This window comes from Cajanus cajan, chromosome 11 (assembly GCF_000230855.2).
Source record: "Cajanus cajan strain Asha chromosome 11, NIPB_CcT2T_4, whole genome shotgun sequence".
Taxonomy (NCBI): Eukaryota; Viridiplantae; Streptophyta; class Magnoliopsida; order Fabales; family Fabaceae; genus Cajanus; species Cajanus cajan.
This window is the reverse complement of record NC_138527.1, coordinates 28,256,282-28,317,229: the sequence shown is the minus strand read 5'-3', so window position 1 is coordinate 28,317,229 and position 60,948 is coordinate 28,256,282. Positions and strand designations below refer to the sequence as shown.

The window sequence follows — 60,948 nt, the reverse complement described above, 5'->3', positions numbered from 1 at the left end:
CTTACAAGTCGATCAATTTTGTAGGGTTGAGTTAGACTCAAATTCATTATTATTCTAAGATAAAATGAGTATCTCTCTACCCCAATTTGACCCCACTCCACTTGATTAAGTGAGACATGATGAACTTACATAATTTGTGTCTATTCTCCACATAAGAAGGGAGTCCAAAACCCAACGAATTTAAAACATCACGTATCCAATAATATCTCATGTCAATATGCTTAGACATTGAATGAAAAGTTGAATCCTTATCAAGATAAATAACACTCTAACAATCCACAAATAATAGATATTTAGTTTAATTTCTGACTTAAAAATCACTTAAATCAAATAAAAAAATTAAGTATTTAACATGTTATAAAATTTGAACCATACTAAACCAATTGTTGCGATTATAAATATTTGTTATTAAAAAATTAGTTAAAAATATAAATATTAATCTAAAAAATAATTATTGTATCAAAATTCTTAGAAGTATTTGGATTTTATAGCAACTCTCTTTAATTTTACCTGACATAGTTGGAGAGAAACGGCCGTGGCTAATGCCAAATCCAACATCCTTGCCCTTTGCCTATGAATAGACTTAATGATGTTTTCCATTATAAATCATATTCAATTCTATTATTTTGTACAAGAACTCGTGTGTATAAACCTTACACATGAGATATTGTACAAAAATGTGTATAATTGAATTTATAAACTGTTTTTAAAAAGAGAGGCTAACAAGATACACAACATCAATATTTTCATGTTCTATTTCATCACCTTGCACATTTTACTTCCTTTCATGTTTCTGCTTGTCTTCTATGTTACATCCCTCCACCTTCCCTATGTTTTTTTTTCCTTCCCATTTTCGTGTTTTTATTTGTTTGAGAGCTAAAGGATGAAATTATTCATTTTATAAAATGGTATATATAGTAAAAGGTTTAACATGTGACAATCATGTCACATAGTGTATTAATACTTTATTTTTTAATGATAAAACAATATTAGAATTTAAAATTTAATATACATTATCCAAATCACTTATTAGGCCTACTTTAGTAGTTTATTACGTATTTTATACATTTTCTTAAAAAAAAATATTATATCTTTGGAAGCAATTAATAAAAATTCAATCAATTAATTCAAGAAGAGTCACTCAAGTAATCAGTGGATATTTTATTAATAAAAATTAACTAAGTATACAACGAAAGTTTGAAATAAAAAAATTAAAAAGGTTTCTTAATTATTAAGGAAATTATAATCTGAGCGTAACTTCCTAGCATCCTTTTTGTGTTTATGCGTCTTCCAAGTTACTTCCTTTCACTTTCTCTTTATCTTTCTTTCTCCCATTTCCTTGTTATCAGTTTTCATTTGTTTGACTTCTTAGGGACACAAGCTTTTCATTTATTTAAAAGGTTAATATAATGCATGTCCCTACAAAAACAAAAGTCTTTAGTCAACATATGTGTCTTCCGAGTTGGTGCCTTCCACTTTCTCTGTCCCTTGTGTGTTTCCGCGTCTTCCAAGTTCTGGTTTTCATTTATTTGACCGCTTTCAGGACAAAATTTCTTCATTTCTTTTTTCATAAAAAGTTTAACATAATATATGGCAATCATGTCATATTAGTATGAACAAGGAAATATAGCCTCAAGAGTCAAGACATTTCAAGACTATATTTTTTCTCTTACTCACCTGTTCCTTCCACAAACATCTCAAGAATCATTGTTGTGGCTACCATGTCAAAGTCCACATTCTCTTCCTTTGCCTATCAATGGACTTATGATGTTTTTCTCAGTTTTCGAGGTGAGGACACCCGCACTGGTTTTACTGGAAACCTTTTTCATGCTCTGTGTCAAAAGGGACTCAACACCTTCATGGATGATCAAGAGCTGAGGAAGGGTGAAGAAATCACACCAGCTCTATTAAAGGCAATTCAAGTATCTAGGATTGCCATTGTCATTTTTTCACAAAACTATGCATCATCAACTTTTTGTTTGCAAGAACTTGTGAATATTATGGAGTGCTTCAAACACAATGGCATGTTGGTTTGGCCTGTTTTTTATCAAGTGGAACCATCTGACGTTCGTCATCAAAAAGGAAGCTATGCAGAAGCACTCACCGAGCATGAAAGCAGAATCAGTGACAAGAATAAGATAAAAAAATGGAGGTCAGTTTTGCAAGCAGCAGCTAATCTATCCGGTTGGCATTTCAAACAAGGGTATGCAAATAAGTAACCATTCTTTTCCTATATATTTTATTATTATTTTTGTAAGATATTAGAATTTTAATTTTTTGCACTTGGGCAGATACGAATATGATTTCATCCGAGATATAATTCAAGAAGTCTATAGAAGGATCAATCGGAGCCCTTTATATGTTGCTAATTATCCAGTTGGCTTAGAGTCTCGCGTCCAAAAGGTGAATTCACTTCTTGATCTTGAGTCAAATGATGGAGTCCACATGATAGGGATTTATGGAATAGGTGGAATTGGAAAGACAACACTTGCTTGTGCAGTATACAATTTCATTGCTCATCAATTTGAAGCTCTATCTTTTATAGCTGACATTAGAGAAAATTCAATGAAAAAAGAGCTGGTACACCTTCAGGAGACACTTCTTTTTGATATAGTTGGGGAGAAAGACATTAAGTTGGGGAATGTAAAGAAAGGGTTTCCAATAATTAAAAGTAGGCTCTGTAAAAAGAAAGTTCTTTTAATTTTGGATGATGTTGACAAATTGAAGCAATTAGAAGCACTTGCAGGTGGACTTGATTGGTTTGGTCCAGGCAGCAGAATTATTATCACAACTAGGGATATCCATTTGCTACATGTTCATGGTGTTGAAAAAACCTATGAAGTGGAAGGATTAAATCAAGAAGAGGCCCTTGAATTGTTCAGCTGGAATGCTTTCAAACGAAAGCAGGTTAATCCTGATTATCTGGACATTTCAAAGAGAGTATTGCAACATTCTAATGGCCTACCATTATCTCTGGAAATAATAGGATCTGATTTATATGATAAGACAGAGTTTGAATGGAAGTCAGCATTAGATACTTATGAAAGAATTCCTCATGAAGATATTCAGAAAATTCTAAGAGTAAGCTATGATGGCTTAAAGGAATTTGAAAAGAAAATATTTTTAGACATTGCTTCCTTCTTTAAAGGATACACAATAAGTTATGTCATAAGCATGCTATATAGTGGTCGTGGCTATGCCCCCGACTATGCTATCCAAGTGTTGATTGATAAATGTCTAATAAAGATCGATCAAGATTGTGTGAAAATGCATGATTTGATTGAAGATATGGGTAGAGAAATTGTAAGGCTTGAATCATCCTTAAAACCAGGTGAACGTAGTAGATTATGGTTCTCTAAAGATATTCTTCGTGTTTTCAAACAGAACAAGGTATGTGCATTATGCTTATTTGTCACTTTGATCCTTCTTTTTTTCATTTTTGATAAATGCATACCGGAAGACCTGGTTGTTAACCCTCTACAATTGAATTTTATATTTATGAAATTTTTTAGTTATTAGAAAATAAGCTTTATAATTTGAAAGCTTTATCTAATTTAACTATTATGGCTTAAAGGGATCTGATATAACTGAGATCATCATGCTACACTTGTCTAAAGTTAAAGAAGTGCAATGGGATGGAACTGCATTGGAGAAGATGGAAAACCTTAAAATATTGGTGGTAGAAAATGCTCACTTTTCTAAAGGACCCAGTGCTTTCCCAAAAAGTTTAAGAGTGTTAAAATGGAGCGCATATCCTGAATCATCCTTGCCTGCTAATTTTAATCCAAAGAAACTTGTCATATTGGACTTGCCTTTGAGTTCCTTCACATTCAAGGATCAAGTGAACATGGTATTATTAGTAGCTTTCTATCTTGGATTCTTGATGTTTATTTGGTCTTGGACATTAATAAGTCCATTTCAAAATTCATAAATTATTTACTATGTTGTTCTTTGCATTTTGCAGAAATTCAAGTCTTTGATGGAAATGAAGTTAAGTAGATGCGAATTACTAAAGAAAATACCTGACATGTCTGGAGCACCAAATCTGAAGGAACTGTATCTTGATCATTGCTCAAATTTAGTTGAAGTGCATGATTCGATTGGATTCCTTGAAAAACTCGAATATTTGAATCTTGATGATTGCACCAGTCTTAGGATTCTTCCCTGTGGCATGAACTTAACTTCTCTTAAAAACATGTACCTTAGGAATTGCACAAGTCTGACGAGTTTTCCAGAAATTTTAGGGAAGATGGAAAACATACGTTCACTTTATTTGTGTGGTAGTGGCATAAGTGGCTTGCCTTTTTCAATTGGAAATCTAGTTGGACTCAAATTCCTGGGTCTCAATGAATGCAAATGGCTACTTGAACTACCAAGTAGTATTTTTATGCTTCCACGACTCAGGACGTTGCATGCTGACTATTGTGAGCGACTTGCTCAAGTTCAAAATGGGGAAGGTCAAGGTCAAGTAACAATGTCTTCAAGTGTCAATTATGTTGATTTTCATCATTGTTATCATTTGACAGATCAATTTCTTTGCACAGTTATTCCTTGGTTGCACAATGTAACAGATTTATCCCTTAGTTACAGCAATATCACAATCCTTCCATCATCCATCAGTGTCTGTCTCTCCTTGAAAACACTTAATTTGAATGGATGCAAGGAGCTACGAGAAATCAGAGGCCTTCCACCAAACATAAAAAATCTTTCAGCTATCAATTGCACATCTTTATCTTCCAAGTCTAATGAAATGTTACAGAATCAGGTATTTTATCTATGTTTTGAAATATTTTCTCATACTTTACGTGGATGCTTAACTTACATCTATTAATTAAATGTGATTGCAGACACTACTCGAGAATGGAAGACTTTTCATATTTCCAGGGTCAAGTATCCCAAGTTGGTTGAGTTGCAAAAGCAAGGGTCGATCTTTGCGTTTCTGGTATCGTAACAAGTTCCCATCAATTACTCTATGTTCTGCTGGTCGTTTTCGTTTGTACCGCTGTGTGTGGCGCCTTATGGTTAATGGCCTGCGACAGATCCCAATAAGTTACGATGTTGATACTTATTCAATTGAGTTTGAGACAAATCATACTTTTGTGCATGATCGGTTCGAAATAGAGGATTATATTATTGAAGGGAAACATACTAAGAATGGATGGAACAATGTTGAGATTTTGCTTGAGGATTATGAAGTAGCAGAAGGTATTAAAGAATGGATCGGAGTATATGTACCGGAACAAGATACAAACATGGCAGATATTCAATTCACAAATCCGCACTTTGAAAGAATTCTAGAATGAATTTAGCAGTGGCCAAATAAAATGGAAGGGGAGTAGATGTAGAGAATGAAGAAGGAAGTGGTAGTGGATATGTGCTTCCTTTATCAAATAAATGACCAAAACTTTAATAGGCAACCTTGCCAAGAGATAACTAAAACTTTTGTCAAGTCTTTCCAAACTCCTAACCATATGTTTCTATTCTTGTTGTGTATAGGTGTGTATGACTCATATTCATAATTGGCAGGTAGATGTTGGAGTAGAGCAAATTGAACTTGGATCATCTATTTGTTGGATTACAAACTAATTGGTTCTAAATGCAGGGTTATGCCCTTGTAATTTATATATACTTGATATAATCCTATTTCTAATAATAATAAAAAACATTAGCTTTGCTCCCGAGGACATAGGCATGTTGTCGAACCTCATTAAATCGTTGTTTGTGTTGAGTATTTTATTCTCTTATTTTATAATCTGATTGCTATTGCTAACACTTGGTATCAGATGGTGCTTAACCCTAGTGCAAAATTTGAAGTCGAAAATTTTGATGTAACTAGTAATTTTGGATTATGGCAAATGAAAGTTAAGAATTTGTTGACCCTTCAAGGTTTTCTAAAGGCATTGCATGAGAAAAAACCTAATAACATGGATCAATTGGATTGGGAGGAGTTATAGGAAAGGGTTGCGGGAATCATATGACTATGTTTGGCAAAATGAGGTGATATATCATGTTATTGATCTGACGTCTCCATGGGAGGTATGGAAGAAATTGGAGAGCCATTATATGTCCAAATCCTTGACGAATAAGTTGTATGCCATGAAAAATCATATTAGATGAAAATGCAAAAGGAGTTGATTTGCAATAACACATCAATGCCTTTAATCAAATAATCAATGATTTACTAAGACTTGATGTGAAGATTGACAATGAGGATAAAGCAATGATTATGTTATGTTCTTTGCCAAGTTCTTATGAACATCAATATGTAGATGAGGGTTCTCAAGGCAAGGGTTTGTAAGTGAAGGGGAATCAAATACATGGGAAGACATAAGAAAGGACAAGTTCTACAAGAAGGAAGCCAAATTCCAAAAGTAGAAAGATAATGATATATTATAAGTGCAAATAGAAGGGACATTATAAGAGTGATTGTCCAAACCAGAAGAAATATAGTGAAAGATCATCCCATTCCATGATATGGCAGAGGCCGATGACTCAGATTACTATAGTGAAGGAGATGTTCTTTATGTCTCATGTAGTCTGCTTACAGATGCTTGGATCCTTGATGCTCTTATCATATGATGCCAAACAAGGAGTGCTTCACCACATACAGGTTAAGCAATTTTGGTCATGTTTATTTAGGTGATGATAAAGCTTGTGCTATTGTTGTAATGGGACAAGTTAAAATTTGCTATGGATGATGGTGGTGTGATGATGTGTGATGTAAGGCACATCCTTGACTTAAGGAAGAATTTGATCTTGTTTGGTACCTTGTAGGCAAATGGTTACAACTATAGGACATATAGAGATTAAGATACCCTTAGAGTATGCAAGAGAGCCTTGATTGTGATGAAAGAACAAAAAACTCCAAGCATTATTTACAAACTATTGGGGAGTATAATTGTAGGTAGAGTTGCTTCTGTTAAGTCATATGATGATGCTACAAAATTATGGCATATGCGTTTGGGTCATCTTAGTGAGTGTGGGACGACAGGACTTCATAAGAGGGATCTTTTGCAAGAGTTAAGACCTACAAGTTAGATTTGTGCAAGTATTGTGTACTTGAGAAACAATCTAGAATTTTCTTCAAAGTTACAAAATACACAACCAAGGGGATTCTAGATTATGTGCATACTGATGTATGGGGGCCTATTAAAGATCCATCATTAGGAGGTTCTAAATACTTTGTCTCTTTTATTGACAATTTTTCTTGCAAGATCTAGGTGTATTTCCTTAAGCAGAAATCTAAGGTATTTACAGGTTCAAGTTATGGAAGACCTAGGTGGAGAACCAAACGATTAGAAAAAATAAGTATCTAAGATATGACAATGGCATAGAGTACACAAATTCATGATTTCAGAAATTTTGTGAAGAATAAGGCATTTAGAGACATTTTTTAGTGCATAAGACACCACAACAAAATAGTGTTATAGAGAGGACGAATAGATCTCTCACTAAAAAGGCTAGATGTTTGAGGCTAAATGTTGGGTTTTTAAAGGGCTTTTGGGCAGAGGCAATTAACATGGCTTGTTATCTACTCAATTGATCACCATGAGCTTCATTAGATTACAAAGTTGTAAAGAAGGTATGGACAAGTAACCCAAGTGGTTTTGATTACTTAAGAAATTTTGGGTGTCCTTTTTTTGTGCATATGTCTAGTAGTGATAGATCTAAACTTGATCCAAAGTTAAAAAATTGCTTTTTCATAGGTTATGTTAAAGGCGTGAAAGGGTTCAAGTTTTGAGATCTAACTTTACAAAAGATGGTGATTAGTGGAGATGTCGTCTTTGATAAGCAATTCATATTAAAGTAGATAATTGAGATTGATGTGCTAGTTCCTTTGATAGTTGGAGCCCCCCAACTCTAAGGTGGTTCAAGTGGACGTTGAGTAGTTATCAGTTATTTTTTGGGAGGGAAAAAATTGTTGTCCAAGACCTAAACATACACCAAAACTTGACTCTAATATTTCTAGTGAACAACAACAATACACTCTTGTCAAAGATAGGGAACGTCATACAATTAACCCACCCATCAGGTATGGGTTTGAAGATATAGTCTTTTGCACTTCTCACAAGTTAAGGAGATCCAACTAAATTTCAAGAGGCTATAAAAAGTCAAGAGAAGGATAGATGGATGAGTGTCATCATGGAGGAGATGGAGTCTTTGCATAAGAACCAAACATGGGAGTTAGTTGAACTTCTAGAGGGAAAATGAACCAAATAGGTGTACAAGAGGAAGCCTGCAATATCAGAAAAAGAAAGGAAAAAGTTCAAGGCTCGTCTTGGAGTAAAAGGTTGTCTATAACAAAAGGGGATTGACTATGATGAGATTTTTTCTCTAGTCATGAGACATACTTCTATCAGGATAGTGTTAGCCTTGGTAGTCAACCGTGATATGCATTTGGAGTAGATGGATATGAAAAATAAACTTTTCTAAATCAAATATTTATTTATCATACAATATAATAAAATACTTTTAAATGATTCAAAAAATATAAAAAACAATATAACTTGTAATATGAAATTACGTTCAAATTTAAGAATAATACATCTTTTCTTTAATTTTTAAAAATCACTCATCTCTTTGAAAATAACGTTATTAATTAAATAAGGGAGGAAAAAGTTAAATTATGTTCTGCAAATCATATATTTGTATCTATCATTTATTTCTAAATTACATCAAATACTATGTCATTTTGATGAAAACTTTCATTGATATTCAATTTTGAAAATAAGATTTTTTTCAATTCATTTTTAAAATTATTACTTAAATTTAATATATTTTTTTAAATCACAGTGTGCATGATATTTAAAATAAATTTCAAAAAAGTTTAAATAATGAAATAAGAGATCAAATCTCATTTAATTATTGATATTTGTATTAATAAATTATTTTCTCTTAATAGTATAAAAACAGTATTATCTTATATAAGTAGTTGTATGTGCCACTTAAATAAATAAATAAGAAAATTAATACTCACTTAAAAATTTGATAAGAGATATATGTATGACGTTATTGAGAAAAACTTCAAGTAGGGGTTAATGGAATTTTTTATAGATTAAATCTTCTTTATTTAAATTTAAAACATTAAAGTTAAAATAATTACACTAAATAATTATTTTTGTTCCTAATAACTGATTGATTTAAAAATCTCTCTTTAAGTTGTAGTAATTTCTTAAATTTACATTTTATTGATTTCTGAATTTTATATTTAAGTAAATCAGTAAAATACAAAGTAACGAGTATAAATATGAGTATTTAAAACTTCAATGAATCTATATATAGAAAGTAGAGATAAAGACAGAGAAAATGAATAGAAGAAAAATAGTTAAATATATAGTTGTTTGATTATCTATAGTAATAGATAAATGGAAATATATGTCATCTTGTAACTGATTTTGTCTAAAAAATAATAGATAATCATACCCTTAACTAATTTTTATTTTATATATTCTAATTTTATTAGAAATAATATGATTATATATTTAAATAGTTTAATTTTAAGAATTTTTTAAGTATATTTTTGTCTTTTCACTTAAAATATTTGAATTTCTATATTTTAATTTGAATTATTTTTTAAGTATATTTTTGTCTTTTTGTCTTAAATTTTTGAATTTCTATATTTTAATTTTAATAATTTTTTATTTCTATTATTTATTAATTCTTTTCATTTTAAATATTTTATAACATTAATAAAATTTTATAATTTTAATCTCTCTAATTTTATCTTACTTTTTATTTTATAAATATAATTTGGATTATTCATTTTATAATTAAATTAAATTATTTAAATTTTTTATGAGTTTACATTCTAAGAATGTATTGAAATTCCTGAATATTTGATTATTAGATAGCAACAACATGAATATTCTGATTATTAGACATTATGTTATAATTCTACTACTGATCGTACTATATGTTATTTTTAAATTTGAACTCCTAAACTTTATTTGTTATGTATGACATTTTATTTTGTATGAATGAACTTGTTTTAATTTACATAATTATGATTGATTTAATATCTTTAAATAGGATAATTATTTAATAAAATTTTGAATTTAAAAAAAAATAATTTTTTACAGAATTTCCCACGGATTTCCCACGGACTAATCCGTGGGTAACGGACAAATCCGTGAGAAATTACCCACGGACAAGTCCGTGGGAAATTACCCACGGACAAGTCCGTGGGAAATTACCCACAGATTAGTCCGTGGGAAATTACCCACAGATAAAACCGTGGGAAATCCTGTGAAAAATTATTTTTTTTTAAATTCAAAATTGAGGAGTTTCAATACATTCTTAGAATGTAAACTCATACAAAATTTTAAAAAAAATTAATTTAATTATAAAATGAATAATCCAAATTATATTTATAAAATAAAAAGTAAGATAAAATTAGAGAGATTAAAATTATAAAATTTTAATAATGTTATAAAACATTGAAAAAGAAAAGAATTAATAAATAATAGAAATAAAAAATTATTTAAATTACAATATAGAAATTCAAAAATTTAAGACAAAAACGCAAAAATATACTTAAAAAATAATTCAAATTAAAATATGGAAATTGAAATATTTTAAGTGAAAAGACAAAAATATACTTAAAAAATTATTAAAATTAAATTATTTAAATATATAATCATATTATTACAAATAAAATTAGAATATATAAAATAAAAATCAGTTAAGGGTATGATTATCTATTATTTTTTAGACAAAATCAGTTACAAGATGACGTATAACTTTATATTAAATGTGAATTTTGTAAATTCAACCGTTAAATTAAAAATATTTTACTCTTAAATCATATATACAAAATGTTATATTAATCGAAGATGATTTCTTATAAAAAAAAATTAAATCTGTTGAAAAATTTATATTTTCGATGAGAAAATTTTTGTAGGAAATGTTATATTATTAATGAAATATTTCAGACAAATTTATATTTTTCAAAAATGTAAGAACTGGTTTTAAATTTGATATGAAAATATTATGATATTATTAGATAAGATTTTAAGTTAGTATTTTATTAATAGTTGATAATTAAAAAATAAAACAAGGATAAATACACTTTTTGAATTTTATATGTTTGATTTAAGATAACTTATAAAATAACTCTTTGGTAAAGTTATTCCGCTCAGTAACTCATGGCGTGTGTTGAATTTTATCGATGTAATTAATTGTTAAATTAAAAGTTACTAAATTTTACTAATAATTAATATAAAAAATTAATTAGTTTTGGAATAAATTATTTGTGAATTAACAATATAATTGAAACATTAATTATTTTAAATTATTTAACTAAAATCTTATTGACAATTTACTATATGATCTTAATATTTTTGTATAATTAATATCTGGTTTTACTATATGATCTTAATATTTTTGTATAACTAATATCTGGTTTTAAATTTGATATGAGAATATTATATATAATTAGATAAGATTTTAAGTTAGTATTTTATTAATAATTGATAATTAGGAAAAAAAAACAAGGATAAATATATTTTTTGAATTTTATATGTTTGATTTAAGGTAAATAAATATATTAAATTAATTAATAATTTATTTAAAATATTAAAATTTAATTTATAAGTATGTATTAAATAAATATTTATAATTTTTTAAATTATATTAGCATTATAAATTATAAAATTAAATAATTTAAATTATAATTTTAAATAAAAATAAGTAGACGTTAATTATAAAAATAAGTACATATAAATAAATAATAATTAAATATATTATTATTATTATTATTATTATTAATTATTATTATTTGTAATATAAAATTATTATATATTATTATTATAGTACAAATATGAGATTGTATATTTGAGTATGACTTAAATGAATTAATTTGTACAAGTTATACTGACAACATACATATATATTTCAGTAGCTTACTCATAAGAACTTCACAGTTAAGCGTGCTTGACTTGAAGTAGTACAGGGATGGATGACCTTCTGAGAAGTTTCCCAGAAATTGCACAAGTAAGGATAAAACACACTAAACAATGAAATATCGTGAAATAGAACCTTTGAGAGGCCAAATATGAGGGTTGTTACATTAATAAATATTAAAATTAAAAAAAAATTATAATTTTCGGGTAATTTCCCACAGATTTATCCGTGGGAAATTACCCACGGATAAATCTGTGGGAAAATCCGTGGGAAAGTTACCCACGGATAAAAATCCGTGGGTAAATTTCAGACGACCAATTTACCGACGGATTAGTGTCCGTCGGTAATCCGTCGAAAATGCCTCATTACCCACGGATTTTGGGCATTTCCCACGGATTTTTGCCGTCTGAAATACCGAATTTTCTTGTAGTGATTGTAAAACCCAAATAATAGAGTTGTTACTGTTATGCATTGGAAAAAAAAATTGTCAATGTAAAGTTCATTACGAAAAAAAAATGTAAAGTAAATTAGTATTGGTTACCTATGGCCACAATTTGGAACTGCCCTTCCTTGCAAAATATCCCAGCTTTCTCCATGTACTAATTCTTTAACAAAATGTTGAGGATAAAAACTTGATTCCATCATTTGTATTATGACGTTGGACTGAAAGAGGAAAAAAGTATGTATGAGATTGATAGTGAAGTTAGGATGGTTGATTTATTTGGAGTTAATTGTGACATACTATTCGCATCATGTTGTCACGTCTACGAGCCATTCTTTCCTCCTTCAGATAAGAATCCAAATGGTATATTACATTGTCTTCTAAGCTAAGAACCATCAAATACCAGTGTCCGCTATATTCCTCAATTGGCACATATATCTATGAAAACCAAAATATTGTATTAAATGGGTAAATCAAATGTAGTTAAATAAATAGTTTAGTATTTCATTTGAAAGAAATATGGAATGCAGTATACATAATTTTTTATATGGTTTCATCCAGTGTTTGGCATATGTTTCCAATAGGTCTTCAATTGTGTCTCCTTCAATGATAGCTCTATGGAAATATGACAATTTTGATACATGTTATTAGGTGTAGTAAAGAAGGAAAACTAATGATGAAAATGTTGATAATAGATGTTATTTAAAGTTTATAATTGTACATTAAAAAGAAATGATAATTAAAATTACAGTATTTTAGTGTAAAAGTTATATGATAATATTTACAAATTGTGAAAATTATTAGTTAGAAAACAAAAGTAAACTGTATTGGATTGTGGAGTTGGAAAAAATAGAAATGTTAGAAAAATAATAACAATGAAAGGTTACCGCAAATTCAGGAGGAAGAGACCAAATGGTTTGGTCAGTAATCTTTTCCTGCATATGAGTGATCTTCATTGACGTCCAAGCAACAACCTAATGAGGTTAGAGAGCAGAAAGGGTAATGAATATTGTTGTAGATGATTAAACATTATGAAATATTAAATTTATACATATACCTGACGTTTGATTTTATTTCTAGGACTTAAACATTGTAATTGTTGTCTTGTAACTTATGTGTAATTCATTTTTAGGAGTACTTCACTACAAGAAAAGAAATAGAAAAATAAGTAAAAAAAAAAAACAAAATTGTAGTTGTAAATATTTAATACAGTATGAAGGAGTTATGAAAATGGTAACCTGAGTTTATAGTCAGGGTAAAAAATATAGGTGCATAGTCGTAATTGATCTTTTGTTAATGCCATGTCTTGGGTAGGCCTAAAAATTGAGTTGATTTTCTACAATAGACATGTGTTAGAGGAGTTGAATGAAAAAAAAATTGAAAATGTAAAGATTTTTACCCGTGGCAAAATGTGGCCTACACCAACGATACCATCTAACTCATCATCACTTGATGGTATATCTTGCACATCTGTGTTGTTTGGTTGTTGAACCTGCTTTTTTCCATTCTATGTTAACTCAGTTGGTATGTTAGGTATTTTAACATTGGTTTGTGCAGCTGAGTCGTTAAATGTCAAGTTTCTGTAGACATTGGATGGCAACGATGACTCCAATGACCCTTCATTAATTGTTGGCTAAAAAAAAGGAATTGTAGTTTCAGTGGAATGGAAAAACTAATTTCATTGACAAGTGATTGAATGTATTATAAAGTAAATGTAAAGTAAAGTATACATACGACCTTGCGTTTGAGTGGAATGGAAAAACTACTATTTTGATTGTAGTTGGGTGGTTGGGTTGACTGACGATGATGAACTTCCAGTTCAATTGCATTCGTGTTGTTCGAAGATGAATATCCAACTATATTGTTATTGCTCAAAATGCTTTTACCAATCATCTTACGCTTACTTGGTCTTGTATCAACTTGATTCATAATGTGTGACTGATTCATAAATTTCCATTGGGATTGCTTTGTCAATGGAGATGAATTCCGAGAATATATTCGCTTAGATGTGGTGTTCAGTCCAGTATCTGGATTTGTAGTTGTTAATGTTGGAGAATTTTGTTGAACATTCATTGAGCGAGAAATTGCACTGATAGTTATGTCTCTTGTAATATTAATTTGAGACTCAATCTTTGCAAGCTTCGTATGTATTTCATTTTGTTTTTTCTCTATTTCCTGCAGACGGTCATTAACACCCTATAAAAGAAGGTTGTAAAAAAATGAAGTTAGTATATATGATTGAGGTTGTTGCGTAAAGAAAAAACTATAAAATGTTTGATGCCAAACCTGAGTGATGTTAGAAATGAGTTTTGTTGCGGAGTATATGGCCTGAATAGTTTTGTCAAGAAGTAGTAGTTCAAATGCATTCTACAAAATGAACCATTAAATGATTTGAGCATATATATGTACGTAATGACAACGATTTTTGAGATGTAGTAGAATAAGAGTATTACCTTGGAATGATTTTCATGTTGGTTGGTTGTGTCAGGATTATTCGTTAGAGCAATAACTTCTATTGGCTTGTATAAAAAGTATTGTTTAGGAAGCATCCAACTTCCATGAATGAATACAAGTGATTTACAATAAATGCATTGTTAAACTAACCCAAAAGAAGTTGAAGTGGTTTCAAAGGCTTCAGCATTTGCTGACGAGGTAATGGTTGGACTTTTGTTTGTTGAAGGCCCTGCCATTTCAATAGTAATTGGTTCTATGTTGATGCGGTTGGCATTAGGAGAAGTCATAGCAAGTGGTGAAGAATGTAGTTTATTTGTGTGTAAATGAGTATAAGTGTGTTTATTTATCGTAATTGAGATTTGATTTTATTAAAAAAAAATTTAGAGTTAGGCTTAATAATGAAATGCGTTAATAGTTGATTGAATGTTTGACATGCAGTAACCGAAGAATTTATTGCAAGCAGCAGTGATGTAACATCCCAAGCAACCCGCATGTGGATATTGTCCGCTTTGGCCCTCGCGGCCTCACGGATTTGTTTTTGGGCTCTTTCCCAAAACGCGTCCACGAGAGTAAGGTATCCACACCCATATATATGGCATGCTTCGTTCTCCTTACTAGCCGATGTGGGACTTCACAAGTGATATTATTATTTTGTAAGAAATGTGTGCTATTTTTGTACCGAACCGTAATAATTAAATTTATTAATTTTTTTAATTGATTTAATATTTTGTGACAGGTACTGTGATATGGTGTTTGGTGACGCTTCCCTTGATGAGAGGATGGTCATATTTTCATTAATATGGATATACTTTTGGAATTATTTTGCAAATGATGTTTGAAACAAATAAAATAAAAAACATAATAAGATAGTTTAATAAATATATTGAAAAATATCTTATTTTATAATAAAATTATGAAACAATTAAAAGTTGGAACCTTTGCGGGTAAAAAAAAATTATAGTAAATAAAAGAATGTAATGATATAAACATATATATATATATATATATTAAAAGTATTGAAATTTTATGTATTACCGTGTGTTGAAGTAGGAGCGGTTTGTTTGAAGGGCGTATTGTTGTATATTGGTGAAGAGTTTGCATGAGCTTTGTTTGAAGAATATTTTAGGCATTCAGCTTCAGATGCGTGATATGTGGTGAATGATTTGTTTGTGATGAATTGGTAGGCATGTAGTTGTTGGTTACAAACTTACAATCCATGGACGAGAAGTAAATTCCGGTATTTTTTCCGTGAAAAAAAACTAAAAAAATTGGTCAGAGTTACAGTCAGTGATGGTGAGAAAGAATCCGGTGATATAGTAGGCGGTGAGAAAGAAAACATATAATGTTCTGAGTGAAAATACAATAAACAAAGTTAAGTAAGCAATGTACAAGTATATGCATGACATGTGTCTAATGTTAACAGAGTAGTGTTGTTTAATTTATTTTATAATTTTCAAAAACCCTTCAGTGATGTTGTTGATTTATTTTGGTGACACGCAAACATATTCATGAGAGGGAGGGAAACAGCTGTGTTGCCAATTTAATGAGCGTCCTCAGGAAAGTAAAACGCTCATGAAACGACGTAACACCATCCATCATTAACCTGCTTTGGTTGGGGTTCCGTTTTGACAAGTTAGTGATGAATTTTGTTTGTTCAAAGTTAATATAAATAGATGAAAATTATAATTTTAAATAGTGAAAATTGTTTTGTGTGATAGTTAACAAATTTCATATTAATTTGATGTTTGTAGTCTAAAAATGCACAAGTTTTCATTATGATACTTGTTTATATAACAGTTTATAATAAAAAATAATATATCAATAATTTGATAGAAGAATGAAATAATATTTTTGCGATTTGCTAAAAGAATTGGTAATTTATTTATTATAACAAAATTTGAATATTTAAAAATAAATATATATAACATTTTATACAAAGAAGTCATTATTATGAGAAACCGTAAATGTTAAACGCTACATACAAATTATTAATTTATACTGTTTAGAATATAAGTTTTTTAGTTATGAAATTTGATTATTGAAATTTTTTGTTTTTATGAATATATAATATTTGTTATTTTGTGAAGAAAAATATAAAAAATACAATTGTTAAATAAAAAATATTAAATTTATATATGTTGTAATAATATATATTAAATTATTTGTTAACATTAAAGGCTTTAGTCATACAAATTAGGGTAACTACATACTTCAAACATCTAACGTTAATATGAATACTATGAAGTAAAGTATGTGAATTTTGTAGTCATTTTAATATTTAGTTTAAATTAGCGGAAAAAAATGAAGTGGTATTGACGCCCAGAACGGACCATTGTGAAAAAAGAACGGGCCATTCCAGATGAAACATTAAGATTTGAATAACGAATCAGTACGGGGCGTTCCACATTGAAATGAGACGGCCGTGTTTGGAAATGAGAACGGCCCGTTCCATATTTAAAAACAAAATATGAGTAGTTAAAGCAGAACGGGCCGTTCTGAATTGGGAACGGCCCGTTCTAAGTTCCTATTTGTCATAGGCACTTTTTTCAATTAAGAAAAATATTTTTTTTTTCACTCTACTAAATTATATTTAAAATAGAGGTTTACATTAATTATATGCATAAATTAGAAAATAACACCAAACAATATTTTGTATTATAAATATTATTTTGTGTGATTTAAATGATTCATAAAATTTTTTAGTTTTTGTTTTATATGTAACAACAATTTTGTTTTAAAAAATTGTTGTTACAAAATATCTGTTTCCATTTGCATTGGATGGTAATGTATGTGGCGTTAAACATAAGTCACACAAAGGGCCTTTGTCTAATTAACAAACAGGAGACAATAGGAGACTGTTTGGTTGAATGACAGTAGGTGCGGCTAGTTTGGTGTTAAGCGTCAGTGAGATATGAAGGTGCTTCCTGAATGACATGAAGCATCCTTAGAATGAGGGCCAAAAGTAGCCCTATTAAGCTTAAAACCCAAAAAGTGTTATACTAAAGGCCATAATACAAGACCAAACAATATAAAGTGTCATAGTAGGAAAAACATGTCAAAGGTGATCATCCATGTAAAGGCCAAGTAAAGAAAACCCTAGGCTCAGCAAACCCATTAGGTTGACTGAGGTCATTAGCAATGAAAAGGCCAAAAGCAGATGAAGACCACTTATATAACTGGTGTATCAGTGGAGCATGAATATTAACCATAAGATTTATGTAGTTGAATACCATACTATACCCCTTGTCACATAGGATTAAAGTTTGTGAATTTCCGTAATGTGAAAACCATAAACCATAAACCTTTGACAGAATAGTATTATTTTCGGTGTTTATAATTTTAGTTATTATTTTATAGTTTTTGTAATTTCAAATATTTTTAAATTTTTTATTTATATACTTATTTTGTGGAATTGGTTTTTATTTTTAATATTCAGTATATAAATGTTTTAGTAAAAAAAAAACACAATTCTTATAAAAAGTTAACAAATGTATGATATTGAAATATATATTTATTTTTTTGTTAACATTAAAGGGTTTAGTGACAATAAAGCATAAAATGTAATCCCTAAACTGAGAACCCCAAACCCCAAATCATAAATTGTACAGAGTAATTTTATTTTATAGGGTTTATAGTTTCACTTATTTAGTTATAATTTATAATTAATTAAAAAGGTTATTATTTGTATTTTATATACGTATATTGTTCAATATTTTTAATTGTGAATTTTTAACATGCATGTTTTAGTGAAAAAATATATATAAAAATACAATATTTCTAAGTACATATAAATTGTTTTGTATTGGTTTTGTTTTGTAGTAAGTTTATATGAATGAATGTATATGTTTGAGTTTGAAGTGTAGTGAAATAGTAAGAGTACACACATCTACAATGCACTATTGATGACTTCGTAAGGCAGCATACAACAATTTTACTAATATTTAATAATAATTTAGCAGGAAATGAAAAGTTAACAATGAAAATAAAACATTAAGTTACAATGATCGACATTAAAAAACAACATAGTCTTAAAATACATTAATGTTATCATCATTAAATCATATATCCTTTTCAATGACCTGAAAGAAACATGAAACAAACAATTACAAAATAATATTAATTGGTTTATATTGAATATTAAAATGTTATTAAGTTATACTTTCAGTGTGTATACTCACCCGTTGCACATTATTTTGTGTTATGTTCAAAAAGTATGGACCACGGCTACGCGCTGGTGCAAAGACGACTATCTGAAGAAAAGTTAAATAAATGAATTGAACAATTAAGTCAAATTTCATATATTTTGTTATATATAGTACAAATATTACCTGCTTCAAAACTAACACACAACCAACCACAATGTGGTGGCCGTATTGTGGGTGTTCTTTTGTTTTATAATGTAAGCTTGCCCCAATCGTTGCAGTTGGGTCCTAAATGAAACATAATGTTATAATTAAAATCAATAGATTCTATTAAGTTTACCAAAGTTTAGGGTTCATACCTTCAAATTTATTGTATAATTGCCCTTGCCTGTTGGGGTCATGGAGTCGACAAAAGCAACAACAATTGGAACTAGCTCTTTCTAAATTATGGTCTATGTTAATCAATGGTGTGACTTCTGGTAGCCCTATTGTTAATAAACAGAAAAAAAATTTGAAAGTGCGTTGGAATATTTAAAGAGACAGAGTTGAATAATGGAAAAAACCTCTGGATTTGACATAATGAAGAGCATAACGCCAAGGTTTAGTGTTGAAGGCCATGTTGGCAAGTCGGGCAATATCTGAATGCAATTGTTGCGTTGGCAAAGGATTATCAGACTGCTTGTTCCTGATCTCAGCTTGCACCAAACCAGCAGGTCCAGGCATAACAATGCCTATGTTACGCGAGGTAAATGTGTCGTCATCATTGTCATCTCCAAGTTCCAGCGGTGGTGGTGATAATGGAGACAATGGTTGTTCTTGTGTAGCCTCAGCAACTTGCTTAGCTGCCCTAATCCTTCTCCATTGAGACAGTAATTGTTGATGTATGATTTCTTCCTCTGAGCGAACTAAATCTTGCTCCTCATCGCTGTCTGGTACGTAATCGACTCCTCTACGAGACATTTCTAATATAAAACAAAAACAAATATGATTATAATAATATTATTTTATTTTGTAAATTATTTACTATTTATGAAGTTTTTGAATTTAGGGTTTAGATATTAAATTTGATGTACGGTTTTTATTTACAATATTTAATAAGTACGTTCACTATATATATATATATATATATATATTTATGATATTTATAGTATTTAATAATTTAATTTAACACGGTATGTACTTTTATTTTAATTAATTAAACTCATATAGTTTATAATGTGTAAAATAATATAATTTCAGTATGCTGAGGATATTTATTAAAAATTAATTAAACTTGTCGTTACATATATTATTTGTGTTAACTTGCAATATAACTTACATATAGCAAAACACAGATTTTTTATATTAAAATGTAAAAAGTTAATTTAGAATTCTTTTATGTTTCATAGTATTTATTAAGTACGAATTTGATAACAATATTCGTTATAATAAATATAGTATTGTATTTTAAAAATTGCTTGACATACATGACATTTGATTAAACCATTAATGTCAGGATAAACGAAAATATTTAATTTTTATATTATACTTACGTGTAAAAAGTAGTAGTCGATAGATGAAAGTTTTTTGTAACCTGCAAACGAAGAATACAGATATATTCAGAAAATATATAACAACTATGAATAATTTATATTATTGTCATATAAAGATGATATAGAAAAACGTAAACTCATACAAAATTGTTCCGGCCAAAGGGTGAGCTAGGGTTTCCATCTAGGTCAAGCCTCAAAGCCAGAGCATTCAAAAGTGTAATCTGCCTTCTCAACTCTAGGGTTTTGGGTTTTATGGTACGTCGTTCATGGGCCTTTTGGGCCCCGGGAATGACGGGATTTTCCCAACCGTTCTTATCACGACGGTGCGGGGTTAGCGGGAATGAGCTTAGTCGGCTTTCAACTGATTAGATCCATACCGAGGGCCCAGTCGGATAAATACCGAGTGGCCTCCTTATAGGCGAGAAGAAATGAGCTAGCAGGCCGAGTTGAGCTTCAACCAACTGGATCCCTACCGAGGGCCCAGTCGGATAAATACCGAGTGGTCTCCTTACAAGCGAGGGAAAATGAGTTAGCAGGCCGAGTCGGGCAATTTCCGAGTAGGAGATCATGCTTGCCCTATTGCCGATAGAGAGGTTGGGTCGGATTATGACCTGGACGGTACACTTGCCTTCCAGCCTCGAGCCTATAAGGCGAAAAGGCTAGGGCGACTGCTCTCCTTGAATAATCTCGGCAGTAAACCGAGAATAGGTATAGGTAATAGACCTGGACGGTACACTTGTCTTCCAGCCTCGAGCCTATAAGGCGAAAAGGCTAGGGCGACTGCTCAAATTGAAAGCCCCTGGTCGTTCAAATACCGACTAGGAAAAATAGAAAATTTTTCTAAGTTAAAAATTGGAAATTGAAAGCCCCTGGTCGTTCAAATACCGACTAGGAAAAAGGATAAAAATATTTCTAAGTTAAAAATGAATCTCCAATCTAGTCGCCCAAATTCTGACTAGGAAAAAGGATAAAAATATTTCTAAGTTAAAAACGAATCTCCAATCTAGTCGCCCAAATTCTGACTAGGAAAAAGGATAAAAATATTTCTAAGTTAAAAACGAATTTTGTATATTCAAACCGTCCAAATTCTGACTTGAAACAAAGTACGAAAATTTTCTAAGTTAAAAATGAATCTCCAATCTAGTCGTCCAAATTCCGACTAGGAAAAAGGAATAAAAATGTTTCTAAGTTAAAAACGAATTTTGTATATTCAAGGCGTCCAAATTTCGACTTGAAACAAAGTACGAAAATTTTCTAAGTTAAAAATGAATCTCCAATCTAGTCGCCCAAATTCCGACTAGGAGAAAGGATAAAAATGTTTCTAAGTTAAAAACGAATTTTGTATATTCAAGGCGTCCAAATTTCGACTTGAAACAAAGTACGAAAATTTTCTAAGTTAAAAATGAATCTCCAATCTAGTCGCCCAAATTCCGACTAGGAAAAAGGATAAAAATGTTTCTAAGTTAAAACGAATTTTGTATATTCAAGGCGTCCAAATTCCGACTTGAGGCTTGAATGGACATTATAAAATTAGCATAATAGTCAGTCAAACACCGATTCAGAAGTACCCAATCGGCTAACATCCGACTTAAAACTCAAACTTGTCAAGATGATCGGTCGGATTCCGATTTGAAGCTTGAATGGAAAAATTATAAAATTATAAAATTATCATAATTATACTCGCCCAGTCGGACTTTTGCCGACAATCATGAGTTTGTCTTCGAGTTTTTTATACTCGCCCAGTCGGACCTTTGCCGACAATCACGAGTTTGTCTTCGAGTTATTTATACTCGCCTAGTCGAACTTTTGCCGACAATCACGAGTTTGTCTTCGAGTTATTTATACTCGCCCAATCGGACTTTTGCCGACAATCACGAGTTTGTCTTCGAGTTTTTTATACTTGCCCAGTCGGACCTTTGCCGACAATCACGAGTTTGTAGTGCCTTTAAAATAACATATGTTAGGAATCATGACAAAAAACAATGAGAGACATTTATTAGAATTGAAAGTGGTGCCTCGTTAAAAACCTTCTCAGCAAAAACCCCTCATATTTTTACGGGGACAAAATACTGAGTTAGGAAAAGAGTGCACCTAATACAAATGGATAAAGAGACTAGCTATAGTAAAAACGCAAATTTGCAGCATTCCAAGTCCTCGGTATCATCCCGCCATCCAGGGTCCTCAGTCGGTAAGCTCCTTTGCCAACCACATCGTCAATTTTGTAGGGGCCGACCCACTTAGGTGACAACTTGTTTCTCATCTGAGTTAGTTGAGCACGCTTCAACACGAGGTCTCCTACAACAAAATCTCTCGGGACGACTTTTGTATTGTACTTGAAGGTTGCTCGTCTCTGTGTTGCTACTTGATTTATCCTAGCTCTCTCCCTTGTTTCTGTGATCAAGTCCAAGTCTACTCGTCTTCCCTGGTCGGATTCCTCCTCTAAAAAAGCAGTAGTTCGTACTGATGGTTCTGCGATTTCGATCGGGATCATGGCGTCTGTTCCGTACACTAGATTGAAAGGGGTGTCCTGGGTCGACGAATGAACAGTTATGTGGTATGACCATAGCACTCGGGGTAACTCCTCCACCCAAGAAGCGCTTGAGTCTTGGACACGCTTCTTCAAACCTGAGAGGATTACCTTGTTGGCCGACTCTGCCTGGCTGTTAGACTGTGGGTGCTCAACGGAAGTGAATGCCATCCGGATGCCGACTTCTTTACAAAAATCTCGGACTCTCGCACTCGCAAACTGTGTCCCATTATCGAATACGAGCATCTGAGGGACTCCATACCTGCACACTACGTTTTTCCAAAGAAACGCTCTAACCTTCTCTGCCGAGATGGTTGCAACTGGCTCCGCCTTGATCCATTTGCTGAAGTAATCCACAGCTACTATCAAGAACTTCATTTGTCTTACTGCGATCGAAAATGGACCGAGAATATCAATCCCCCACTTGTGAAAAGGCCAGGGGGATAATATCGAATGTAGTCGTTCAGCTAGGGAATGGTGCAGGGCTGCATGTCTCTGGCATCCGTCACACTTTTGGACCCAATTGACACAGTCGTTCCTCAAGGATGGCCAAAAGTACACTGCTCGGGCGACTTTGTACACCAGAGCTCGGCCTCCGATATGACTTCCGCACATTCCACTATGTATTTCATCCATCACTTTTTGTGCTTGCAGTATGGTCAAACACCTTAGGAGAGGAGAGCTAAAGCCACTTCAGTACAACCTTTCGTTGATGACGATGAACCTGGCCGACTCCCTTTGCACTAACGATGCCTCCTTTTTGTCCTCCGATAGTTCCCCCCGAGTCAGATATGCAATGTATGGTCCCATCCACGAGTTGAGTTCTTCCTGGATGAATAGGATATTTTCTTGGGCCTCGTTTATACTCGGCTGTGCCAATGTTTCTTGGATGACTGACCGAGTAGCTCCTGGTTTCTTTGTGCTTGCAAGCTTGGAGAGCAAGTCGGCCCTGGAATTTTGCTCTCGTGGTACGTGGTTAAGTGTGAACTCTCAAAAGTTTTCCGATAAGAGCATAACCTTTTCCAAGTACTTAGCCAGTTGAGGGTCCTTTGCCTGGAAGGTGCCGGCTACCTGCCCCGTGATCAGTTGGGAGTCACTTCGTGCTGATAAACTTGTCGCCCCCATTTCCTTCGCCAATGTCATACCGACCAACAACGCTTCATACTCGGCTTGGTTATTGCTTGCCCAGAACTCAAATCGCAATGATTGTTCCAGCAAAATTCCTCCTGGTCCTTCCAAGACAATCCCCGCTCCACTTCCTCCAAGGTTTGAGGCTCCATCTACCGACAGAATCCACTGTGTCTCTTCAATTTGGCCTTCCCCCGCCGGTGAGGTTAGTTCCATCACGAAGTCAACTAGCGTTTGAGCTTTGATTGCTCTTCTCGGCTCATACTTGATGGAATACTCTGACAACTCCACGGACCACTTCAACATCCTTCCTGCCAAGTCGGGCTTCTACAGTACTTGCCTAATCGGATGATCTGTTCAGACTACCACCTCATAACTCTGAAAGTAATGTCTCAGCTTCCGCGCTGTAACAAGTATTGCTAGGGCTAGTTTCTCAATCTTCTGGTAACGAACCTCCGCGCCTTGCAACACCCTGCTAACAAAATAAATGGGCAATTGAAAGCTACCTCTTTCTTGTACTAAGACCGCGCTGATGGCGCTATCGGATGCCGACAAATACATCAGTAAAGGGAGATCGGCTTGCGGTTTGGAGAGGATTGGTGGTGAGGTGAGAGACTATTTGAGTTCGCCGAACGCTCTTTCACACTCCTCTGTCCATGCAAAACGATTGTTCTTTCTCAAGCACTGGAACAAGGGCAGCGACTTATCCGCCACCTTTGAAAGGAACCGAGAGAGGGAAGCCATCCTTCCTGTCAACTGATGGACCTCTTTTACCGTCGCCGGACTTCTCATATTGATAATCGCAGAGCACTTCGCAGGATTTGCCTTAATACCACGATGGGTCAGCAGGAAACCGAGAAACTTTCCTGCTTGGACGCCGAAAGAGCACTTCGCGGGATTCAACTTGAGTTGATAACGCGCCAAAGTGTCGAAGCACTCTTGCAAGTCGGCGGAATGCCGATAGAAGCTGTCCGACTTTACCACCATATCGTCTACGTATGCCTCGACATTCCTTCCAAGCTGCTTTGCCAGGACTTTGTCCATGAGCTGCTGGTACGTCGCTCCCGCGTTCTTCAAACCAAAAGGCATGACCCTGTAACAACAAGTAGCTTGATCGGCTATGAAGGCCATTTTGTCCTCATCAGCAGGATGCATTCTGATTTGGTTGTAACCTGAATAGGCGTCCATGAAGCTTAACAACTCGTACCCCGAGGTACTGTCGACCAGGCAATCTATGTTGGGAAGTTGGTATGAGTCTTTCGGGCAAGCTTTGTTTAGGTCGGTGAAGTCTGTGCACATCCTCCAACTTCCATTATTCTTTCGTACCATTACCACGTTCACCAGCCACGTTGGGTATTGGTTTTCCCGAATGTGACCAGCTGCCATCAACTTCTTCGTCTCCTCAACTATAGTCTTCCTTTTGTCTTCTCCAAACTTTCGCCTTTTTTGGATCACGGGCTTCGCCTTGGGGTCGACCATGAGATGGTGACATAAGAAATCGGGATCAATGCCCGGCATATCCCCGACACTCCACACGAAAGTCGATATATTGCTTTTCAGTACAGTCACTAAACCTTCCTCGTCTTCCTTGCTCAGAGATACACCAATCTTGACCGTTCTCCCCTCGGCCAAGGTAACCTCCTTCAAGTCCTCTGCCGGGGCTGGTCGGGTATCGAAATGACTCACTCTCGGATCCAACTCGATTGACTGAACACCCCGATCGACCTGCGTCACATATAATTGTCTCCTCGCCCTCAAGCTGTCCTCGTAGCACCTTCTTGCGACTTCTTGGTCAACACAGACGACCCCAACCTTCCCACTGGGTAAGGGGTACTTCATCTTCAAGTGGGGTGTGGAGATGACTGCTCCCAACTTATTCAATATCGGTCATCTGACTAGCATGTTGTAGGACGACTGAGCATTGACCACAAGGTATCGGACAATGATAGTCTTCATATGGTCTCCCTGGCCAAAGGTTGTCCCCAAATCGGTGTATCCCCTGGCCGTTACCTGATCACCTGCAAAACCAACTAACGTACCTGCATATGGCATAAGGCAATCGGTCAGAATTTTCATCCCAACAAAGGCTTCCCAGAACATTATGTTGGCCATGACTATCGCCGAGACGACTATAGGGTCGTCCTCATGGGGAGACACACCCTCAAAGTCGGCGTCCGAGAACGTGATAGCTGGCCGGGTAGGTCTCGCCCAATCCGAGACTAATAAAACCGACCGAGAGTATCTCTTCTGGGCTGCTGAAGTCGGCCCTCCTCCAGCAAATCCCCCTGCAATGGTGTTGAAGTCTCCATGGACGGCCTACTGGTGAGTCTCCGTAGTTTTTTGCGGGGGATCTCTCGGGGGAGATCTCCCTTCTCGCCTTCCTCTCCTGGTGTCTTCTCCTCCCTGCCTGCGTCGCCTGTCGAACGAGCCCTCATCCTGCTTTCCTACAATAAACTTTTTCAAACGACCCTCCTTGATAAGGCGCTCAATCTGCCTACCAAGAACGAAGCAATTCTCAGTTGTGTGTCCATGAGTCCGATGAAATTCACACCAGTCGGTTTTGTAAGGTCCCAATTGGCGGTCAGTTGCCGCTGGGAACTCAAATAGTGACGCACTGTTAACGTGATGCAAGATGTGTCGCCTGGGAACATTAAGTAGAGTAAACTTCTCCTCCTCCTTGCTACGTGGCCACTCGCCCCTTGGCCGACCAGCGCGATCGGCCTGTCGGTAGTTGCTCTCCTTCGGGTTGTATTGGTCGCGTCGCTTACTCCAATCTGACCGCGGTCGGAGATGCTTGTTGCCCTCCTTATTGCTGCCCCCTGCTTCTCGGTTTTCCGCTGCCCTCTTAATAATTTGATTTTCCTCCGTTTTGATGTGACTTAATGCGAAAGCCCGGACCTCCGACATCGTTTGACAATTTGCTTTTTTAAGCGCGATGACCGCCATCCGTTCATCCAACGACGCTATTCTCAAGGCGACCTCATTAAACCTTTGCAGAAAGTCTTTTAGAGACTCCTCACGTTGTTGCTTGAGGTCGAACAAGTCCGATGTGATTGGTGGCTTCTTTTTGTTAGCGGCGAACTGTGCCATGAATAGCCGACTAAAAACATCGAAGTCGGTGATTGACCGATCGGGTAGACCACTAAACCAATCAAGTGCCGCCTTTTTGAGCGTGCCCATGAATAGTTTACAGCGGACCTCCATGCTTCCTTCGCATATCAACATTTGAGCTCGGAAGTTCGTCAAGTGCTGACTGGGATCCTACGTTCCATCAAAAGGTTCGACCTGAGGTATCCGATGATCCCTGGGCATAATCTCAGCCTCAATGGCCTCCGAGAAAGGTCAAAAATCCCTAGGGACCTCCAGCATGACATCCTCCTCTACTGTTCTAGTACTGGCCGTTATTCTGGCTTGCATCTCATCCGCCCTTCTCCTGATCTCTTCATTCTCACGTTGAATGGCCTCCTCTCTCTCCTTGGACTGCACATTCTCCTCCCTTAAGCCATTGATCATGGCCATCATCTGTTCCATGGTAGGGGGTTGTGAGTTGTTGTTATTGCCGCCTCTCGCCATGGTAAAGTGTAGGTCTTTCTGTATGAATTGGGGCGTAGGAAAAGTTTCACAGTAACCCCACGGTGGGCGCCAAAATGTTCTGGCCAAAGGGTGAGCTAGGGTTTCCGTCTAGGTCAAGCCTCAAAGCCAGAGCATTCAAAAGTGTAATCTGTCTTCTCAACTCTAGGGTTTTGGGTTTTATGGTACGTCGTTCATGGGCCTTTTGGGCCCCGGGAATGACGAGATTTTCCCAACCGTTTTTATCACGACGGCGCAGGGTTAGCGGGAATGAGCTTAGTCGACTTTCAACTGATTAGATCCATACTGAGGGCCCAGTCGGATAAATACCGAGTGGCCTCCTTATAGGCGAGAAGAAATGAGCTAGCAGGCCGAGTTGGGCTTCAACCAACAAGATCCCTACCGAAGGCCCAGTCGGATAAATACCGAGTGGTCTCCTTATAGGCGAGGGAAAATGAGTTAGCAGGCCGAGTCGGGCAATTTCTGAGTAGGAGATCATGCTTGCCCTATTGCCGATAGAGAGGTTGGGTCGGATTATGACCTGGACGGTACAAAAATAAAACTTACAGCAACGAAGTCTACCGGAGAACACAAAATTAACACAAAGCAAAGGAGGAAGAGTTGCGGGAGAGAATGAGATGCATGATGTATAAATAGAGAAAGTGGAAAATACATTAATGAGTTTGAATGGAATGTTTGGTCAAAGGCTGGTGATAACTCAGGTGATGCGGCATGTCCCTGCTGAGAAGTCAGACGATGGTGAGTAGTCACGTCATGCAGCAATAAAAGAAGAGAAGGTGCGAACTAGGACATGCATTTCTTATGTATTTTAAGACAATCTTAGGCAACATGTGCTACACAACACAAGTAAAGTAAACTAAGAGTTAAAACACTCGTATTGGACAATAGCAGAACTATATTACTACGTGTTAAGTAAATTAAACAACTTTAATAAATATCAAATTTCATATGTTGTACAACTGTTAATAGTATAACAAATTTTGGTTGAATTTATTGTTTAATAATTTCAAACGTAATGTTATAGTACATTTTTTAGTATTTTAATAAATATAATAAATAAAATTATTTGTATATATACACATTATATAAACAAGATATATTATGGTATCCACGAAAATTAATAGGTTTTGGTACTTTAAATTATGTCAACAAATAATATTTCAAAAATAAATTTAAAATAATATAATTTTTACATTAAAAATTAATATAACATGAATAAATATAAAACATTAATTAAAAGATAATAATGAAAAGGTAAATTTTCATTACAAATTTTACTTATATGTGACAGAATAAACAAAATTAAAATTAAGAATAATATTATTAAAATATTCAAATAAATTAATTACTAATTATTACAAGTGGAAAATTTATTTATATTATAAATTGAAGAAATTAGCACCAAAGAAAAAGTAAAATGTATTAAGAAAATATTAATATTGAAGTATTTAATTATAATACATGCTATTATTAAGTTAGGATGTATAATACATATATTTTTTCAAGATGGAGAGCAACCCGAGGACATCAAATCAATTGTATTGTCATGATTATGTGACAACTTCATCCGCAGAAGCTACTGACCGCATACTCCTGGATTCAAAGTGATTTTTTTAATTGAATGATGGCAATGGTTTTGCAATTGTTTCAAATTGGTTGTCCAGTGTGTACACGTTTTTTTTGGTTTTTCATTGACCAAATAACATGGCAAAACAAAATATGAAATCATATGGGTTTATGGTTTTTTATATTATATACGTGTTGTACAATATTTATACATAAAAAAATGTTTGCATTGTTAACGTCACAATTTGATTTTAAATGCTAATTGTGTATTCTGAGGTTCAGTCCTCCTCTTTGAACACCAAAAACATGAGTACAAACAACTCTCAGCCAAAGGTTTATGTCGTCTTTGAGGGACAGAACCCAGGAATTTATTACTGTTGGGAAGAATGTGAAGCACAGGTTAGGGGCTACAAGGGTAACAAGCATAAATCATATGCGACGTATGAAGAAGCATGGTCCGCTTGGATAATGTACTGCAACAAACAACGCAGTGAAGAAAAAAAAGAAAACAAAGGTCACAGAAAATGTCCAAAAGAATCAACCAGTAGTGGAGAAGGTGAATTTTTCCATTAATTTATACAAATATTATTTATTAGAACAAATTAAATATTTAATTTTTTTATGTTCCTTTTAGGTTTTAAGGCACATGATAATGCAGAGGACACAAATTCTGAGGTGTTTCTTGTTCATCAAAGCATGGGAATATTGTTGTGTCACATATGTTCCGTTCGTGGTTATTCGGAGCCAATGTTCACACTCGAGCGAAAACAGATTGTTGAAGGAGTTGAGTATCGTAGATACTATGGAACATTGGTTACGACTGATGTTAGGAACCTTGTTTCATTGGGAAAATTTGCACCAAATGACTATGATGCTCAAGAGGATGTGTCCGCTTCATTGATTCGTCGACTACTAGCAGCAACGGGTAAAAAGATTCGTGACTACAACTACTATAATGTTCAAATCCTGGAGGACCAACTTGAAAAAACAATGAATCAAAATCTGGAGCTGGAGATGGAGGTTTGTATGTTAAATGAACAGATGACAAATTTGACAGTTGCCAAGGAAAAAGAAGAAGAATGATTGTTTGAAACATGTATCCTACTCCCCAATAGTCAGTGAATATTTTGTTTCAATTTTAAAGGACATGATAAATGTTTTTAGTTTGGTTTTCGATGATTTTGCATAAGGTGCTTATTCCCTGTTTCCTTTGGTTTATCATATTGTGTATGTTTTTATGTTTAATTGTTAAAGTTTGGACTCAACTCACCCAACATTGTGTTTATTTATTTATGCAGTTAACATTGAGTGTTTTTTGTGCTCCAATTATTATTCATTAAAAGGCATATGTTACATATCATTAATTACATTTACTTTTGTTTTTAGATGGACAAATTCATTAATATTTCATTGTAGTGTGCATGTTTAAATTGAGTGGTTAAATATAAACATATTGTCTGTATAATTTCTGTTAATTTAATATAGTCAACTTCATTATAAACTAAGAATATAATTGTAAAGTCAATCATTACAAATTATAAGACATAAACAAAGTCATGTAATAAAACATCTATTACAAATGAAGACAAACAACGTTACCCTTTTTGTACATATAGTATGTTCGGATCATGAGTAAAATAAAATTGAAGGACATCGTCCACCAAAAAGTTGTTTGAGCAGACGAAGTGATACCATCCTCCACCCATGTACCTTTTATCACAACTTCCCTTAAGTTGACATAAATATTGTTTACCTTCTTCATCTTGTTTGACTATTTGTTGTTGTTCATCTGGGATAAAATCTCTAACAACATCACATGGAATAGTCTACAACTCCAACATATTTTAACTATTAGTAATGAAAAAAATTAATATTTAACAAACTTATGAGTAGTTAATTAGTAGAAAAACTCACTAGGGGTTCAAATGGAAATAAATCATCCTCAGTAATTATTTTGATCCAACTTTTGTCAACCATAAACTGTTGTAAATTTTCTTCATCATTTGCAATTTCATAATTAATTTCGAATTTTCTTGCAGAAAAAACCCTTATTAAGAACTTATTATCTTCCAAATAATGCATCCAAACCAAATGATTGTTTTTAAGATGATAACTTTGTACCAGTTGCAAAGCACCAGTCAACTGGTAATCAAGTCTACTTGAGTCGTATGCTAATTGTAAAGAAAATTCATTTCCTGCAGGATCAATAATGACGGCAACGCCAACATTCATCTTATCTTGCCAAAAGAAATTAAAAGTTCCTCCAAGTACCAATATATCCTGGTACAAATAAATAAAAGAAAAAATTTAAACAAATCAAATTACATATTCATACAGACAAGTGCAGACATTTTATTTATGGACGATTAACTATAAAATGATGAATACTTGTTCCTTATTTATGTTGGTTTTGAATGTTTGACAAAAGTTGGTTGAAAAGTCAATACTACTTCGGTCTATGAATGCGTTTGGAATTGGATAATCTATTTCAACATATTTGTCATTGAATATACGTACATGAAAATAATTATTTCCTATAAAGTGCATAAAAATAATATGCACTGTCTTCATTTCATACAAAGTTGCCATTCGAGTGCAGCCACTTCTAAACCAATACTTATGTTTTTTTTTACAAATTTCAAGAGTGCTGACATTCCCATTCGGATCCATGGCATAACATAAATCACTAACCAGATGATGACCCCAAAATTTGTTAAAGTACTTGCATATTTTCATTGAATCCTGTATATTCAAAAATAAACACTTTCATTGCCAACGAAAATACTTCCTAAACGGTGTTACTTAACATTAAAAATAATATGAATTACCTCTCCTGGAGTTAATTTTGAACCCGAAGTTTTAAACCAGTATTTGAACTTCCCATTGTTTACCGATGTCGATGAAGATGCCATCTCAAAAATGTCAACAAAAATATTTGTTTAGTAATAATTATATATCCTGTTAGATTGTGTAGTTAAAATAAATTTCCAAATCAGACTGAATACAGACATACCTGGATGACAGAAGGATGAAGTGAACTCTGAATAAAACCGAAACCAACGCAACACTTTTATAGAATATGAGTTTGAATCTTTTTTTTTTGGTGAAATATGACTTTCAATCTACATACGAAGACTTTTAAACTGTAAATATATGGACTTCCATTTTCGAAGATGGAATATGAAAACTGTGTCTCGTAGGTGACTTAATTAACGGGTCTGTTTCTCGAATAAAAATATCAGTCTTCTTTTCAACAATAAACCCTTCACATATAACACCAAATATGAACGGTTCGTACTTTACACTAAAACGGTAAAACCCTTTACCCAAATGGATATTAATGATGTAAAAAATAAATAATCATAATAACCCGAAACGACAGAAAACCCAAATGGTAATAATTTTGTTTGTATCACTGCGGTTAACAATTCGAGAAGCAATTATGATTTGAGAAGTATAAAGTAAAAATCAAATCATACAGTGTTACACGTATGCAGTAAGGACGGCGGTTCAGTATTAAGAATACTACACGTGTTATGACACAGAGATTTCGGTAAGATTTTCGAAAATTAGTTTAAAACACAAAATAATAAACAATTTTATAAATAATATTATAAATAAAATTTTTAATGTTAATTAATACTTTTTATTTTCTATACATTTACTCTTAAAATTCTCAAACTTAAGTCATTTTGTTTCATTACTTCAGTATATAATTGAAAAATAAATTTAAAATTGACCCTTCTATACATCTTATTTATTTAATAATATGTTTTTACTGGAATACACACTTTTATATTTATTAAATAGTAAAAACCCTGCAACCTCATCCACTTAAATCCAGTTAAAATAAAAAACAATAAATAAATGTATATAAAGGGGTGCATAAATTAAATAAAGAGTTGTAGTTGACCGGACGTCGCACGTAGGGAGTGCACTGTTTCGAAACTAAGAGATGCAACTTCTAGTATGCTTATGACTGTTCGTAAAACTAATTTTTCTATAAATATCACCATCATCATTTCTTACTCATCATTCTCTCAGTTGTGGACCAATACAGTCGTCTCATTCTGTACACTGAACATCAGACTTAAAATGGCACTTCCATTGGAGATAATAACGGAGATATTTTTACGAGGACCAGTCAAATCATTTTGCAAAGCCAAAGCGGTGTGTAAGGTTTGGTTTGGTTTGTTTGCTGAATCTCTCATGGCCAAAAGGCACTATGCCCTAGCAGTAGCACAAAATAGAATCACGAAAAAGATTATGTTTTTCTCATGTTTCGTAAATGAAATACTATGCGTAGAGGTAACGTAGCCTGTTGTTGCTCCACTCGCGAGTTGCATTCTTCATTCCCCAATCGGTAACTCCATTCGGTACAGTAAAATCGTTGGTACATGTAGGAGACTCGTACTAATATCGGTTCCTACATCGATGTTGATTTGGAATCCGTCTACCGGATTTACTCGATCATTTTGTCCATGGGCACCTACTACAAAAAGTATTTGCGGTGATGTCTTTGGTGTGAACTTGTATGGATTTGGTTATGGCCGATCTGAAGACAATTATCTTGTCCTTCAAATTTATCTTAGTAAAACTGATCCATCCCATCGCGCTTTGCTGTATTCTGTGAATGATGATTCATGGAGGGATTTCGAAGATGACTCCCTTTCGACTATTTCACAGCCTTCTGTTTGTGTTCATGAGGGATGTATGGGACTATATTTTGGAGATTCTCTTCACTGGATTACTTTCAACTATGAAACAAATGCTGATGTTATTTTGACTTATAATTTATTTGAGTCAAAATTTTATCAACTAGTATTCCTCATGAAGTTCAATTAGAAGACTATAGGCTGTGCTGTTTGAGAAATATAAGAGACAGTTTGGCTTTATGTACAGTCATGCAGGATGACAACTGGGACTACACGGTGGACATATGGGAAATGAAGGAATATGGTGTCACCACATCTTGGTCTAAGTTGACATGTATGCAGGTCAGTAATCACTTTCCAGGGTATATGTTACCCGCCTGTTCTTCTGAGAATTGCCTTGTATATGTCAACACTAAAACCAGACGTTTCGCCACATGGAATGCAATAGACGAGACATTAGAATATACCACTTTTGAGCATGTACTCCCATTTGAACACCACATGATAGTCTGTGAAGAGACACTTCTTTCAACCTAAACTTAATGTAATTTTTTGCTTTATTTAGTGTAATTTTTTGCTTTATTTAGTGTAGCCATTGGATGTTAATGTTTAGCATTAATTATTTAACATGTTATCAATTGGTATTTGTAATGTATACAATATATAATATATCAATTTAAATTTTTTTTTATTATATATATATATATATTATATTATTTCATTTGTATATGGAATTTGAACCAATAAATATATTAAATAAAATCTTATTTATAGAGTATTCATTAATAGTTTATAAACAATTTATTATTTTAAAATAAACCGTTAACGAACATTAACACACATGGAAACGTTAAACCAAACAATCAGTGTTAAAACTTAAAAACAAAAAATTTAATAATATTCTAAAAAATTTAAAATAACAAAAACAATTATAAATAATTAACTTCAAAAACTTATTTATATTATAAAGTAAAATAAAATAATAATTAAATAAATTCAAACGTATTAATAAAATATTTATATTAAATAATTCAATTATAATACATGCTACATTATGATAAAATTTAACAAATATAAAAATAATTTAAAGATATACAGTATTTTTTAAACATAAATGATTCAAAATAATAAATTTAAACCAAAGAATCAGTGCTAATAAACCCATGTGACCCTTCATTTGCTTTGCATAGATACACGTAACCATTTAAAATTCCAACTGCCCAAAGCACGATCAAAAAACCATAATAACACATTCTACAAAATCACATTTATTTTCAGAAGTGGGATACAAACCATCTCATCGTAAAGGCTAAAACAACAATTTCTTCTTCCTCTTCGTCTGCCAAATTGGTAATATCCATTCAAGAGAAACAACCAAATTCACCCTCTTTCTCTTTGCAACGGTAAACAACATCTAGTGGTATCATTCTATTTTATTCGAAACCTTTCATATTTTAACTTTATTTTTTTAACTTTTGTTTCTTAAGACAAAAATATTCAGAACACTTAAATGTATCTTGTTTTAGCTTTTAGTAAGTTTGGGTTTTTCATCATTGTTTTTACTGTTATTATAAAGAAAACCATTGACTGTAAAACTGTTTTCTTCGTCCCATGTATTGTGTTTGTTACATGTTGTATATTAAATAAAAACCTTAAAATGCAGAAAATGGAGCCTGTTATGAATTCTGATATGGATAACATAGTGAAACAGTTCAGATCTCCATTATCACCAAATAAGGTTAACTTTTTTTTTATATTTTTTCTTTGCAATTGGATATAAATGCTTTAATAGTATTATCAAATATTAATTTTAATACTGATTCTTCGTTGAATTGTTTTGTTATTGTTAGGATCGGATTTTTATAAATGCTAACTTTTACAGACACTGGAATGGTAAGATAGAAGTAGGCGACTGCATCATAACAGACCCAAACAGGAACACGTTTAAACTTATTTTGAAAAATTTAGGTCAAACTGTTGGCATGTTTTATGGGGTAAAACAAATTGTAAATTTCTATGGTCTCACATCCGAACACATAGTTGACTTCTACTACAATAACACTAACACTTTTGATATGCGTATTTATAATTTTGCTGAGGAGGAAATTTGCTATCCTCAGTTGAAAAAAGAAACCAACAACACTTCAACAAATATTGGGTAAAGTTTACATACACATAAACCCCAATGTATTATTATTTTAATACTATTTCTATTTTATAGTACTAAATTACAGTTTTCATTTTCTCAGCATCGATACTGTCCAAATTATGCAACCTGAAATTCAAAATGAAGATTTAGTTGACAATCATCAAACATTTCCACCAACCCAACTTCAAACACATCCTGCAACCCAACTTAAAAAACATCCAATTACTTGGTTTCCAACCATCACCAAGGCCACTTCATCCGGACGACAGCCTTTGGTGAGCAATTACATGAATTATATTTTTAGTTATTTTTTTTATAAATGAATATTAACATTTATGACCAACACCTTGTACTTATTGCCTTATTGCAGTATTTTCCAGTAAAATATGTTGATGTGTGGAACATTAACAAGTACAAAATTTCTGTGTTGATTGATGAGCATGGAAATATGGTCAAGTCTGACATTAACAGAAAGTCTACTAAGCGCAACAAAAATGAGTTTTACCTAGGCAAAGAGTGGGGTCAGCTGATTAAGCGAGAAGGATACAACCAACACCAAAAGTTGAAAATTGAAAAACTCAATGACCCTAATTATTTAGTTTTAAATGTTCAAAAAGCTTGATTCAGTACTTTAAACTTTCATTGGGGCCAGCTTTACGGTTTATGCTGGCCAGATTCCTTCTGTTTTTTGCTACACTATTCGAACTCAACATTTTACATTTTGTAATTACTTTATTTCGTATTGATACTTTAATATTGTCATCCATTTATAACTAATTTTTATGTCTTTCATTAATAGTTGCATGAATTGGATTATGTACTTTGGTTCTATGGTGGCCAAATATATATTTGGTTCTATGAGACTAAACTCAACCATGAATAGTCGATATTAATGTGACTCAAACCCTAGTCACACATTGCTTCTCTTTGCAGCTGACACGAAACAACAATACAGGTCCACAATAACAAAGGTTTGTTATATTTTATTTATATTTAATAATTTTCTGAAAATTTTTTATATCATTTATTTTATTATTACTCCCATGCATGGTTATATTTCTGACTTAAATTTTGTCAGTATCATTTTACCAATAAACCCCAATTTTGGGATTAGGTTCATCATATATACACCACCTTTTGTTTATAAGTACACCTCCTTTTTGAAAAAAATAATTAAATTTCAAAAATATTTTTTATTTTTTTATTTTTAATTTATACTTAAACATGTACAATATTTAATTTAGTACTTTTTTTTCCATACATCTTCCCTCTTTTTTTCAATTTTTACATGCACCCTCTTACCTTTCCTTCAGCACACCTATTTTAGTAGCATGTAAAAACAAAAAAAAAAGCTGTGTGAAAAAAAAAATAAATAGAAAATTGAAAATTAGAGGTGTAAAATTACAAAATAAAAAAAACTACAATATTTTATAAATTTAAAAATAAATAAACGAGGTGTACTTATAAAAAAAAGTGTATATATAATCAGCCTTGGGATTATACTTTCCACGGCCCAACAACATACCACAACACCAACCTCAATTGCAACTCAATTTTTAGATTTGGGATTATAATTTGTTTTTTAAATTATACTAATATAATATTATTTTCAACAAATAACCATACGACAAATCATTTTCGAGTATTGGTCCCTAAGTCCATCTATGAACGACCAAAAACACAACATTATACCATCAATGTAATTACTAAGTATATATTATGAATTAAATATCATTTAATATATATTTCTCACTAACACATAACTTCAATACACAACGGTCAAAAAAATTTTACTAATCAGTCCATCAGTCCATTTTATTGCTATCAATATGGAAATTATAAATAATTAAATTAATTTCGTAACACATACTATCGATAACTACTTTAACAACGATTAACATTTCATAAATAAAACATTAAATTGAAACATTACCTTTTGATGAAACAATCATAAATTTGTAATAATTTTTAAAATATTGAAATTTCGGGTTAGACGGCCGGAAAATAATACGTTCTTCAAAACTTCATACACTTAATGTTGTATTTAATGTATAATGTATAATAATAATAATAATATAATTAAACAAATTAAACCACGCCATATGATTTTTGGATTACCAAAAATACTTATTCCTCATACGGGAAGCTACAGTCGCGTGGTTTTGATATTAAAAAACCACACTCTTTGTTTCCCGACAGGTGTTGACATTTCAAAGGAAAACGACTGTGGCAACGGGGCAACAATGAGTCACTTTATTTTTCAGTTTTTCACGAAATCCAACGGCTCAAACGGGCCACCTAAACAGACATAAAGTTACATCCTTTCACCATTCTCTGTCGCTGAACCAACTACAACACAAAAAGCTACTTTCATCTTCTTCCCAAAGTAATCTCCTTGGCACACTAATCTTCTTCGCAGAGTCATCATCTTGCCAAACTCATCTGACCAGCTTCATTATCCTTCTTTCGGTAACTTCTTCCTATTGATTGTCGTTGTTTAAAAAAATGCGCTTTCTTTAACCCTAAACATTTATCAAAGTTGAGTAATGTTAATCTAATGATTCAAATTCGTCCTTTTCACCATTGTTGCTCTGTACCACAAAAAAAAATCTATGTTTTTGATTACATGTATATCTAACCCACAATCATTTATGACGATCTCCATGCATTCCCTACATTATTTTGTCATTTTTTGATTACAAGATCAACCCTAAATCCTAAACACTTCTTTTTACCTATCTTTGTTGGTCGTTCAATGTAGAAAAATGGAGTTCTTAAACGACGCACATCCGAAAAACCCACCAACACACTTCCGATGCGACGTCACCCCAAATAAGGTAAAGTTTTTGCTCATGTCTCTAATACACCACTTTTACAAGTCGTGCATACCTACTGCATCAATAATCACCGTAGATTTAATATTAAAATAATCAACGCTTCACATTATTAGTTATTCACCATCAGATGCATGTAATCCTATTACCTATTATAAACCCTATCTAATGGGAAATAAAATTCCTGCATCCATACACGACTTGTATTGTATACTAATTAAATTTAATTAACATAATTCCATGTTATTCATAATATATATATTATATATATATCCTATTTTCTTTTTCTATAGGGTCGGATCTATATTAATGCACACTTTTACAAGTACTGGATTTGTAAAATAGAACCAGGCGAGTGTATCATTACAGACCCAAAAGGGAATATGTTCAAGGTTTATCTGAAAAATTTATGTAAAATAGTAAGTATGTTTAATAAAGGGGTGAATGAAATGATAGATTTTTATGGTATCAAAACTAAACATTTTGCTGAGTTCACCTGCAAGGGGTCAAACAACTTTAGCTTGTGTATCTTTACTGTTGGTGAAGAGAAAATATTATATCCTGAAATTAAAAAGGAAATTGGCCAGAGTTCAAAAAGGTACATATAATTGAAACCCTTTATTTTCATCAACTTTAATTTGTGATTTTCATTTTCATTTTTTAATTATTCTTCACTTTTTATTTTGTCAGCAACGTTAATGCCACACTTCTGGACCCTAAAATCGAAATTGTAGATCTAACGGACCCTGATTCACCACAACCCCAACAACAAGTACAATTTCCTTTTCCAACACAACATATGCCAAGACATCAGCTTGTTTGGTTCCACACTATCAAAAAATCTGCAGCAACTGGAAGACAACCTTTGGTATGGAATTACATCAAAATTTTTCTTCTAATTCATTATTTTTTTATTACAATAATTAATATACACATTCATGTCAATAATTTTTTTTCATTATTCTTTGCAGTATTTTCCAGTTAAATTCTTTGATGTTTGGACCATTGACAAATACAATATTTGTGTCTTAATTGATGACGACGGAGAAATGGTTCAAATTCACCTTAAAAGAACGTCAACACGGCGCAACAAAAAGGAGTTCTACTTGGGGAAGGAATGGGGTCAGCTTGTTAAACGTCAAGGATACCAGAAAGGCTTACGACTTAAGATTGAAAAATTTATTGACTTAAACTACCTCGTCCTCCATGTTAACAAAGCATGAGTTCATGCTTCTTTCATAACTATTGTCTTCTTATAAAATGCTTCTGTATGATTTTAAACAATTTTTTTTCTATGTCTATGACAATTAACAATCATCAAAACTTAAATATTTCTGTTTTTTATTTCATTATCTCAATTTTTTTCCAATGTCTCATTGTCATCTTCCGGATATCCATCGTTAGTCATGTTATAATTATTTCTTCACCACTTATGTCATCAATGCTTGTTATGAATATGTAATGAATTGTGCCCCGGGTCACCTAAATTACATATATTCATCCATATGGACAACACTGCATTAGGACATGGAATTTCAGAATACCACCTACATATGATTTAATTACTTATTCATCACATTATCATACAATCAAAATTAAATAAAGAATTCACTATAACCACATGTTATACAAATTAAAATCATCTTCTTTTTTTTCCATTTCACACATTCATTTTAGGCTAAGCATTTTATACACTTTAAACAATATTTAATTTTTTACTTTTATTATACTCCTTTAATCGGAAACAACTCATAAAATGACACTTAAATAAATTGCTGATCGAATAATATTTAAGGTCATAAACTACCAATTATTAACTATTCCAATTAAACACTTAACCAACCCTCAACCAAAGCCTAAATTAATTCAATAAATTATAAATTAAAAGAATTTATTAATAATAATAAATTAAAACTAGTTTCTCATTAAGTCTATCGAAAATACAACTGATTTGTTGTGTTACTGTATAAAACAACCACCCTTTTCTTTTTTATATTTTACTAATATTATAAACAAAATCTAACTACTGAAAATTTATTCTCCTTCTATCAAACTACAATATTTTCAACCATATTCTATGTTGCATATTTTGTTAATTATAAATCATGTAAATAATAATTAATTATATCTTTTATGAATTCAATTAATCATATTACAAAATACAATTCGTTCAAAAATTAACAACAAAACTGTATTTCATCTTTACTTTTCCACCCAAACTACATCAATTCATGTATCATAAGTTCATTACTACATAATATTTTCCAACTTTAATTAAAAACAACATAAAATAAAACTCCTCTATAAATAACAACAAAAGTCACATTCATCTACATTTTCCATCCAAACTATGTCAATTCATGCATTTCCATTCTACTGCATGCGTCATCAATTGTATAAAAAACCTGCAAATAAAATATAATAACAATTATCAGCAATCAATTACTTCCAAACTTCCAATATTACAGATACATACACAACTAAAATAATATAACATCATACTAATACAATCAAAATTAAACTTTCTACCTCTCATACAAGTACAATAACACACTTCAGTTAGTAATTCATAAACATTACCTGCATCACTGAATGCTGGAGATAACGACACTTCATAACTATATATTGATTCTGACTGTGAAACACACATGTCACCAACCCCATTATCAAATTCATCGCATTTGTCAAACAAATCTTCAATCTATTCATCTTCCTACAATGACAACATTAAACCCATCACATCTAACTCTCCTCAACCAACAAATATATAATTTCAATATAATTTATATTCGTTACCTCTACATTTTCATAAGGTACATAACTTTCTTCAAATTCAAAACTCATTCCCCCTGTGCTTTGTTCCATAGCATCAAAATTTTGTTCTGTTGGACACGTTCTCATGTTGTGACCTATTTGTTTACACAAACTACACTTAATACTCTTTTTTTATTTCCTACCTTTGTGCCATGAACCTTGATCAACAGACCTTCCTTTACTCCTAGCGATGCCAGGATTCCTTATAACTGCACTTAATTCATCACCCAATGCATTGCCTTGTTCACATTCATGACCTTTTTTACCTCTTATTTCAAGTAATTCATTTACAACTTTATCCCTTTTATCAACATAATCATCATATGTTTTACATGCCAATGTACTAAGCTCTTTAAAATACTCCATCAATGACAAGTATCTAGCATCTTTCTCAGAGTCCCACCTATGTGTACTAACATTGCCCTTCACTTCATCCTTCGCCACCTTAGTCCACCTTTTTAACACCAAACATCTTGGTAACTCTGAAAAATTCAGATGAACCAACACTACAAGTATATGATCACATGGAATACCGACTGATTCCATTCTTAAGCACGAACACTTCAAATCACATGGTGTTGATTGATATGACACATGTCATTGCTTGTGAATCATTTCATATTTTCTCACTATGTATATACAACAACCAAATGTCTGCTTGCAACCAATCACCCTCATCAGAGATGAACTATGAAGCTGATCATGAAATAATTTGAATATTTCTTTCGTATAACACTTTGCACCGGATAGCTCTAGGTTATGAAAATCTATTTCTGGCACAGGATCACCATGAATTGATGCAAAGTCAGCTTCAACTTCCCTATAACGCATATAACTCACAAAATGATTAAACTGTTGAACAAACTTTGTCAGATTAATCTTCGAATGAATATATTTTTTCAACTCAGAATGTAATCCTTCACACCAAGAAGTTGCCCTAAAACCACCAAAGAAAGCCCCTCTAATATAAGTTGTACACCACATCTTCCTCTTTTCAAATAACTCTATAACCCAAGGATGATCATGCAAGTCAAACTTGTTCAACATTTCAGACCACTTCTTTCGAAACTCACCAATTTCATACTCACCCAACATGCATTTTCTGAAATCCTTAGTAAATGTCGGCTTCTTAATGTTAGTTGTCGCATTCCTTAATAAGTGCCATGCACACAATCTATGGTGTGAATTAGGAAATACCTTTCTTATCGCATTTTTCATTGCAACATCTCTATCAGTGATAATTGACATTGGTGACTTTCCTTTCATGGCTTCTACAAATTGCTCAAGTACCCAAATATATGTTTCTTCACTTTCATTTGAAACAATAGCACTCGCAAATACTATCGTACGATTGTGATGATTAACACCAGAAAATACAACTACAGGACATAAATACTTATTTTTCCCATATGTTGCATCAAATGCTAACACATCACCAAATACTTCATACTCCATCTGCATCATGCCATCACACCAGAACAAGTGTTGCAATCTATTTTCGTCATCAACAGTGTGAGCAACATACATTAAAGGATCATTGCACTTTAAACCATTCAAAAATTCCAAGGCAGATTTACAATCCAAACCTTGCAACCTTCTTTGCCTTCCAATTTGATTGTATATGTCCTTACAAAAAGAAAGTCTCTCATACCCTCCAGGGTGATCTGCAAGTGACCCATAAATTTGAGGAGTACTTATGCCAACTTTTCTCATTTTATTCAATTGCATTATATCTAACTCACTCATATCTCTATGACAAGCTAACAATCTACAATACTTATCTTCCAAAAAACTATGGTTGTGCTCATCAAGAAAATATGTAATGTACCAGTCCACATGTGCTATCAATATGCACTCTTAGTTTTGCTTCGCATCCACACCTTGTCTCCGGTGTTCTCTTACGCTTTCGATTCTCTATGTTCAAACCACGCTTATCTCTAAATCCTTCCTTGAAACAAACAAATGTTTGTTGTAATTTTTCCCCCTTAATATTTCTCAAAATCTTGCTTTTTCTTGCGGCAAATCCATTAACTTTTGCATACCAGTAATAAAATAAGTAAGTCATCTCAACACTTATAAATTGAACATTCCTAAGCTCATGTGGACTTAAATGCAAATCTAAATTAAAAATATCATCCAAAGTAGAAACTATGACCCCTTTTTCACTGTCAAAAACCTCAACTCTTCCTTCATTAACAACATTTTCCATTTCTTCTTCACAAATTTCTTCAAAATCATTAACCAAATTCTCATCTTCCTCATTCTCATTTATATTATCTTCTCCTTCATTTATGCCTTCAAAATTACATACTCCTTCATTTATGCCTTCATAATAATCTACTCTTTCATTTATGCCTTCAAAATTATCTACTCCTTCATTTATGCTTTCACAATTATCTACTGCCACCTAAAAAGTTTTAATAATCAATTAAACCTTTTAAGAGCATCACAAACTTTAAAAAAAATACCAACCTTTAACATCACAGTTATGCCACACATTACACAATGCATTATTAATTCTATTTTTTTTGTAACAAAAATGTCACTTACCTCTATACTTGAATTCTCATACTCCATTCTACTTTCACCTTTACTAACAATAAATCAATCTATGCACCTCAAACACTTCCGCACCAAATAATCTCTATTACCTGTACACACCAGCAAGAGATGTATCATCAAAATTGCACATACATATAAAATCAAATGGAAAATCAACATTCAAACTATAAATCATCATGTAAACACAGTTCAAAAAATGTAAACCTCGAAAAGGGCTTCCTTTTGTAAGCGACACTTTAGGTTTAAAAAATAAACAAAATCGATTGCTCAGCTGTTAAACCTAACAAATCTTCCAACGCCTTGCGGACTAACAACAACAACAACGGATGACAACGGACCCACGGCCCGGCGGAGCCCCACTTCGAAGATGCTCTCCACAAAAGCGCCACAACGACAATCGCACCTGCTAATCGGAACTCCTCATGCAAAAACACCACAGATACCGGATCGCAAATCTCTACACATCACTTCTTTACCATCATACACCGTACACCCTACTAGACACGGACAAATATCAAAAGTAAAAGGACTACTCTGCAATTGTAAAATGTTACTCATTAAATGATAATTTGAACCGTTAATTATTTTTATATTAAATCTACGGTCACTATTCATCTTTATTCAGGCACCACCCATGGACCACTTGTTCAACTTCCCTATCAGAGACATCACCAATGGGCTACGAAATGGGTGGTCACAAAGGTAGGGTTTGTACTTAGTAACTAGTACTAATCACAAAGGGCTGCAAAATGGGAGGTCATTTGTTTGCAAACTATATGTGGCTGTCTTACATTCTCATGCCAGAATCGACACCACTGAAATACCAACCACACGTTTACCATTTTACCCACGCAACAAAACAACATACAAACTCAAAGATCATGCATTATTAAGAATTAATAGACATTTTTCAATAGAGTAAAACTAAGGGCAACAATGGAGCAAAGAAAAAACAAAATTTGGGCTTCACACTCCACTCACACTAACACTGCATTCACCAATGCCGGCCACCGCTTCCAAAACTTCATTTATACGAAAAAGCAATGAAAGGAAATGAAAGGAAGACCTTCACATGAAATAGCCACTAACCTTCGCCGGAAAACTCAGAAACGCCCTTCACCGGAATCCAATCGGTCAGAAAGATGGAGAATCACCCACCAATGACGAGCTGCCCTTCGCCGAAAGTCTCCGGAGCTCAAAACGCCAAAATGAACTCGTTCACACCTTTGCTAGAAATCGCCCAAATGCCTTTGATATTAACCTAGGTCGCACGCGCAAAGAAGAAGACGAAGGCGCGCCAGGGATATAAAAATGTTTTTACGTCGGACTACATAGGGGTCCAATATAAAATTTTAAATCTACGTCGGATGTGGCTTCTGTCCGACATAGATTTCAAATTTTTAAAATTGTTACCGCATCTTTTTTACGTTGCATATTTGTATGTTCGACGAGAAATCAATAACATAAAAGTGATTTTCCACTAGTGTTTTCGCATTCCCATAATCCCTTAAATTTATCAAGTTTAAGTGATTTCACAATTGTATTCCTTAAATAAGAATTAGAGTTTGTCTTTTTGAATATGAAATTATAATTAGAATTATATTTTATTTTTATAGAAGTTCATGTGTTACAAATAGTTAAATTAGAGGTTGGTTTCTAATAACTTGGCAGATAATTAACTAAATATGATGGATCACAAAATTGATAAAATGTTATAAAGTATCTCCAATCAAATTGCTTTATCTTGGCTATTATCACTCTAACGAGTTCTTCGATCCACTTCAGTGTGAATTTCATTTGCGCTTTTGTTAATTTCTTTTTAACTTTCGTTATTTTGTATTTTTAAATTTTAATTTTTGTTTGCAGGTGATTGTCCTCAAATATGAGACTTATTTTGTGAAGATAAAAAAAAAAATACAAAATTTTGAAAACTCTAATTTAAAATTATTTTTACAAAAAATACAAAATTAAATTAATAAATTTATCACGCTAATTCAAAAGAAATAATCTTATAAAAAAATTAATTAGGAACCAAAAGAATTAAAAACTGCAAATATATAAGAATACCTATCTTAAACTATAAGAATTATAAAAAAATTTAAAAAATATGTATAAAATTTAAAAACATATTTTTTAAATTATAAGAACTAGAATGTAAATCAAGTAAAATTATATAAATAAAAAAAATATTTTAACATAAAAAAAGCATCACATTTTATATTATTCAATTCATCCTATTTAAAACCTGTTTTTCAGACATTGATTTATTTAGTACTTAATTCAACGGTCAATAATTATCTCACACCGTCTAATATATGTTTGAATACAAAAGTTAAAAAAAAATTAAAAAATTTTATTAAAAAATATTTTTTTAATAAAAAAAATTCTAAAAACCGTTGGTTTGTATCAAAATATAGTCTTAATTTTTGTTTTCGTGTCTTCCTAACTATTTCCTAACTACTTCCTTCCACTTTCTCTATATTTTGTTTTTATTTCCTTCTTTTAATTTGTTTTGTAAAATATTAATATTATAATGTGTGGCAATCATGTCTCATCATCGGTGGAAACAAGGAGATAGCCTTAGGACACTGCAAGACATTAGTTTTCGTCTGAGTCAACGATTGCATCCTCACACATCTCAAGAATCACTGCCATGGACATCATGCTTAATCCAACATCCTCTTCCTTTGCCCATCAATGGTCTTATGATGTTTTCCTCAGTTTTCGGGGGGAGGACACCCGCACCGGTTTTACTGGAAACCTTTTTCATGCTTTGGATGGAAAGGGAATCCACACCTTCCTGGATGATGAGGAGCTGAAGAAGGGAGAAGAAATCACACCAGCTTTGTTGAAGGCAATTCAACAATCTAGGATTTTCATTGTGATTTTTTCAGAAAACTATGCATCATCAACTTTTTGTTTACAAGAACTTGAGAATATCATGGAGTGCTTAAATCATAAGGACAAGCTGGTTTGGCCTGTTTTTTATAAAGTGAATCCATCCGATGTGCGACATCAGAAAGGAAGTTATGCAGAAGCACTAGCCAAGCATGAAAGCAGAATTAATGACAAGAACAAGGTGAACAAATGGAGATCAGTTTTGCAAGCAGTAGCTAATCTATCTGGTTGGCACTTCAAACATGGGTAAGCAAACAATCATTCTTTTCATATGAATATTATTATTTTGTAGGATACTATAATTTCTTTGAGTCATGTTTCTAAAGATAGAAATAAGTCAAATTTTAAATAAAAGTATGTGATTTATTTTCTTTAAAATTTCTGATTTTTTTAATAAAAAGATTAAGTTTAAATTTATAAAAAAAGTTTTAGTTCAATCTATTTATTTATATAATATAATAAAAATTAGTGTATATATATATATATGTATATATATATGAGGAGGATTATAATAACACCGATGTAATTTTTACTAAATACTACACTACTCAATAACTTTATATTAATTATAAATTTTGTAAATTAATACAATCTTTAGATTAAAAATTCCTTACTTTTAGATCATATGACAAAATTTTATATCAATCCAAGATGATTTGATACTTCATTATTATAAAACAAAATTGACGTAATATATTCATTTTAAAATATACTAAAATATGAACACGTTAATTACTTTTAAATTGTTATTCAATTTTAACAAAATTTGATATAAATATATAAAGTGATATAAACTTTCAATCTAACGGTTGAATTTACAAAATTCACATATAAGCGGTGTAATGTTTAATAAAAGTTACATCGGTGTAATTATAACTCTCATCTCTCTCTCTATATATATTATTTGAATAAAAATATTCTCTTTTATCATAGTTTGTGTAAGTGTACATGAGTTGTTCCTTTAACAAAAAATAATTTTATTTATTCCCTCTTTGTGTTATTATATATGTAATTGGTACCCTTGAAATCAGTCCATGTACAATGAATTTTTTTTAATTTACAAATTGTTAGCATAACTATTTTAATTTGTTCAAATATGAGTTAGTTATTTGTAATATACCAAATTAAATATAAGAAATATTTAAAAATATTTTTATATATCATTATCTTTTTTCATTATAGATTTATCGACTTGTAGGCTTGTACGCCGACATACATGATTATGCATAAATTGTTCCTCTAATAGAAAAGGATTCACTTTTTCCCCGCTTTGTGATATTGTATATATTTCAAATTTTAAATTTAATAATATTGAAGAAATTATATTTTATTACACAAATTAAAAAAAAAAGCTTTTTGTTAACTTTTTAAAAATTAAATGTATTAGTCTAATTAACATTATTGAGATAAAATAGACTTGTAAATAGGTTAATAGGTCAAATGAAATATTAAAAATATCAGACAAGGCTTATAATAAAAGTATATGATAGATAATAGATCAGATTTAAGGTTTAATTTTGTAAAACAGATCCAACTTATATATTCAATGTCTGACTTAGCCTATCTCATCTTTAAATGCTCTTAATATAGATTGATTTAATTTTTAACTTAAAAATCACTTAAATCAAATAAAAAAAATTAAGTATTTATTTAAATTAAATATATTATGAAATTTGAACTGTATCAAACTAGTTTTTGTAGTTATAAACATATTATTTAAAAATATAAATATTAGTGTGAAAAATAATTATTGTATCAAAATTTTTAGAATTATTTGAGTTTTATGGAACTCTCTTTGATTTTACCTAATTTAATTTTCTTAGGCACGAATTTAGCATGATAATTTCGGTCTTTGATTTTACCTAATTTAATTTATTATGGGAGTTTCTTAGGCACCAATTTTCCATTAAACGTAGTTGGAATTTGAATTTTAGAATAAACAACTTAATCTATATATATTTTTTTAGTTTTTTTGTTGAGTTTCAATTTGAAAAAATTTGAATCGAAATATTGTTGAATGAAATACAGACAATTAAAACAAATCAAGTTATAATCATTTATTTTTTTATTAAAAAATAAAATAAATTAAACTTACACTTCTTATATTTTATTTTAGAATATAATCAATATCTCTCATTTGACAATTTTCTTAATCTCTTTATCCCTTGAAAAATAATCCATTAAATGACCGTAAAATTTTAAAACTAAATGATAATAATTACTTTAACACTTTTTTTTTTTAATTTTTATTTTCAAAGAAAGAAACTAAAAAATGTGAACGAGAGCAATCTAATGACTTACTATCAATGTTGTATTAATGATTATAACATAATTGTCAAATGATATCATTACGTTTAATGATTAAAACATAATTCACAATTATGTTATAATCATTAATACAACATTGATAGTTAGAATTCACAATTATGTTATAATCATTAATACAACATTGGTAGTTAGTCATTAGATTGTTCTCTTTAGTTATAACTAGACATGTACCCATGTAATGAACGATTTATTGAAATTTCATATTTTTTATATAATATTTTAATATATGTAAATTAAAATTTTGTAATATAATAATTATTATTTTGGAATATAAAGATATGAAATAAATATATGACAATTATTATATATTTTTTATTGATTATATTAAATAGATTCATGATTTAATAAAGAATGGTAGTAAATTGTGAAATATTTTTTTATAAAATTCACAAGAAATTTGAAAATGTTTTGGGGTGGAAATAAAGGAATGTTTATAATACCTAGATTGAATCAAATACAATTTGAAGGGTTTTGTAGGTTTATTGATCAGAGCTTAATATAGAAAGGCTTTCAAAGTTTTCAAAAATTAAGGATCCAAATCAAGAAATTGAATTTCAATTATTTGTAAAAGCATATCAATTATTAGAACCCTCAATAAATAAAAAAGATATTGTATATGAATCGCTTAGATATTCGGCTAAATCATATATATCTGTGAGATTAATTTGGAAAAATAGTATAAACATACAAAAACAAACTATTTTTGTTGAAAACATTCTTCTAATGAATTCTCTAGGAACTTCTATAGTAAATAATATATTGCGAAGCCCCCACCGAAATGAAATGTTGATTGTTGTGGACTAACCATTTTAAGTTGTTAGGTTTTTTTTGGGCTAGTATAACCGCATATAATCATAATTAAGAGATATAATTTGATTAAAATGTTAGTTATAAAAAATAATAAATAATATTTAATTATTATTTATTAAAATAATAACATAGTAGATGAGAATACCAATGCCACATACCTGCCTTTATTAATGCGTGAGTATATTTATTTATTAAACCCTACTAACATTATTTCATAATTTCATAGAAAAATTAATTTAGATATATATACTTACCATACCTTTTAAATAAAACAGAAAATAATGAATGACAATGTTTTTATAATTATATTACATATGGAGAAGATATGACATATCCTTCTAAGTTAGATTTTTTTTTTGAAAAAGATAAAAAAAAAAAAATAACTTAAAAGAATTGCAAGAATGCAATGTTGAAATTTCATATTTTTTTATATAATATTTTAATATATGTAAATTAAAATTTTGTAATATAATAACTATCATTTTGAAATATAAAGATATGAAATATATATATATATATATATATATGACAATTATTATATATATTTTTTATTGATTATATTAAATAGATTCATATGATTTGATAAAGAATGATTACAACAAATCATGAAATATTTTTATTAATTTACAAGGAAATTGAAAATGTTTGGGGATGGAAATGAAAGAATATCTGTCTTACCTGTATACAATTCGAAAAATTTTGTAGATTTAATGATCATGACTTAATAGAAGGGTCAATACTTATAGTTTCACAAACACAAGCACAAAGTCATGGGTACCCCCAACCCCAAAGACCTTCCACTTCACCATTTCACCATTTCACAGCCCTTCTCCACACGCATTACACGAATAACACTGCCAACAACAGCAATAACTACTCTAACACCAACGTTAACTTCCAACAACGGCACCAACTTCCTAAACCTCCACAGTGCCGCTTCTGACTCCACCTAATGACTCAGTAGTGTTGTCCTCTAGCGCAACAAGGGTGACTCCATGATGGAACCTGACAACTTGAAGGGCGGCAAGAAAGGTGAGATGGTAGAGTGATAGAATGTGAGGCACAAGGCGGAGATTCTAGCGCACCCTTTCTACGTTCAACTTTTGTTTGCACACGTGACGTGCTTAGGGATCACTATGAGCCTAGGGTTTAGGGTTTCTGTAAGCTTAACATCTATAGATGGAATTAACAATATATCCCAATCTATTCCTTTTTGACTAAAAGAAATTCCAATGTCCCGACCAATAAAATAAATAGCACTAAAACAAGCATAGAAAATTACATAATATTATTCAGTTTACGAGGATATAAACAAGTAATTTTTTATTATTAAAATAGGTAATATTAGAAGAAAAAAAGTTATATTTTTAACATTTTGATTATTTTGATTAATTCGATGTAGATATATCTTTTGGATAATAAAAATAGTAATTTTATTATTATTTATTCTTGATAAAGTTAAGAAAAATATTTTGTTTGACATTTTAATTCTTATTTATAGTGATAATTATTATTTATAGTGATAATTATATGTTTAACAAATTAAATATTATTTATGAATAAGGAAGGTGGTATAATATTTTTTCAACTTTTAAAAAGTTTCACCGTAGATTCAAATAGTTTAAATGACGAAAATGTATCAAGTATAATCTCGAAAAAATACAAGTGTGACTAAAAAGATAATGATTTTGCAAAGGTGTCTTTTAAGTCCTCGTTTGATAAATTAACTTTTTTGTTGTATGGTTAGCAATAGTGTAGAGGCTTTTACATTCAGCCTCTCCACAAGCTTTCAATTTTTTTATCGACTTTTCATTTTTGGATCAATTTTCAGTATTATGATTGACTTGGTTCGATTTTAAACATCCTTACTAATATCATTCTTTTTTATTATTATTTGGACAGGTACGAATATGAATTCATTGGAGAGATCATTAAAGAGGTCTGTAAAAGGATCAACCGAAACACTTTACATGTTGCTCATCACCCAGTTGGGTTAGAGTCTCGCATACAAAAGGTAAAATCACTTCTAGATGTTGAATCAAATGATGGGGTCCACGTGGTGGGAATTTATGGAATAGGTGGAATTGGAAAAACCACACTTGCTTGTGCAGTATACAATTTCATTGCTCAACAATTTGAAGGCCTTTGTTTTCTTGCCGACATTGGAAAAAAAACAATGGAGCATGAGCTGGTACAACTTCAGGAAAAACTTCTTTATGACATAGTTGGAGAGAAAGACACCAAGTTGGGGAATATAATGCAAGGAATCCCAATAATTAAAAATAAGTTCCGTAAAAAGAAAATTCTTTTGATTTTGGATGATGTCAACAAATTGGTGCAATTGCAAGCACTTGCAGGTGGACTAGAATGGTTTGGTCCTGGAAGCAGAATTATTATCACAACCAGAGATATCCATTTGCTACATGTTTATGGTGTTGAAATAACCTATGAAGTGGAAGGATTAAATCATGAAGAGGCCCTTGAATTGTTTAGTTGGAATGCTTTCAAAAGAAAGCAGGTTAATCCTGATTATTTGGACATTTCAAAGAGAGTATTGCAACATTCTAATGGCCTACCATTATCTCTGGAAATAATAGGCTCTGATTTATATGGTAAGACAAAGTTGCAATGGAAGTCAGCATTAGATGCTTATGAAAAAATTCCTCATAAAAATATTCAGCAAATCTTAAGGGTAAGCTATGATGGTTTAGAGGATTTTGAGAAGGAAATATTTCTAAACATTGCGTGTTTCTTTAAAGGATACAGATTAAGTGATGTCAAAAACACGTTACATAGCGGTTGTGGCTCTTCTCCAGATTATGCTATTGGGGTGTTGATTAATAAATGTCTGATAAAAATTGATCAACTTCATGTGAGAATGCATGATTTGATTGAGTGTATGGGTAAAGAAATTGTACGGCTTGAATCACCCTCAAAACCAGGTGAACGTAGTAGATTATGGTTCTCTAAAGATATTCTTCGTGTTTTCAAACAGAACAAGGTATGTGCATTGTGCAACGCTTATTTATCTCTAAAGATATTCTGTGTTTTCAAACAGAACAAGATATTCAACTTTATAAATTGAAAACTTTATCCTAATTTGACTATTATGTCTTAAAGGGATCCGATAAAACTGAAATCATCATGCTACACTTGCCTAAAGTTAAAGAAGTGCAATGGGATGGAACCGCATTGGAGAAGATGGAAAACCTTAAAATATTGGTGGTAGAAAATGCTCACTTTTCTAGAGGACCTAGTGCTCTCCCAAAAAGTTTAAGAGTGCTAAAATGGAGCGCATATCCTGAATCATCCTTGCCTGCTAATTTTGATTCAAAGAAACTTGTCATATTGGACTTGCCTATGAGTTCCTTTACATTCAAGGATCAACTGAACATGGTATTATTCTTATGTTTATTTGGTCTTGGATATTACTAAGTTATAAGTCCATTTGAAAATTCATAAATTAGTTACTACGTTATTTTTTGCATTTTGCAGAAATTCAAGTCTTTAATGGAAATGAACTTAAGTTGATGTGAATTGCTAAAGAAAATACCTGACATGTCTGGAGCACCAAATCTGAAGAAACTGCTTCTTGTTAATTGCTCAAATTTAGTTGAAGTTCATGATTCCGTTGGATTCCTTGAAAAACTGGAATATTTGAATCTTAATTGTTGCACCAGTCTTAGGGTTCTTCCGCGTGGCATGAACTTAACTTCTCTTAAAATCATGTACCTTAGGAATTGCACAAGTCTCGTGAGTTTTCCAGAAATTTTAGGGAAGATGGAAAACATACGTTCACTTTATTTGAGTAATAGTGGCATAAGTGGCTTACCCTTTTCAATTGGAAAACTAGTTGGACTCAAATTCCTGGGTCTCAATGAATGCAAATGGCTACTTGAACTACCAAGTAGTATTTTTATGCTGCCACGACTCATGATGTTGAATGCTGAAGATTGTGAGCGACTTGTGTTATTTTTGTGTAGTTTGATTAAGTTTTGTAGTGTGTTTTTCTTAGTCCCACATTGCTTAGTATTGTGAGATGGTGTGCCTCACTTTTGTTATATAAGGAAGCTTATGTAAGGTTTACAAATGCACCAAAACAAATACTTCTTAGTATTGTTTATTTCTCTCTTCTCTCCTTTATTGCCATTGTTCCTAACAATTGGTATCAGAGCCCATTTCTTAGTATGCTCTGTGGTTGCAGCAGCGTCTGATCTTCCACATCAGAAAAGATTTGGTTAGAGTAAAATTTTTCTTAGTATGCTCTGTGGTTGCAGTTGTGTCTGATCTTCCACATCAGAAAAGATTTTTTTTTCTCTTGTTCTTGGGATCTCAGTTCAGAGAACTAGTGGGGGAGCTTTTCTTCAAAAGCAGTAGGAGTGATGGCAATGGACGAAGGCAAGATGAAGATTGAAAGGTTCGATGGTGCAGACTTCGGCTTTTGGAAGATGCAAATAGAGGACTATTTGTATCAGAAAGGCTTGCACGAACCTCTCACGGGCAAAAAACCAGAAGCTATGAAGGAAGATGAGTGGAGCTTTCTAGACAGAAAAGCTCTCGGAGCCATCCGTTTGACGTTATCCCGTAATGTTGCATTCAACATTGCAAAAGAAAAGACTACAGCTAGTCTTATGGCGGCCCTTTCCAGCATGTACGAAAAGCCGTCAGCCGCAAACAAAGTTCACTTGATAAGGCGGTTGTTCAACCTACGGATGACAGAAGGTGCATCAACAGCGCAACATATAAACGAACTCAACACAATTACAATTCAGTTGAGTTCAGTTGGAATCAATTTCGATGAAGAAGTACGAGCTTTAATACTTCTTTCTTCCCTACCAGAAAGTTGGAATGCTACTGTCACAGCTGTGAGTAGCTCCTCAGGAAGTAACAAGTTAAAGTTTGATGATGTTCGTGACTTGGTCCTCAGTGAAGAAGTCCGCCGAAGAGAGACGGGTGAATCCACAACCTCTTCAGTATTGCATACAGAGTCAAGAGGTAGAAGTTCAACCAGAGGAACCGGACGTGGCAAATCAAAGGAGAGATCCAAATCCAGAAATCATCAAAGCTCTAACAAATCAAAAACTATCGAATGTTGGAATTGTGGGAAGACTGGTCACTACAAAAATCAATGTAGGAGTGCCTCGAAGAAACAGGAGGTGAAAGATGAAGCAAACGTTGCTACGACCTCAGGAGGAGATGATGCGCTGATATGTTCTTTGGAAAACAAGGAAGAGTCTTGGGTGATAGACTCTGGAGCATCTTTCCATGCAACCTCACAGAAAGAACTCTTCGAGAATTATGTCTCTGGAAATCTCGGTAAAGTTTACCTTGGAAATGAACAATCCTGCGAGATCGTGGGAAAAGGTGTAGTGAAGATCAAGTTGAATGGATCTGTTTGGGAATTGAAGAATGTTAGACACATTCCCGACCTAACGAAAAACTTAATCTCAGTAGGTCAGTTGGCCAGTGACGGCTACACAACAATCTTCCAAGGAGAACAATGGAAGATTTCAAAGGGCGCAATGACAATAGCTCGTGGCAAGAAGAGTGGTACTCTTTACAAGACAACAGAAGCATGTCATCTGATCACAGTTGCTGCAAATGACAATCCCAATCTATGGCACCAGAGACTTGGCCATATGAGTGAGAAAGGGATGAAGATCATGCACTCGAAGGGAAAATTACCAGGTCTTCAGTCAATGGAAATTGAAATGTGTGAAGACTGTATATTTGGAAAGCAGAAGAGAGTTAGCTTTCAAAAGGGTGGAAGAACCCCAAAGAAGGAGAGGCTCGAGCTTGTTCACTCAGATGTGTGGGGTCCAACGACTGTTTCATCCATCAGTGGGAAGCAATACTTTGTGACGTTTATTGATGATCACTCCAGGAAGGTATGGGTATACTTCCTGAAACACAAGTCTGAAGTATTTGAAGCTTTCAAGATGTGGAAAGCTATGGTAGAAAATGAGACAGGGTTGAAGATCAAAAAGCTCAGAACTGACAATGGAGGTGAATATGAAGACACCAGATTCAAAAGGTTTTGCTATGAGCACGGGATCAGAATGGAGAGAACTGTGCCAGGAACGCCTCAACAAAATGGTGTAGCTGAGCGTATGAACCGAACGTTGACTGAAAGAGCCAGAAGCATGCGTATGCAATCAGGCCTACCGAAGCAATTCTGGGCTGAAACAGTAAATACAGCAGCTTACTTGATCAACCGAGGTCCATCGGTACCATTGGAGCATAAAATACCAGAAGAGGTATGGAGCGGAAAAGAAGTAAAACTCTCACATCTTAGAGTTTTCGGTTGTGTAGCATATGTGCACATCAGTGATCAAGGCAGAAATAAGCTTGATCCCAAATCGAAGAAGTGCACTTTCATCGGTTATGGTGAAGATGAGTTTGGCTACCGTCTTTGGGATGATGAAAACAAAAAGGTGATCCGTAGTAGAGACGTGATCTTCAACGAAGGAGTTATGTACAAAGACAAACAAAACACAAGTGCCAGCAACTCAAAACCGATTGAGCCTACTTATGTAGAGGTAGACGATGCTCTTGAAAGTCCTCCAGTTGAGAGTTCTCAGTCAGTGGAATCAATTGAACCAGACAGAGGGCAACAATGTGTTCCAGAACCTGAATTAAGAAGGTCTTCTCGAGTTCCTGTGCCTAACAGGAGATACATGAACTACATGTTGTTAACAGATGGAGGAGAACCTGAAGACTATTCAGAGGCATGTCAAACCAGAGATGCGAGCAAGTGGGAGCTTGCAATGAAAGAAGAAATGAAGTCTTTGATCTCAAACCAAACATGGGAACTAGCAAAGTTACCTATGGGGAAGAAGGCACTTCACAACAAATGGGTGTATCGAGTAAAAGAGGAGCATGATGGCTCCAAAAGATACAAAGCTCGATTAGTCGTCAAAGGATTCCAGCAAAAGGAAGGAGTTGACTACACAGAGATTTTTTCTCCAGTTGTGAAGCTCAATACAATCAGAACAGTGTTGAGTATTGTTGCTAGTGAAGAGCTCTATCTAGAGCAGTTGGATGTGAAGACCGCATTTCTTCATGGAGATCTAGATGAGGAGATATACATGCACCAACCAGAAGGATTCTCAGAAAAAGGAAAAGAGAATATGGTGTGCAGGTTGAAGAAGAGCTTGTATGGTCTGAAACAAGCTCCAAGACAGTGGTATAGGAAGTTTGAGAGCTTCATGCACAAGGAAGGTTTTAAGAAGTGCAATGCTGACCATTGTTGTTTCTTCAAGAGGTATAACTCCAGTTATATCATTTTGCTACTTTATGTCGATGATATGTTAGTAGCAGGTTCAAATATGATTGAGATCAGAAATTTGAAGAAGCAGTTGTCAAAAGAATTTGACATGAAAGATCTAGGACCAGCAAAGAAGATCCTCGGAATGCAAATTACGAGAGATAAGCAAAAGGGAACTTTGCAGTTATCTCAAGCGGAGTACATAAACCGTGTCCTACAAAGATTCAACATGAGCAATGCTAAACCAGTTAGCACACCTTTGGCTAGTCATTTTCGCCTATCAACAGACCAATCTCCTAAGACAGAGGAAGAAAAGGAATTAATGGCTAAAACTCCGTATGCTTCAGCCATTGGAAGTCTGATGTACGCGATGGTATGCACAAGGCCAGACATTGGCTATGCAGTGGGAGTTGTAAGCAGGTTTATGTCAAATCCAGGTAAAGCTCACTGGGAAGCTGTGAAATGGATTTTGAGATATTTACGAGCCACTAAGGAGAAGTGTTTGTGCTTTAGTAAAGGTGAACTAAAAGTACAAGGCTACGTGGATGCAGACTTTGCTGGAGAAATTGATCACCGAAGAAGTACCACTGGCTACATATTTACGGTTGGAACTACAGCTGTTAGTTGGATGTCACAAATACAAAAGATCGTTGCTCTATCCACTACAGAGGCTGAATATGTAGCAGTAACAGAAGCTAGCAAAGAATTGATATGGCTTCAAGGATTGTTGACAGAGTTGGGATTCATCCAGGAAAGGAGTGTTTTGCATAGTGACAGTCAAAGTGCAATACATCTGGCTAAGAATTCAACATTTCACTCCAGAACGAAGCATATTGATCTCCGTTATCACTTTATCAGATCTCTGCTTGAGGATGAAGTACTAACGTTAAGGAAGATACTAGGAAGTAAGAACCCAGCGGATATGTTGACAAAGGTTGTCACAACAGAAAAATTGAGGCTTTGCAGTACCTCAATTGGCCTTCAAGAATAACTGATGATGAAGGCAATTACACTATGTGGTAATCAAACTTCAAGTGGGAGAATTGTTATTTTTGTGTAGTTTGATTAAGTTTTGTAGTGTGTTTTTCTTAGTCCCACATTGCTTAGTATTGTGAGATGGTGTGCCTCACTTTTGTTATATAAGGAAGCTTATGTAAGGTTTACAAATGCACCAAAACAAATACTTCTTAGTATTGTTTATTTCTCTCTTCTCTCCTTTATTGCCATTGTTCCTAACAACTTGCTCTAGTTCAGAATGGGAAAGGTCAAGGTCAAGAAACAATGTCTTCAAGTGTCAATTATGCTGGTTTTCGTTGTTGTTATCATCTCACAGATGAATTTCTTTGCACAGTTCTTCCTTGCTTGCGCAATGTAAGATATCTAAACCTTTGTAACAGCAATTTCACAATCCTTCCATCATCCATCCGTGCATGTCTCTCCTTGACCACACTCAAATTGAATGAATGTAAGGAGCTTCGAGAAATCAGAGGTCTTCCACCAAACATAAAAAATCTTTTAGCTATCAATTGCACATCTTTAACTTGTGAGTCTAAGGAAATGTTACTGAATCAGGTATCTTATCTATGTTTTGAATACTTTATTATACTTTACTGGGATGCTTAACTAACATTTTATAATTAAATGTGATTGACAGACACTACACGAGAATGATGGCAGACATTTCATATTTCCAGGATCAAGTATCCCAAGTTGGTTGAATTGCAGTAGCAATGGTCCATCCCTGCGTTTCTGGTTTCGTAACAAGTTCCCAGCAATTACTCTATGTGTTGCTGGACTTTTTCGTTTGCACCATCACCGTGTGTGGCACCTGATGGTAAATGGCGTGCGAAAGATCCCAGAAAAGTACATTGTTGAAGATTATTCAATTGAGTTTGAGACAAATCATACTTTTGTGTATGATCGGCTTGAAATAGGGGATATTAAATATGAAGGATTACATATTAAGAATGGATGGAACAGTGCTGAGATTTTGTTTGAGGATTTTGAAGGAGCAAAAGGTATAGAATGGATGGGAGTACATGTACAGGAACAAAAAACAAACATGGCATATATTCGATTTAGAAATCCCCACTTTTAAATAGCAAAGAAAGAATTAGGGAATGAATTTAGTAGTGCCCAAATAGAATTGAAAGGGAGTAGATGTACAGGATCAAGAAGGAAGTGGCAGTGGATATGTCCTTGCTTCATCAAACTAGATTTAGATATCCTGATATGTGTATATTTTTTTACTAATTTTTTCTTTTCATCTTTATAGGAACTGATATGTGTTACATATAGTTAAACTAGAGGTTGGTTTCAAATGTCTTGCCGGGTAAATAACCAAATATGATGAATCACAAAATTGATAATATGTTGTGAATATCCCCAATCAAATTGCTTTAACTTAGCCATTATCACCTTAACGAGTTCTTTCTTTCCTTTCGGTGTGGACTTCATTTGGACTTTTGTTAATTTCTTTTTAACTTTCGTTGTTTTGTATTTTTAAATTTTAACTTTTGTTTGCAAGTAACATGCCTCGAATATGGAACTTATGTTGATGTCCTGTATATGAAGATGACAAGATGTAATTCAGAAGTATTTTTTTATTTTTTTCATTTAAAATATATAACGTTCTTAATTTTTAATATAAAATAATTTACTATTAAAAATAATTAAAAGTAAATCAATATATCAAATTAACTAATACCATAATAATTAATAAAAACGTTATAGGTTTTATTACCTCTATAATTAATAAAAAAAATTAATACTGTAAATGATAAGTTAGACAAAATAAATGAATAAAATTGAATAAAAATAACTATATTTCATGTCAATAAATAAAAGAATTAACTATTTTTTAAAAAATTCACAAAAACAACTAAATTAAAATAATGTTTTTTGAAGGGACTAAATTAAAATAATTGAAATCTATAATATTAATCAAACTTATTTTCTTAAAATATGTTTGTTAAATCAAATTATTCTCCAAAAGTATATTTTTTAAAAATTAATGTAAACCATTTATATTAATTGTAAATATTTAACTGAAAAATTTACATTACAGATAACTTTATAACACAAGTAATTTAATTTATAAATAAAATATAATATTAATTTAAAAATAAAACTAGACCGACTGTTACGGTACACACAATTATAGCAGGTATCGTAGACCTTTCCTTATTAGTTTTGTTGTTACATAAGTTTCATTTTAGTTTTAAATTTAGGAAAGGCCTTGGTGTCTTCCATGTTACTTCCACTTTCTCTGTATCTTCTTTCTCCCATTTCCCCGTTTCTTAGGAAACTTTGTTTAATTGCATGCCAACGCAGAAGTCTCCCGTCAAC

General features: G+C 32.6%; 6 protein-coding genes across 7 annotated transcripts in view; 3 read left to right on the top strand and 3 right to left on the bottom strand.

Moving 5' to 3' along the window:
- Positions 1 to 1,565: 1,565 nt before the first annotated feature.
- On the top strand, positions 1,566 to 5,681 carry LOC109801028 (disease resistance protein RPV1). The gene is made up of 5 exons (XM_020361993.3): positions 1,566 to 2,203; positions 2,292 to 3,390; positions 3,575 to 3,850; positions 3,965 to 4,765; positions 4,848 to 5,681. The coding sequence occupies exons 1-5, from the start codon at positions 1,722 to 1,724 to the stop codon at positions 5,301 to 5,303; spliced, it is 3,114 nt and encodes a 1,037-aa protein (XP_020217582.2). The 5' UTR covers positions 1,566 to 1,721; the 3' UTR covers positions 5,304 to 5,681.
- An 18,307-nt stretch (positions 5,682 to 23,988) lies between these two features.
- LOC145953489 (uncharacterized) lies at positions 23,989 to 24,432 on the bottom strand. The gene has a single exon (XM_083067456.1). The coding sequence runs from the start codon at positions 24,430 to 24,432 to the stop codon at positions 23,989 to 23,991; it is 444 nt and encodes a 147-aa protein (XP_082923582.1).
- A 2,010-nt stretch (positions 24,433 to 26,442) lies between these two features.
- On the bottom strand, positions 26,443 to 27,306 carry LOC109800346 (uncharacterized). Its single transcript, XM_020361134.2, has one exon. The coding sequence runs from the start codon at positions 27,304 to 27,306 to the stop codon at positions 26,443 to 26,445; it is 864 nt and encodes a 287-aa protein (XP_020216723.2).
- Positions 27,307 to 42,332: 15,026 nt separating this feature from the next.
- On the bottom strand, positions 42,333 to 43,481 carry LOC145953488 (protein FAR1-RELATED SEQUENCE 5-like). The gene has a single exon (XM_083067455.1). It carries the CDS (start codon positions 43,479 to 43,481, stop codon positions 42,333 to 42,335), a length of 1,149 nt encoding a protein of 382 aa, XP_082923581.1.
- Positions 43,482 to 46,804: 3,323 nt separating this feature from the next.
- Positions 46,805 to 54,456, top strand: LOC109800345 (disease resistance protein RUN1). Its single transcript, XM_029271584.2, has 4 exons — positions 46,805 to 47,441; positions 52,236 to 53,334; positions 53,454 to 53,729; positions 53,829 to 54,456. Exons 1-4 carry the CDS (start codon positions 46,951 to 46,953, stop codon positions 53,862 to 53,864), a joined length of 1,902 nt encoding a protein of 633 aa, XP_029127417.1. The 5' UTR covers positions 46,805 to 46,950; the 3' UTR covers positions 53,865 to 54,456.
- Positions 54,457 to 60,812: 6,356 nt separating this feature from the next.
- LOC109801158 (disease resistance protein Roq1) overlaps positions 60,813 to 60,948 on the top strand; it is an 11,454-nt gene continuing 11,318 nt past the window's right edge. Inside the window, exon 1 of one of the 2 annotated variants that reach the window (XM_083066078.1) lies at positions 60,813 to 60,948. This exon is cut by the window's right edge and continues 2 nt beyond it. In XM_083066078.1, coding sequence (XP_082922204.1) covers positions 60,922 to 60,948 — 27 coding nt within the window. In that variant the 5' untranslated portion in view covers positions 60,813 to 60,921. The other variant, XM_020362163.3, reaches the window with a different exon arrangement.

What these genes read in the sequence shown, in the direction of transcription:
- LOC109801028 (XM_020361993.3), top strand. Translation starts at nt 1,722, where the DNA reads ATGTCAAAGTCCACATTCTCTTCCTTTGCCTATCAATGGACTTATGAT. An exon ending in TCAAGGATCAAGTGAACATG is followed by an intron (nt 3,851 to 3,964) that starts GTATTATTAGTA and finishes TGCATTTTGCAG; the next exon opens with AAATTCAAGTCTTTGATGGA. An exon ending in ATGAAATGTTACAGAATCAG is followed by an intron (nt 4,766 to 4,847) that starts GTATTTTATCTA and finishes ATGTGATTGCAG; the next exon opens with ACACTACTCGAGAATGGAAG.
- LOC145953489 (XM_083067456.1), bottom strand. Translation starts at nt 24,432, where the DNA reads ATGTTGAAGTGGTCCGTGGAGTTGTCAGAGTATTCCATCAAGTATGAG.
- LOC109800346 (XM_020361134.2), bottom strand. Translation starts at nt 27,306, where the DNA reads ATGGGCACGCTCAAAAAGGCGGCACTTGATTGGTTTAGTGGTCTACCC.
- LOC145953488 (XM_083067455.1), bottom strand. Translation starts at nt 43,481, where the DNA reads ATGAGTGAGTTAGATATAATGCAATTGAATAAAATGAGAAAAGTTGGC.
- LOC109800345 (XM_029271584.2), top strand. Translation starts at nt 46,951, where the DNA reads ATGGACATCATGCTTAATCCAACATCCTCTTCCTTTGCCCATCAATGG. An exon ending in GGTTGGCACTTCAAACATGG is followed by an intron (nt 47,442 to 52,235) that starts GTAAGCAAACAA and finishes TTATTTGGACAG; the next exon opens with GTACGAATATGAATTCATTG. An exon ending in TCAAGGATCAACTGAACATG is followed by an intron (nt 53,730 to 53,828) that starts GTATTATTCTTA and finishes TGCATTTTGCAG; the next exon opens with AAATTCAAGTCTTTAATGGA.